This window comes from Amphiura filiformis, chromosome 9 (genome assembly GCF_039555335.1).
Source record: "Amphiura filiformis chromosome 9, Afil_fr2py, whole genome shotgun sequence".
NCBI lineage: Eukaryota > Metazoa > Echinodermata > Ophiuroidea > Amphilepidida > Amphiuridae > Amphiura > Amphiura filiformis.
The window spans coordinates 14,748,750-14,820,838 of record NC_092636.1 but is presented as its reverse complement, the minus strand read 5'-3'; the positions used below and the strand labels follow the sequence as shown (position 1 = coordinate 14,820,838).

General features: G+C 34.8%; 1 protein-coding gene across 1 annotated transcript; it reads right to left on the bottom strand.

Annotated features, from left to right (window-relative positions):
- Positions 1-23,334: 23,334 nt before the first annotated feature.
- Positions 23,335-61,750, bottom strand: LOC140160673 (uncharacterized). The gene is given in 7 exon segments (XM_072183956.1): positions 23,335-28,076; positions 28,079-29,541; positions 30,237-30,873; positions 32,414-32,569; positions 34,379-34,482; positions 40,154-40,249; positions 61,483-61,750. Coding segments are annotated over 6 exon segments (6,507 nt in total). The 5' UTR covers positions 40,233-40,249; positions 61,483-61,750; the 3' UTR covers positions 23,335-24,008.
- Positions 61,751-72,089: the final 10,339 nt, after the last annotated feature.

The window sequence follows — 72,089 nt, the reverse complement described above, 5'->3', positions numbered from 1 at the left end:
GAGGTTACGCGTCAATGGTAAGAGCACTGCATATTGTGTATAGGAAAACGGACAGTAACTGCAGTATGGTTAAGGTATTCAGATATTGGCGTTGATAAAGTAGCTACCAATTGCTGATTGGTACTAGGTTATCTATCTACTGCTGGTATTGGTGTTGATAAAGTAGTTAACAATTGCTGATTTGTACTGGGGTATATATCTACTGCTGGTATTGGTGTTGATGAAGTAGCTACCAATTGCTGATTGTTGCTGTGTTAGCTATCTACTGCTGATATTGGCGTTGATGAAGTAGCTTCCTATTGCTGATTGGTGTTGATGAACATGATGAAGTAGCTTTCAATTGTTCATTGGCGCTAAGGTAGCTACCTACTGCTGATATTGGTGTTGATGAATAAGCTTTCAATTGTTCATTGGCGCTAAGGTAGCCATCTACTGCTGGTGTTGAAGAAGTAGCTTCCTATTGCTGATTGCTGCTGGGTTAGCTATCTACTGCTGATATTGGTGTTGATGAAGTAGCTTTCATTTGTTTATTGGCGCTAAGGTAGTTACCTACCATGCATGCCTAGTGCTTATATTGGTGTTGATGAAGTAGCTTCCAATTACTGATTGTTGCTGGGTTTAGCTATCTATTGCTGATATTGGTGTTGATGAAGTAGCTTCCAATTGCTGATTGGTGTTGATGAAGTAGCTTTTATTTGTTCAGTGGCGTTAAGGTAGTTACCTACCACGCCTACTGCTGATATTGGTGTTGATGAAGTAGCTTCCAATTGCTGATTGTACTTTGTGTATATTTATATTTTGTACTCGTATATGACAGCTACACATGGCAGCTTACCCACTTCTGGCACTGAGCAGTCGATGTCCCAACTCCAAGATCAACAACTAATCTAATCATATTCAGTAACTCTATTTTGTAACAGGATTAATTCCAGGAGATTCTTCAGACGAACAAAATGAAACGATGGCTAAGAGTAGCTTGATGACGTAGGTCTCAATTGCTAATTGGTGCTGGGTTTACTGTACTGGTGATACTGGTGTTGATGCAGTAGCTCCTAGTTGCTGATTGTTGTTAAGGTATTCAGATATTGGCGTTAATAAAGTAGCTATCAATTGCTGATAGGTATCTACTGCTGGTATTTGTGTTGATAAAGTAGCTACCAATTGCTGATTGGTACTGGGTGTCTATCTACTGATGTTATTGGTGTTGATGAAGTAGTTACCAATTGCTGATTGCTGCTGTGTTAGCTATCTACTGCTGATATTGGCGTTGATGAAGTAATTAATTTCCTATTGCTGATTGCGGTTGATGAACATGGTGAAGTAGCATTGTTCATTGGCGCTAAGGTAGCCGTCTACTGCTGATATTGGTGTTGAAGAAGTAGCTTCCTATTGCTGATTGCTGCTGGGTTATCTATCTACTGCTGATATTGGTGTTAATGAAGTAGCTTCCAATTGCTGATTGGTGTTGATGAAGAAGCTTTCATTTGTTCATTGGCGCTAAGGTAGTTACCTACTGCTGATATTGGTATTGATTAATAACCCAGCAAACACAAAAACGTTTTTAAAACGTTTTAAATAAGTTATATTTTGGGTTTTGGTGTAGGTAAAAACGTTTTAATAACATTAAAATGTCGGGTTATATAAAGGTCATGAAATCGTTTTAAAACGTTTTGAATGAAAACACACAACAATATTTTAAAACTGTTTTCGAAATGTCATTGTAAACTATTTTTGCAAACATTTTTGGCCAAATATTTTGTCAACATTTAAATAACATTATGTTAAAATATTTGCACCCAGCAAACACAGATATGTTCTTAAAATGATTTTACAAAACGTTTTAATAACATTTAAATGTCGGGTTATATAAAGGTCGTGAACACATTTTAAAAACGTTATTGTAAATATTTTGGGCAAACCTTCTTTGCAAAATATTTTTTCAACCCCAAAATAACATTCTGTTTATAATGATTTGTACCAAGTTTTCAAAAATGTTTTTGGAATGTTATTAAAACGTTTTTATACCCTTTATATAACCCGACATTTAACATGTTTAAATATTTTCTGTAAAACATTTGTGTTTGCTGTGCAGTAAATTACCAACAAATGTTATTTAATGTTATGAAAACGTTTTATACTATTAATGTACCCTTTATATAACCCGACATTTAAATGTTTTGAAAACGTTTTTGTGTTTGCTGGGAAGCTTTTAATATTGTTCATTGGCTCTAAGGTAGCCATCTACTGCTGATATTGGTGTTGAAGAAGTAGCTTCCTATTGCTGATTGCTACTGGGTTAGCTATCTGCTGCTGATATTGGTGTTGATGAAGTAGCTTCCAATTGCTGATTGGTGTTAATGAAGCTGCTTTCAAATTGTTCATTGGCGCTAAGGTAGTTACCTACTGCTGATATTGGTGTTGATGGATATGCTTTCAATATTGTTCATTGGCTCTAAGGTAGCCATCTACTGTTGAAGAAGTAGCTTCCTATTGCTGACTGATTGCTACTGGGTTAGCTATCTGCTGCTGATATTGGTGTTGATGAAGTAGCTTCCAATTGCTGATTGGTACTGGGTGTCTATCTACTGCTGATATTGGTGTTGAAGAAGTAGCTTCCTATTGCTGATTGGTACTGGGTGTCTATCTACTGCTGATATTGGTGTTGAAGAAGTAGCTTCCTATTGCTGATTGCTGCTGGGTTAGCTATCTACTGTTGATATTGGTGTTAATGAAGTAGCTTCCAATTGCTGATTGGTGTTGATGAAGTAGTTTTCATTTGTTCATTGGCGCTGAGGTACTTACCTATACTGCTGATATTGGTGTTGATGGATAAGCTTTCAATATTGTTCATTGGCTCTAAGGTAGCCATCTACTGCTGATATTGGTGTTGAAGAAGTAGCTTCTATTGCTGATTGCTGCTGGGTTAGCTATCTACTGCTGATATTGGTGTTGAAGAAGTAGCTTCCTATTGCTGATTGCTGCTGGGTTAGCTATCTACTGCTGATATTGGTGTTGAAGAAGTAGCTTCCTATTGCTGATTGGTACTGGGTGTCTATCTACTGCTGATATTGGTGTTGAAGAAGTAGCTTCCTATTGCTGATTGCTGCTGGGTTAGCTATCTACTGCTGATATTGGTGTTGAAGAAGTAGCTTCCTATTGCTAATTGGTACTGGGTGTCTATCTACTGCTGATATTGGTGTTGAAGAAGTAGCTTCCTATTGCTGATTGCTGCTGGGTTAGCTATCTACTGTTGATATTGGTGTTAATGAAGTAGCTTCCAATTGCTGATTGGTGTTGATGAAGTAGTTTTCATTTGTTCATTGGCGCTGAGGTACTTACCTATACTGCTGATATTGGTATTGATTAATAAGCTTTCAATATTGTTCATTGGCTCTAAGGTAGCCATCTACTGTTGAAGAAGTAGCTTCCTATTGCTGACTGATTGCTACTGGGTTAGCTATATGCTGCTGATATTGGTGTTGATGAAGTAGCTTCCAATTGCTGATTGGTACTGGGTGTCTATCTACTGCTGATATTGGTGTTGAAGAAGTAGCTTCCTATTGCTGATTGCTGCTGGGTTAGCTATCTACTGCTGATATTGGTGTTAATGAAGTAGCTTCCAATTGCTGATTGGTGTTGATGAAGTAGCTTCCATTTGTTCATTGGCGCTAAGGTAGTCACCTACTGCTGATATTGGCGTTGATGGATAAGCTTTCAATTTTTCATTGGCTCAAAGGTAGCCATCTACTGCTGATATTGGTGTTGAAGAAGTAGCTTCCTATTGCTGATTGCTGCTGGGTTATCTATCTACTGCTGATATTGGTGTTAATGAAGTAGCTTCTAATTGCTGATTGGTGTTGATGCAGAAGCTTTCATTTGTTCATTGGTGCTAAGGTAGTTACCTACTGCTGATATTGGTATTGATTAATAAGCTTTTAATATTGTTCATTGGCTAAAGGTAGCCATCTACTGCTGATATTGGTGTTGAAGAAGTAGCTTCCTATTGCTGACTGATTGCTACTGGGTTAGCTATCTGCTGCTGATATTGGTGTTGATGAAGTAGCTACCAATTGCTGATTGTTGCTGTGTTAGCTATCTACTGCTGATATTGGCGTTGATGAAGTAATTAATTTCCTATTGCTGATTGCGGTTGATGAACCTGGTGAAGTAGCATTGTTCATTGGCGCTAAGGTAGCCACCTACTGCTGATATTGGTGTTGAAGAAGTAGCTTCCTATTGCTGACTGATTGCTACTGGGTTAGCTATCTGCTGCTGATATTGGTGTTGATGAAGTAGCTTCCAATTGCTGATTGGTGTTAATGAAGCTGCTTTCAATTGTTCATTGGTGCTAAGGTAGTCACCTACTGCTGATATTTCTGGTGTACCCCAAGGCTCTGTCCTTGGGCCTCTACTTTGTCTTGTCTATATCAATGATCTTTGCTTTTCTAACTTTTCTTCCAATAGCTCTCTGGTCCTACACGCTGATGACACTACTCTCTATAAGCCTCTTTCTCATTCTTCTGACCTGTCTGACTTCCAAGCTGATATAAACACCATCCATGGCTGGTTCATTAACAACCATCTCTCTGCCAATGTTTCCAAGACAAAGGCCATGGTTATTACCACCAAAAAGAACCCGTACCCGGACATGCAACTTTACCTTGACAACCAAGTTATTGAGAGGGTGTCCTCAACGAAATTTCTTGGTATTTTGATTTCTGACAGCCTCTCCTGGTCTCTTTACATCGACCAATGTAAGAAAGCTCGTCGCACAGTTGGTTTTATCCATAGGGTATTCTCCAGTGCTTCCATGCACCCGTCGCATCCTTTATCTTGCGATTGTTCGCCCAATCTTGGAACATGGTAGTGTCACATGGCATCACTTAAACACTACCCTGACCAATCGCCTTGAGGCTTGTCAGCGTTTCGCCGCCAAGGTTATCTTGCAGTCCTGGAATCTCAGTCACGAGGACCTTCTCCTGAAGTCTGACCTTCCCTTGCTCTCCAAACGCAGGGACGATGCTACTCTCTGTCACCTGTATAAGATCCTCCATCATCTTTCCTCCTCTCCTAACCCTTCCCTGGCTGAAATTGTATACACTTTTGATACACCACTTTTGATACGTATGAAAAATGTATGAAATAAAAAGTATTTGAATTGGAACCCTAATTTCATACACTTTTATGTATCAAAACTGTATCAAATTAACATTGCATACACATTTCATACATATCAAAAGTGTATCAAATGCCAAGATAGTGTATCAAAAAAGTATCAAATAAGTTGGGTGTATGAAATGTATCAAATGGATCATATCAAAACTGTATCAAATGAAAATTATTCTTTCATTTCATACATATTTGATACATAATTATATCAAAAGTGTATCAAATATGTCACTGTATCAAATCAGCGTTCCAATTTAAACTGTATCAAATTAGCGTTGAAATTCTTATCCTTTCATTTCATACATATTTAATACATAATTATATCAAAAGTGTATCAAATATGTTACTGTATCAAATCAGCGTTCCAATTAGCGTTGAAATTGTTATCCTTTCATTTCATACACATTTCATACATAATTATATCAAAAGTGTATCAAATCCGTCACTGTATCAAATCAGCGTTCCAATTTAAACTGTATCAAATTAGCATTGAAATTCTTTTCCTTTCATTTCGTACATATTTGATACACTATATCAAAAGTGTATCAAATATGTCACTGTATCAAATCAGTGTTCCAATTCTAATCCTTTTAAGTATTAAAATTGTATTGAAACTGTATCAAATTAGCATTGAAATTCATATCCTTTCATTTCATACACATTTTATACATAATTATATCAAAAGTGTATCATTGCATACACATTTTATACATATCAAAAGTGTATCAAATGCCAAGATAATGTATCAAAAAAGTATAAAATAAGTTGGAAATGTATCAAATGGATCATGTCAAAACTGTATCAAATGAAAATTATTCTTTCATTTTACACATGTTTGATACATAATTATATCAAAAGTGTATCAAATATGTCACTGTATCAAATCAGTGTTCCAATTTAAATTATATCAAATTAGTATTGAAATTCTTATCCTTTCATTTCATACATATTTGATACATAGTTATATCAAAAGTGTATCAAATATGTCACTGTATCAAATCAGTGTTCCAATTTAAATTGTATCAAATTAGCATTGAAATTCTTATCCTTTCATTTCATACATATTTGATACATAATTATATCAAAAGTGTATCAAATATGTCACTGTATCAAATCAGTGTTCCAATTTAAATTGTATCAAATTAGCATTGAAATTCTTATCCTTTCATTTCATACATATTTGATACATAATTATATCAAAAGTGTATCAAATATGTTACTGTATCAAATCAGCGTTGCAATTTAAACTGTATCAAATTGGCGTTGAAATTCTTATCCTTTCATTTCATACATATTTGATACATAGTTATATCAAAAGTGTATCAAATATGTTACTGTATTAAATCAGCGTTCCAATTTAAACTGTATCAAATTAGCGTTGAAATTCTTATCCTTTCATTTCATACATATTTGATACACTATATCAAAATTGTATCAAATATGCTACTGTATCAAATCGGTGTTCCAATTCTAATCCTTTTAAGTATCAAAATTGTATTGAAACTGTATCAAATTAGAATTGAAATTGTACACATACACATTTCATACATATCAAAACTGTATCAAATGCTAAGATAATGTATCAAAAATGTATGAAATGAGATGTATCAAAACAGCGTTCCAATTCTTATCCTTTCATTTCATACATATTTGATACATAATTATATCAAAAGCGTATCAAATATGTCACTGTATCAAATCAGCGTTCCAATTCTAATCCTTTTATGTATCAAAATTGTATTGAAACTGTATCAAATTAGCGTTGAATTCTTATCCTTTCATTTCATACACATTTTATACATATCAAAAATGTATCAAATGAAATGTATTAAAACAGCGTTCCAATTCTTATCCTTTCATTTCATACATATTTGATACATAATTATATCAAAAGTGTATCAAATATGTTCACTGACTGTATCAAATCAGAGTTCCAATTCTAATCCTTTTATGTATCAAAATTGTATTGAAACTGTATCAAATTAGCATTGAAATTCATATCATTTTATACACATTTCATACTTATCAAAAGTGTATCGAATGGCATGTATCAAAAAAACTGTATCAAAAGTGTGTTTAAAAATAAAATATTGCGAAACCAACCAAATTTGTTGCTTTCATCAGGTCACTAGCGCCTGTAATCCTTTTTCTTCACTCTTCACGTTTTCAAACCATAAAAAATGGGGTCTGCCTTTTTGGGCTGTTGATGAAGGGGCGGCATGATTAACCTTTTCTGCAGACCCTTGGGTAGGAGCTGCCATGGTCTGTCACCTGTATAAGATCCTCCATCATCTTTCCTCCTCTCCTAACCCTTCCCTGGCTGAAATTGTATACACTTTTGATACACCACTTTTGATACGTATGAAAAATGTATGAAATAAAAAGTATTTGAATTGGAACCCTAATTTCATACACTTTTATGTATCAAAACTGTATCAAATTAACATTGCATACACATTTCATACATATCAAAAGTGTATCAAATGCCAAGATAGTGTATCAAAAAGTATCAAATAAGTTGGGTGTATGAAATGTATCAAATGGATCATATCAAAACTGTATCAAATGAAAATTATTCTTTCATTTCATACATATTTGATACATAATTATATCAAAAGTGTATCAAATATGTCACTGTATCAAATCAGCGTTCCAATTTAAACTGTATCAAATTAGCGTTGAAATTCTTATCCTTTCATTTCATACATATTTAATACATAATTATATCAAAAGTGTATCAAATATGTTACTGTATCAAATCAGCGTTCCAATTAGCGTTGAAATTGTTATCCTTTCATTTCATACACATTTCATACATAATTATATCAAAAGTGTATCAAATCCGTCACTGTATCAAATCAGCGTTCCAATTTAAACTGTATCAAATTAGCATTGAAATTCTTTTCCTTTCATTTCGTACATATTTGATACACTATATCAAAAGTGTATCAAATATGTCACTGTATCAAATCAGTGTTCCAATTCTAATCCTTTTAAGTATTAAAATTGTATTGAAACTGTATCAAATTAGCATTGAAATTCATATCCTTTCATTTCATACACATTTTATACATAATTATATCAAAAGTGTATCATTGCATACACATTTTATACATATCAAAAGTGTATCAAATGCCAAGATAATGTATCAAAAAAGTATAAAATAAGTTGGAAATGTATCAAATGGATCATATCAAAACTGTATCAAATGAAAATTATTCTTTCATTTCACACATGTTTGATACATAATTATATCAAAAGTGTATCAAATATGTCACTGTATCAAATCAGTGTTCCAATTTAAATTATATCAAATTAGTATTGAAATTCTTATCCTTTCATTTCATACATATTTGATACATAGTTATATCAAAAGTGTATCAAATATGTCACTGTATCAAATCAGTGTTCCAATTTAAATTGTATCAAATTAGCATTGAAATTCTTATCCTTTCATTTCATACATATTTGATACATAATTATATCAAAAGTGTATCAAATATGTCACTGTATCAAATCAGTGTTCCAATTTAAATTGTATCAAATTAGCATTGAAATTCTTATCCTTTCATTTCATACATATTTGATACATAATTATATCAAAAGTGTATCAAATATGTTACTGTATCAAATCAGCGTTGCAATTTAAACTGTATCAAATTGGCGTTGAAATTCTTATCCTTTCATTTCATACATATTTGATACATAGTTATATCAAAAGTGTATCAAATATGTTACTGTATTAAATCAGCGTTCCAATTTAAACTGTATCAAATTAGCGTTGAAATTCTTATCCTTTCATTTCATACATATTTGATACACTATATCAAAATTGTATCAAATATGCTACTGTATCAAATCGGTGTTCCAATTCTAATCCTTTTAAGTATCAAAATTGTATTGAAACTGTATCAAATTAGAATTGAAATTCGTACACATACACATTTCATACATATCAAAACTGTATCAAATGCTAAGATAATGTATCAAAAATGTATGAAATGAGATGTATCAAAACAGCGTTCCAATTCTTATCCTTTCATTTCATACATATTTGATACATAATTATATCAAAAGCGTATCAAATATGTCACTGTATCAAATCAGCGTTCCAATTCTAATCCTTTTATGTATCAAAATTGTATTGAAACTGTATCAAATTAGCGTTGAATTCTTATCCTTTCATTTCATACACATTTTATACATATCAAAAATGTATCAAATGAAATGTATTAAAACAGCGTTCCAATTCTTATCCTTTCATTTCATACATATTTGATACATAATTATATCAAAAGTGTATCAAATATGTTCACTGACTGTATCAAATCAGAGTTCCAATTCTAATCCTTTTATGTATCAAAATTGTATTGAAACTGTATCAAATTAGCATTGAAATTCATATCATTTTATACACATTTCATACTTATCAAAAGTGTATCGAATGGCATGTATCAAAAAAACTGTATCAAAAGTGTGTTTAAAAATAAAATATTGCGAAACCAACCAAATTTGTTGCTTTCATCAGGTCACTAGCGCCTGTAATCCTTTTTCTTCACTCTTCACGTTTTCAAACCATAAAAAATGGGGTCTGCCTTTTTGGGCTGTTGATGAAGGGGCGGCATGATTAACCTTTTCTGCAGACCCTTGGGTAGGAGCTGCCATGGTACGCCACTAAAGTTATGTCACTGTACCCCATACGGATCTCCAGATAGTCTGTTTGCTTGATATGCATAAATTACGCAAATTAGGTACTTAATACCATATTTTACGCTGAAAATCTGATCATGCTACAAAGTTTCATCACCATAGCACTTATGGTTCTCAAGATATCATGTTCACAAATTAAGCTTTTCCGAACACATACACACACATATACCCCCAACACACGTCCCCCACACCATAGTGATTAGGCCAATATACTAAGTCTCCCTCTGAACAGCGAGACAAAAAGGCTACTAATAACAAAACGATTCAGCAGGGTTTTTTGCTATACAGGCATGTGCTACGCTTAATACATACAGGGTGTCCCAGAAAAAATTACCGAGTGAATAAAATTGAACGTAAGTTGAGAAATAGACATCAGAATCAAAAAATTTAAAATCTAGCGCATAGCCTATTTCATTGTGCATCACGTACGTAAATTTTATTTCATTCGGTTGACTGGTTGCGAAGAAATTTACAATTACATAATGTGCGCATCAATGCAGTTCATTCCAAGTTTGAGCAACAGGCGCTTTTTTTCATACTCACTCAGCGCTTCCTAAAGTTTGTGTATCTCATTAAATTTAGTCCATATTATTTATTTTATATTCCGACGGTGTTATGTTATTCATGCTTTCACTGAAGATGAATAACAGTTTGTCCGAGAAAACTTTGATTTCTGCAAATGGAAGGTTGCCAACTTTAATTCTGAGGTTGTACAAATTATGTTATATTTTTCCAAAGAACATTTGAACCAAGAATGACAATGAACAAGTTCTTACAGCTTAACGTGTGATTTTTTGATACCATGCAACAGTAATGTTGGAGTTTTAAAAGATTTAAACTTTGCGTTACAATTTATTGGAAATATTCCAAAAACATTAATGTGTGTGGGAAATTTTTAAAGCCAGCTGGAATTCTTTATGCAATAATTCTTATGCAATATTTATATCAACATTAACGAAACAAGATATTTACAAGTACCGAGCATCAAGCTTTTATTTTTTCGATATCGTGCACGTTTTCAAATTTGAACAAAACCTAATTAAATGTTTAGCAAGAAACTGATTGTTTAGAAAGAACGAAAAGGATTTCACCGAACAAAATATGAAGCCCGTTGACAGTGTTAACCACTAGTGCGCATTGTGTTGAATGATCTTTCTTTCAAACTTGGAATGAAGTGAATTGAAGCATGCGTTATGTGATCGCTCATTTCTTCGCAATTAGTCAACCAATTCCAGTATAATTAGCGTATAAGATGCACTATAAAATGGACTACACGCTGATATTTCGATTTTTGGATTCTGATATCTATTTCTCGACTTACGTCCAAATTTATTCGCCCGGTAATTTTTTCTGGGACACCCTGTATACATGGAGGCCCTATATAATATACCGTATACATGTAGTAAGCTTACCTTCTGTGGCAAGCTAGACTACCCCGTAGTCCACTTGCCAATTGTGCATACTCTGGATATTGTATTTAAGCTTGAAACTCTGATTTAATTAATGTGTGCACAATTGATAGATTTTCACATCTGTTCTTTTCAGTCACCCTACTCCCTCTGTTTGTTAGCTTCCCAAGTGGACTACTGACTTTGGATTGCGCGCACCTAGGTTTCATTATCATTGAGGTATAGGACTTTTTATTTTTCGGAGAAGAGCAGGTAGGGCAACTACTTGATTATATTTCTACATGTTCATACTACATATTCTGAAAATTTTAGAAAATTCGCACGAGTCCGTTTTTTTAAATCACATTTTTGTTCCTAAAATGGGTGTTATAGCGCCCTCAACGGGCACTCTCTCCATAGGGCTACATGTAAAGACCAGTTATATACAAATGGCCCTAAAATAAAACGGACTCGTGCGAATTTCCTCAAATTTTGCATATGATGTAGATTTAACATCGGGAATGTAATCCAAGTGATGTCGTTGCTGCTCTTCTAAATTCATTTTTAAAATGTCCGCCCCAGACCAAGGTGAAATTGCGGTCAGAGATGCTTAACACGGCTGTCTATAAACTTCTGTGGATGAGATTGTCGGAAATCTGGCCTACTAAAATTGGCCATGATGTAATGCATCTTTAAATGGATCTGGCTTGTGATTGGTCGCCCCAATCTCGTTATGGTTTAAATCCTCCGGGTACCTGTCATTACCATTAATAACTACATGGTACACAAGTATTTAGCCTACCCCGCCTTTGTGTTGTGTAATTGCATGAACGCGTCAGTATAGTGCATGAACGCGTCTTGTATTTGCTTGCGGTTAAATTTGATTGATAAACAAGTATGATTGACAGTGTGAGTGTTAGGGACTTTGCCCGTTCAAAATCCCGTTTAAAATTGAAAGTCCATAGTCTATTTTTAACCTGGAATTTCGTGATTAATAAACCGGCAGATTCTAAAATCAGAATTGTTCAGTAGTGAAGTGCCAATACAATTATGACATTATGATATGTTGCATTCAATAATATAAGCCTACGTACACTTTACTTTTACTGTCACTAATATAATTATATAAACATTTTCATAACAATTTTATACTACAGTATTTTGATGTAATTAATATCAGTATAATTTCGAGTTCAACTGAATGCTTTCATCATGATTAACATCAAAAATAGACTATGGCATAGTCTAGTGGCAAGCCAACTCTCTTCATGTAGAGTTGCTATATTTTTGGCTCTGTAGTTTTAGCATTTTGCTTGCTACCTTGGTTTAATTATTTGCTATGATTTGATTAATGGTTATGCTTTAGATTCAATTCTTTGTTGTATATATATATATATATATATATTTGTTGTTTGTCCCTGAGGAAGGGCAGTTTATCTGCTCGAAACGTCGGTTGTATTTTTGTCAACTTTGTCTACAATCCCTGTGGTTTTGGATTTTTTCTAGTGCAGTAACCATGTACATTCTGGTTTACATACTGCATTAGTTTTTATCTTGTCTTTGTCTTTGTTCCCCACACCAAGTTGGTATACCTGGCTCGAATCTTTCTCTTCAGAACTACATTGTAACCTAATGTACAGTCTACAAGCATGTATGTATCTTCATCATGATAAATAAAACACCATAATTTGCTCTAAAGTACAGTACATTTCCAAATGCAAATCCTGGTGTTAACTGCATGCATGCCACATGGGCAAATGTGAAAATGGTGAGTCATGATCTAGTCATGTGATCAGTTATTAATACAGTTTTGATACACTACAAAAAGTCAGTTTATGCAAGTCCAATTTGATATACTTTTGATATACCTCTAGCCACCCAAAATGAACTAAGTCTAATTTGATATACTTTTGATATACCTCTAGCCACCCAAAATGAACTAAGTCTAATTTGATACACTTTTGATATACCTCTAGCCACCCAAAATGAACTAAGTCCAATTTGATACACTTTTGATATACCTCTAGTCACCAAAAATATTTGATACACTTTACATACACTAAAAAACAGGCAAAGTCCAATTTAATACACTTTTGATACACTGTATGCAGCCAGCATTGGACTAAGTCCAATTTGATACACTTTTGATATACAACTAGCCTCCAAAAATGAACTAAGTCCAATTTGATACACTTTTGATACACCACAAGCAGTGCCAACATTAAAGCCATATTATAACATTTCCAAACAAAATAGATTAGCATTTCTTTGTCATAAAATGTTAGCTTTTACTGTCAGATATATCCCTTTTTATTTTTGAGCCGAACAACTACGGCAAAGCAAAGAAAATTGGAATTTACTACCAGCGCACATGTCGCGCCCATACGTACCACTCCTTCGGTCATGTTGTGGTACGACCTTTTGTAACTTTTTGTTGTGTATATAAAGTCTGCACAAAAGTAACTCAGCTGTTATAAATACGCCTATAGATTCAGAACAAATAATTGTTTTCACAATATTTCAACATAGCGAGAAGGATGATTTATTTACACGTATTTTGATACCCCATTCGTCAAATGTCGTTCAATATTAACAACACAGTAGTGCTTTTACAGAAAAATACCCGAATTTAAAAGTTGCAGTTTACAGCGATCAATGGTTATAATGCCAGCACTGTAAACACGTAAAGCCCGCCATTATCTTCGCGCTTACTTCAAATCAATACAAATAACTTTTAAATTGGGGTATTTTTCTTTCAAAACACTGCTGTATTGTCAATATTGAACAAAATTGGACAAATGAGGTATCAAAATGCGCGTAAATAAATCATCCATCTTTTTATGTTGAAATAGTGTGAAAACAATTATTAGTTCTGAATCTATAGGCGTATTTATAACAGCTGAGTTACGTTTTGTGCAGACTTTATATCACCGTCCTGCACGCCGTGTACGTACTGTGTGTTATGAACATCGTGTATGCGTTCGACAAATAATTCCATCGTAATAATAAAGCGCCGAATCCGGCGTTTTATTCAAAATCTCGGATTTTGACAAAACTACAGCCCCTCGAGTCTTGATTTTTGCAGGGTATATTGGTTTAATAAAGTCCAATTTAATCGTGTAAAAAAGGAATTTTTAAAATTCAGTGAGGGCGTCTTCCTCAGCAAATGTTATAATATGGCTTTAACTACGTTCAAATTTGATACACTTTTGATATATTTTTGATACAGTTCGGTGGTATCTAATACAGTTTTGATACCCTATATGTTCAGTAGATACATTTTCAATACACCCTTCGTATATCAAAACTGTATCAAATTGCTATTTGATATAGTTTTAATACACTTAGATACACTTTTAATATAGATCCCTGTGGGACACCGCAAATAATATCGTTGAGTCCTGATTCACAGGCATTGTGAGATACATATTGTTTTCAGGTAGCTTTTAAACCATTCTAGTACAATACCACGAAATCCATAATGCTCTAATTTATATAGGAGTATATTATGGTCAATAGTATCAAAGGCCTTTGATAAATCTAGAAAAATACCAATCGTGGATTTGTTTGTTTCCACTGCAGTACTGATTTTGTCAACCAATTGGATTATAGCCATAGAAGTTGAGTGATTTGGTCTGAAACCAAATTCTTTTTCATTAAGAATTTTATGATCATTGATGTACTTTATGTAAATGATATAACTAATACCACAAAAGTTCTGGATTTTATTTTATTTGCTGATGACACCACTATTCTTTACTCGCATGAAAACATTGAGAGTCAAATAGATTTTATAAATAAAGAATTGAAAGAAGTTAGCAATTGGTTCAAAGCAAATAAATTATCAGTAAATGCTAGCAGAACTAATTACATGATATTAGGAACGCCCCATATGACATCAGTTAAAGTACAGTCTGATTTAAATATTATTTTAGATGATACACGTTTGGACAGAGTGGAACGAGGTACGAATATCATAATAGACGAATGTCTCACTTGGAAACATCATGTTGATTGTGTTTCCAAAACACTAGCACGAAATATTGGTGTCATGAACAAATTAAAACACTAAGTTCCAGAACGTATTTTACACACTCTTTGTTGTACTCTAGGATAGAATGCCTTACCTCAACTATGGAATACTTATTTGGAGAAATACCTGTAAACCTTATCTTGTATAAACTTGTTAAATTACAAAAGTGGGCAATTAGAACAGTGTCAAATAGTCATTACAGAAGTCATTCAGGACCCTTATTTGCAAAATATAACTTACTAACTGTTAAAGATATGTACTCACTCGAACTGTGAGTATTTATGTATAGATATTCTATGATTCGCCCGATTTATTTAATGGTTATTTTACAAAGCGCTCTGACATACACGGCTACCAGACAAGACATATAAATGAGCTCAACTTGACAAATAATAAAAAAACATTCTCTGATCATTCCATCCGAGCTACTGGACCCACTTTTTGGAACAGTATGAATAAAAAACAAAGACTTGCAAATCCGATAAACATTTTCGTAATCAGTTTCTGAATAACTTTTTTTTTTCCTTTTTTTTTTTGGGGCACAGTCCGTCTTGTCTTATTGGCCTTGCATGTTAGGTATCATGTGATTTTGTGCTTGTTATTTTAGCAACGAATTTTATTTAGGGGTTGGTTTATTCAGGCCTCATTGGCTTTCCGGACAACTCCTCCATATTGTCTTTTTTGTTTGCTGTTTGTTTTGATGTACAAGTTTTATGTATGTGGAAATAAATAAATTTGAATTGAATTGAATTATGTTCTAGCTAGGTGACCAGCCCAAGACCACTTCTTTTGTTTCGCAGTCTGGATGACATATCGGTGACCTGTGTCATGCTTCTGATCCACTCATTTGTTTTCTGTCTCTTTTTGTGATCCCTAGCATGCTCCTTTGTTGAGCCACTTTGAACTCCATTCTATGAGTCATGGCCCAAGTTTCTGAGCCATATGTCATGGCTGGGAGGACACACTGGTTGTAGACTTTCTTTTTAAGACATAATGGCATGTTGCTCTGCATCACCTCATTCAATTTTCCAAAAGCAACTCATCCTGCTCTTACTCTTCATCTAACTTCGTCAAAGTGGTTGTAGCTCATTTTAACAACTTGAACCAAGTACACATATTCTTCTACTTCTTCTAGTGCTGTTTGGTGAATGTAGAATGACAAATCTGTTGAACATACTTTTTGTCTTGCTCATGTTGATCTTCAGCCCCACTTGGTTACTTCCATTGTTGAGGGCTTGCAGCATAGACTCCATCATCAGGGTTTTCTGCAAAGATTATAATATCATCTGCAAATCTCAGGTGGCTTCCCAGCAAACACAGAAACGTTTTAAATAAATTATATTTTGGGGTTTGGTTTAGGTAAAAAATTTTTTTAACATGATATGTCGGATTATATAAAAGTCATGAAAACGTTTTAAAACGTTTTGTATGAAAACACACTACAACAATATTTTTAAAATGTTTTCAAAATGTTATTGTAAACTATTTTTGAAAACATGTTTTTGCAAAATATTTTGTCAACACTTAAATTTTATCTTGAAATATTTGCACCCAGCAAACACAGAAATGTTCTCAAAATGCTTTTTTCAAAACGTTTTAATAACAGTTAAATGTCGGGTTATATAAAGATCATGCAAATATTTTTGAAACGTTGTTGCAAATCTTTTGGGCAAACATTTTTGCAAATTTTGCAAAATAATTTTCTACCCCAAAATAACATTCTATTTAAAATGTTTTGTATCAAGTGTTCAAAAATGTTTTTGGAATGTTATTAAAAGGGTTTCATTTAAACGTTTTCTGTAAAACATTTTGTGTTTGCTGGGCAGTAGATTATCAAAAATGTTTTTAATGTTATGAAAACGTTTTATACCCTTAATATATTCTTTATATGTGACCGTACAGCACGAATGAGCCGTAAATGTCCTAAATTGTATTCTGAGTTAGTGAAAATGTGCATGAAGGTCGTATTCATCGGTACCTCAAGTTGGCGTGACATCTATCTCATTTATGACTGTACATGGCAAATGAGCCGTAAATTCCTCCCCCCTCCCGTCAATTTTGTTTTTATTTCGTGTTTAGAAAAATATACATCATAAGCTTTAAAATGGTATATTATTTGACTTCAAACGATATCCAGAAGCGGGGTTGGTTGTTGAACTTTGCTCCTTCAACAAAATGGTAGCTTTTTTGTTTCTACATGTGTCTTTTTCTCCACATTGCTGGCAATAAATATCAAACAGTCATAATTGGCGGTCATTTCAAATCATCCCTAAGTCAACGAGGTTCAAGAAAGTTCTCTCATTGTTAATTGTTGTTTATACATACCTATACAAAATACAATGTCTAGTAACCCACCACTGGAACAGGATTTAGCCAAAGCAAACAAAGACCAGAGCTATTAAAATTCTATAGCCATCTAAGGTAGAAGCTTATTATCCTCTTCAACAATAGGATTATTGATTGGTGTTTGACTATCAAAATGAGATAGATGTCGCGCCAGCTAGAGGTACCGATGAATCCGACCTTCATGCACATTTTACACTGTAACTCAGAATACAATTTAAGGAATTTACGATTCATTCGTGCTGTACGGTCACATTTCATAGTCAAATGCCAATCAATAATCTTAAAATATATGCACCTACTATTATACTCTAGAAATATCCTACACTGCTAGTCCCAGTAAAAACAGGCCATTTTTACGCGAACTTACTCCCCGTGCCGTTGAAGTTTTCACAGAACGCCATTTCGCAAACTGATTTTTCTTACGTCATGATCACACACAAAAGTATATACCAAGCTTGACGTTTGGAACAAATAATATTTTGGCATAATTCAATCATTAATTTTCAACAATATGTGGCGCGTTTTTACCCAAACCAAAAGAGATTTCCAATAATTGGTCTTTTAACTAGATACTAAAAGTAATACACAACTGACAATTTTGTAATGTATGAGGAATTATAGAAACTATTGTTCTTAAATTTACGCATTTTTGTTCATAGTTTACTGCTCACTACAGATATTCGCGTTCACTTCGACTTCCGAGAGGCTTTCATTGCAGAGTGGTTTTGAATAGATAATCCTCTATACTATAGAAGATTTCATTGAAACAAAACCAAAAGTAAACTCACTATTTGACGGTTTCGCCTATCATGGTCGATAGGCATCATCAGAATGATGGTTGCAGATCCATACTTCCGGTTGGACGTATCCCGACTGAAGAGGGTGTTTTATCAGCCAGGAGAGGATCATACACGTGACTAAGGAAGTGGGCCCCTCGTCTCTGTTCATGACGTTCGGACCTCGTCTCCTAATCCAAATGGATTCTTTAATTCTTCTTGTATTGGCATCATCTTCCTTACAAAGAATTTTGGCATTGTCCCAATTGATAACATGGTTTTGCTGGACCGCATGATCCGCAATAGCCGACTTTGACTGTTCACTCGCAGATTGCTTGCGGGTTTGACGAGTGTAGTTTGTTTTGGTCTTGGACACTTCCTTAGTCACGTGTATGATCCTCTCCTGGCTGATAAAACACCCTCTTCAGTCGGGATACGTCCAACCGGAAGTATGGATCTGCAACCATCATTCTGATGATGCCTATCGACCATGATAGGCGAAACCGTCAAATAGTGAGTTTACTTTTGGTTTTGTTTCAATGAAATCTTCTATAATGTTTATCAACAAACCTGATGAATTTATTTAGTAATCCTCTATACGTTGAAGTTTGTGCTTTTGAACCGCATTTCGCAAACTCTCTGTTTGATTTATAGTACAGATTTCTTTTTTCACACGAGGATTAGTCTACTGTAGTAGACCATTTAAATTTATCATCCCTCTATATCCCACCATGGAAAATCCACCAATTCTGTTCTGATCCAACAGCTATCTATCCATGAGAAAATGGGTTTCTCTGGGCAGGGCAGTCACTGGGGATGTGGATGTGTGGTGTTTTATGCATGGAATGGTATGAATTGTTTTAAAGGAATGCAATGCAGTCTACACGAGGATCGGACACGATTACACATAAAATACGGCGCCGTGATCTAAAGTGTCGAGTTCGGGTGAAATCTAGCTAAAATCTAGTAATGTCAAATTCTGCTGCATCGCCCAACTGGACTGATAGAATTCTATTAAAATAATATCGAATTATAACAGTTATTAACAGATAAACTCAAGTAAACCAGGATTTATTAGCAGTTTAAATTACCTACTTATAGAATCAATAATTCATGCCGGGAGCCAAATACTATTATATCTGATTAGTAGTGAAGATTGATATTTTTTTCACAGGATAATGAGGACATGATTACGAACAAACAGACAAATACGGCGCCATGATGCAATGTCACGTGACGTGAGGTAGCACGTTTTTTTTCCTTCTTGACTTCAGAAGCTTTCAAATACTCACTTGCATTCATATTTTATATACCTGTCATGCATTTTCTTCGTATGTTTGACAGCAAGTCCTAATTTCGACACAATATTCCAGGCCAGGCAGCAAAAGTACACGCCATCTACGCGGCGTGCTTTAAAATCCTGGTTGTGGTCAGAGAATACTTTGGTGGTTTTAAACTGGACCTGAGCAATTTTGAAAATTGTTAACCCCTTCTTTAATTTTTATTTCGTTTTCTATGCACTGGTCTAGAGACGTCGATCGAAGGTGCACCATATCCCTTCTTCCCACTGAACTAATATTGTAGAAGTAAAAATATCATGCTCTTGGCTTTCATCACTGTACAATTTGCTATATCCCTCTTTCGAGGATTTGGGAAATTTTGATTTTTACTATTCTACTGGGGACCGGATTTCGAGGTTTTTCCTGCTGCTTATCCAATTTTGGCTTGAGAGGGTTTGGGGAATCCCGGTTTCCATTCAATAAGCCCAATCGCCATTGTATAAACTTCCGGTTTTTGAGAGCAGTTTTGGGACACTTTGACCTCATGACAGACTGACATATCGGGGAAATTGCTTTAGTTATTGATCAATTTATTATTGTCATATTAAAATGTTATCATTGAATATATTTAAGTGATTCAATAATGTTTTTTTGGGTTATTTTCATTCTTGTAAAACATTTCAGATTATATTTTGTACGCACAACAACCAATTTTTCTGACTTTTCCCAATAGGTCAAAGGGCAAAGTGTCCCAAAACTATCCCACAATGCATTGCTAACGTCAAATGCCGATTTGGCTTATTGCAAAGATAAATTTCTGGGGTTTCCTTTTTCGGTCTTCAAGTATATTCCTATAATGCTCTATCGGTAAACCTTTGACAATGTTTGTGAGAGAATTCAGGAAATGTTGCCACCTGATTGTTTAAAACTTTTCGTTTAAAACTTTGCACTTATTTCCTGGAATAGCCCGTTACATCGTGCGGATTTCCTAAATTTTAGTAAATCAAGACAGGACGCCATAATTGATCAACCCAATGGGGGCCCATTCAGATGCCGAATAGCCTACTTGTGTGATGTTCAAAAAGTGAAGTATAAAAAATCGCTTTAACAGAAAAAAAACCCGCGCAACAAGTCTAGAGAAAGTGACAAACGTACCGTTCACCAATTTGATGTGCTGCAGAATAACCTATGACAGTGCATGACGTCATGAAATTAACTGGATTGACCTACTGACATTTTTATACAATTTATACTTCATGCATAACTTTTGAAACACACCTTGACAAACCGGATTACCAGGTAAGCGCTATAACACTTGATTTATTTCATGTTCTCTCTTTAATTCAATGCTTTACATCATTGTAATAATCGTCACTGTTTTTCCTTCTTTTTACCATATCTAGTCCATATAGAGCAAACAATTTAGGCCTACACTTCACTTCCCTCCCTGCAGATCTCACACCACCAAATAAATCCCCATATAGAGATATTTACTAAATTTACCTCAAGAAAACACAAGAGCAACTTGATTCTTAACGACAGCTATGATGGTTGAAATTAGCCCCAGCCTGATCCCTCTGGGAAAAATATAGGTTGACCGTCATTATGTTTTACGACTGGTCCTCGAAGTCTATGTCTGGGAATTACCTAATTTACCTGCAAAATCATGCCAGTATTTCTGTATAGAAATATAGAAAAGGCTGCTTAAAAATACTCCATCTCTCCCAACTGTGGTACACTTGAAGGATTTGATATTGCTAATCATGACCAATCCAAATTTAGCCAACGTTATGACAATTTCTGCTTATTTTAATGCTTACTTTAGGCCATCTATGGGTTTTTCTGAGAAATACATCCATGGAGCACATCCGTATAATACTATTTGGTGGTGTGAAATCTGAAAGGTCTACTACTCAAACCAAAACCTCTCCCTTAATCAAAATAGACTATGCTGCAAGATCAAAAATACATTTCATTTTTTTTAATTTTTGAGGCCACAAATCAGAAAATAGTCAAACTTACATTCTGTAACAATGAATAAAATAAATAATTTACATCGAGTCCATATCTCCAGATACGACATAACGTAATACTGTACAGCTATATTATAAAATAAATACATACAAAATCATATCACGGTAGGTAAAACTACAACAGCATTGGTAAATTAACTTCTTTACATATTAATAACTATTTGACTATGTGATCAACATTACACGTGAACTAAAATCGAGTTACGCATACAATTACGAGCACAGTACAGTTAGTTGAAACTTAAAGCCATGTTGTAACATTTACATAAGAAATAGAATTGTATTTTATTTCACAAAATGTTAGTTTTTATTGTCAGATATGACCGTCTTTTAATTTTGGCCCAAATAGAGAAAACTGGCCATGACCCATGCATGCGAGCCACCATCGTGGACAATCAAAGCCCACCAAGTGATCAATTGCTGTACCACAATGCGCAAACAGATCAACTTTTTAGAAGAAATTTAGAAGAAACAAAGTCAGAAAAGTCAATAAATTGTACAGCAAAATTACTACATATTGCGATATTCTCAATTTGTCATGTTTTGAAGAACTAAATTACAAATTGTATACACTTCAAAGTTGTAGGCTAAAAGACGACCCATTTTGGCCGCAAATCTGGTCACGCATGCTGCTTTTCTGTTGAAAATGTACCGGAGCTGTAATGTCAGCGCCCATCTGGTTCGTGGGTATTAAATTGTCTTTTACAAAATAATGAATAACCCAACTCACTAGTTAATGCCTCATAATTCAAACCTCACTGCTTTAACAGATATAGTACCCGCCACGTCTTTTAAAAGACAGATCAGTCAATTATAAGTACTTTTAATTAGCATTGGGTAAGGTATTACTTCCCTTCTGTGACACAGTAGTTTACAACATTTGTATCAACATACACTTAAGTATTATACATTTGTTAACTTTTTAACATTTGAAATGGCTCCGTCTCGTAGAGATCATTGATATTGTATCCATGTATACAAATAATTCATATTACCGTTATCGAAATCATCACCATACTCATTAAACTTCATGGACTTAGTTAAAAGCTGATTCTTTATCAAACAAAGTCGAGTCTCGTTCATTCTCGACAGTATTACCAGAAATGACTAATTTAACTACATGTACTTAAATAAATAACACAAATAAATAAACGATTTGCAGTTTAAAGTAAATAATGCAGTATATGCATTTCGGAAACCACTAAACCGGCACCTATCAATTCCATCTTGAAAGACAATGCAATTGCATGCCCCCTTCAATAATACATTTCAATTCTTTACCCGTCGTTTTATTGTTCTTATACATGTTGTAATGAAAGGGATTGTTTTTAAATAAAATATCTTTCTTGATATATAATAAATACTTAAACATTAATGTTATTTTTACGTCGTAATCAGTGGCGGCGCCAGGAAATTTTTTTCGGGGGGCATTAGGGGGGCAAAGTGAATTTCAGGGGGGGCAAAATCAACAAAGTTTGCTCAAAATTACCGTAAAAAGTGGAAATTTTCGTAATTTTGGGTTTTTTCTGGGGGGCAACAGGGGGGCAAGAGTTCTGACTGGGGGCATTTGCCCCCCTCGTGGCGCCGCCACTTGTCGTAATGACTACTGAAGTAAAGGATGATTCAAACGTAGAAAACCAAGAACAGAAATTTAACCGATACAGAAAAACGAAACTAAACCTTAAACGCCAGTTTCATTTTTGCCCACGGTTATGTTCCCAAGTCCTTGAATGTAATATAATTATTGCCACTAGTACTTAATTCATGTCAATTAAGCATTATAAAATTTAAATTGTCAATGTTATCTTGATAGACACTAATATTATTTACCTTTTAAATAAATCATGCTCTGCCATTTACGACTGTAGCAATTCGAAACGGAAATCATTGTCAACTGTTAACAGCTAGTACAGTGCGTGCATTTACTCAGAGAAATTTACTTAGTCAAATCACGTACGTTTCAAAGCTTGTAAATTCTGGCATTAATTAAGTACTGTAATAATAATATTGTCAGTAAATCATCAGAAACTGCCATCGAGATCCACGCCGCAGGATCACTAAATCAGTATATCACAAAATAGTCATAAATAAGTCCTGAAGAACTCCTGAACGGCAAGACGGCAACGCCGTTTCGGTTTTGCGAAGCGGCTTGAAATCGCCGCAAACCGGATTAGCACACACTTTCCTCTAGCTCCGTCGCTTATCGTTTAGCGCAGCATGAGATAAATGGAGCCAGTTTATAGCATAAGATTTGTCCAACCCGCTAATGCGTTTCATGAAACAGACTGGGGCCGGTTACGCATTGGGTAAGATTTAACAGCTGTCTTGTCATTCGTGATTGCGTCATAGTCCACTGTCATCTCCGCAGTTTCATGGACATCATCCTGACCATTGCTTACATATTCAGTACTATTTTCATGCGGTGCGTTAGTCTTAGTACTTCTCTGTTTCATGGAATGAGTTTCATTATGACACGGATTATCTTGAACTTGGTTCACAGGATATCCCTCCGTGACATAATCCATCGCGGATTGATCAGGTAGGTTTCCCGCAGAATTTGGTAAGGTAGTGGATGGATGACTAACCTCATCTTTAGACATCATTTCATCTGAGGTTTTCTTTGCCGCGTTGTGTTTATCCTCATTGATCACGTCACTAACTGTCTTTCCGTTTTCATCACATTCTGCATTGTTTGCCTTCACTACTTCATTGTTATTCTCTTTCGAAGATTTCTCCTTTTCATTGTTTGAACTATTGTTTGGACAACTTCTCTCGGAACCTGACATTTTCATTGACTTCTCCTCTCCACTGCTGCTGATAGTTTTCGACGTTCTTGGGTCCTGGGAATCAGCAGAGTCCATTTTCTCCGACTCTGACTGAACTTTGTCAGTGGATTTGTTTGTCGTTTTAGACGATTCTCCTTTTCCGCCTTGACCTTGGTCCACTTGTTTTGTTGATTGTCTTTTAGTGGCACCAGCATCTATTTTACCACCAACTACTTCTTGCTGCTTCTCAGGAAGTGGCTTTTGACCCATTTTGACAAGTAGAGTGTTTCGTTTTATTCCTTTTCTCGGATTAACCTTTTGCGGATTCTCTTCCTCTTGTGAGTCTGCAGAGCCTGTAGCTCTTTTTCGCCTCTTCGGTTTTGGAATGACATCAGTTCTTCTCTTTCTTCGTCGTTTTTTCTTTCCATTGTTGATTGCAGTTACATTTTGTCCTTGCTTGGATGTTTCCCCTTTCTCTGGGCCAGTTTTGCTTGATTTAGAGTCTACGCTGTGCCTCTCCGCCGCCATTTGACGCTGTGCCTTTTGGAAGTTTTCTTCAATTAATCTGAGCGGATCCACTTCGTTTGGCGGTTTCGCGGGGCACGCCAAAGCATGCTTTTTCAGACTCTTCAGATATGTAAACTGACGTGAGCAGAATGGACAACAATGGCCTTTCTTTACGACATTGTCACCACCAGGCGGATCTACAACTAATTTCTTCCCTTTGAAGAATTTATCGCGGTTAGGACACATCCTCATGTGCCTCTCTAGCTTGTTGATGAAATAGAACTTTTTATCACATCCGGGGCACGCATGTACGTCATCTACACTAGCGGAAGACCTACGTCGTGTATACTTCTGTGGGTTGTAAGTTTTCAATCCAGGCTTTGCTCGTTGGCGTTTTCCCGCTCCAATCTGTCTCAGTTGTATGGCTTTCTTCTTTGACTTTGTGTATGCCTTCATCTTCATCTTCTTTTCGGACGTTTCTATGGCATGTCTCTCAACTTCCATGGAATGTTGCTCTGCATCGATATTCTGCTCTTTATCTTTATTCCCGCTACCAACTTTGTCCATTCCTTGTAGGGCACAGTCCATGATATGTCCGTGGAATTCGGCAGTTTCGGTAAACTCTTTGGAGCACTTCGTACAACGATGAGTTGTGACTGTTTGTAGTACCTCTTGGTTCCTGGGATCGTTCAGCATATTCAAATACCCTATCTGTCTTGCGTAAGCAAAAGGGTGATGTCTTTGTGGATTAATTGGGCCAGTCTTCCTCGGTGAAGGAGTGCTCCTTGTTGGCGACGGAGAAGCAGAACTGGTCTTCAGTGGTAGCTTCAGCTTTCCAATCTTAACCGCTGTTTGTTTTTTCATCTCCTGTTCAATGAAGGAGACACGTTCTGGTTTAGGAGGCAATTCTGGTGGACCAGTTTTAATCTTGGCAGGATCTGTAAAATTGTGGGCTCTCAGCTCCTTTGGGCCAAGTTCTCTATAGTTCATCTCAGTCAAATTGTGCACATCTGTTTGATGCTTCTTCAGGTTGGACTTATAAGCAAAATCACGCTTGCATACCCCACAAGAGAATGTCTTCCCAACATGGTGTAATTGTGTTCGGTGTTGTATTAATTCGTCTGGATCTTGATACAGACGAACACAGAATTCACATTTGTAAGGCCACTCATGAGCATGAACGACAACATGTTTGGCAAGTGCTTTGATTGATGTAAATGGAACATCACATACATTGCAAGAAAAGCCATTTGAATCTAATGGATTTCTGTCAGGTGTGCGTTGTTTCTTGACCACTGTGTCGAGCTTATTTGCCCGTGGTGGTGATCCAGCTGCTACTACTTTTCCACCTACGAGTACAGGAGTAGCTGCACCGGGGACAGGTTTGGGTAAAATTGGTCTCAGAGCTGATTGAGCATGAGCTTGCTTAATCACCTGCGCCGCCACAAGATGTGGTGACAACTGCCGAGTTCCTTGTGTAGGAGATATCTGTGAACTTGCCTGTTGTGGTGGCGATACAGTAGATGGAGTTGATGGGCTTGGTTTAGGAAGTAGTGCTCTGTATGACGGCGTCTTTGATGGTTGCATTGGATGCTGCATTTGCATTGGCAGTGGTTGCTGCATTGGTAGTGGTTGCTGTATTTGCATTGGTAGTGGTTGCGGAATTTTAGGCTGCTGTGATTTCTCCTTGTCCACTTTCATGAGTAAACTATTCTGTTGCTGCAACATTTGCTGAACAGTTTGGACAGGTTTCTTTGATGGTCCAAGTTTTCTCGAATATTCTCTTCCACCAAAGGAGGCTGGTGACATATGATGGAATTCATATTTGGGTCCATTTGCATAGTTGGATGATTCTATGGACATTTTACTGGTTGCATAGCTTTTGGCTGGATTTGCTTGATGCTTTGATCCCTTGTTGGATTTGCTACTACAGGAAGACAGATCAAGAGGCTGGTTTTCATCTACTGGTTGAGACGGAATGTTATAGCTTGGTGGAGCTGGGACTGGAGAATCCATCCGTGGTTTTTTGCGAACAGTTAAATCAAGCACGCCATCCTCGGATATTGTCGGTGGGGGTGGAGGCGTTGGTTCTCTACGCTTCAAATTCAGTACACTGAATGTATCAAGTTTCTTGTGGTCAGTATGGGTAGTGGATAATTGTTGCGTAACAGGTGCATCATGGTGGAAACGCATATCTTTCATATTATCATCTTTTCCCATGTCAGTTTTAGGCTTCCTTGGTATATATGGCTGGGGTTTAAGTGTAGATACCCATGGATTTCTCAATACTGGTTTCTGAAGTTCATTTTGAATTTTTCCAATGGCCTTAACAGATTGTTGACGATTAGATTTAGAACCCCACATATTGGACATATGGCTAACAGAGCTCGCATTGGGCATGTAGGGACTGTCACTTGAAGGAATGGCTTGTAGTTGTTGACGGGATTCAAGTGAAGGACTACTGCTCATTCTGTCACGACTTGAAGGCACTGAAGGATGTCGATGGGTGACAGAGCTTGGCTTTCTACTTGAACCACTTGCTGACACCCCAACTGGTTGTGTACTGCCTGTATTTTGAGATATCCGCTCAGCAGATGACTCGTGAATCTTTGATTGAAGTGGAGTACTGTCCATGTCTGGCGAGCAAGCTGCAGCAGCAGGCGGAAGACCGGTACGTAGACTTAAAGAGCCCTCAACTGGTGGACTTGAAGCAGGTGGTGGCAAACTTGGCTCCGAGATTTGCTTGATGGGTATGGTAGATCGGTTAACTGACATTCTCTGTTTATAAACTGCTGACTCCAACTCAAACGTTTCTGGTTTTGTTGGCATGAATGCTGATAAAGGATTTGGATTAGGTTCAATCGGAAACGTTAAGTAGGACTCTGCAAAATCTTCTTGACTGTGAACAACGCGGCTTCTTTTAAGAGGAGACTTATTTTTTCTTGGTTTCCTCATACCAGTTGAGACAGGAGCTGATGAAGTGAGTGGTACATCTGCATCATAACTAACCTCATTACCAGGGCCAGGTGAAGGTGCCTTTGTGACTTTGTTCTGATTTGGTGATGAAACTGTTAATTTCTTTGGTTTTCTTCTTCTTCCACAGTGTACTCTGGATATGGTAGGCGTGTTCGCCTAGGACGAACTAAGATCTTGTGAATAAGACGTTTGTGCCTTCTCACATTTGTCTTGGATGAGAAACGTCTACCGCAGAGTGAGCAGGGAAATATCTTCAATCGTTTGCCTTTGGAATTCTCTTTCAGGAGTTGTATCTGTTCTGGAGTAAGCTCCTCCTCTGTAAATTTGTCTTCATCTACAGCAGGAGGAATAGGTGATTTGGCTTTCTCTTTCACAACTTCTTTATAAGAAACTGTAGGTGTTTTACCTGGATGTTTCAGCTCCAAGTGCTTGGCCAACCACGTTCTGTAGCGGAAAACACGATGGCAGAATTCACATTGGTAATTACCACAACTTTTTCCACTCCGATGCCCATATGCAGCACTGCTGTACATCATTGGTATCATTGATGCGGACCCACTCAATATATTATCAGAAAACTGAGCTTCATTTGAGAAACTATCATCAGCAGGAGGTTCGCTAACTGAGCTTTCATTTATCTGCATTGCTTCTTCTTCCGGACTCTCCTTTTGACTCTCCTCAGCTTTGCTATCCTTCACTGCTTTGTTATCATCATGCTCTTTACTCTTCATCTCAGATTCCTCCTGATTCAGCAATATCTTGGTAGGCAACCGATCTGTCACTTTCTCACTACCTTTCTTGCTAACTGACCTTGTGCATATCTTTTCTCGCTTACCAGGTACAAATATCTTCTTAGTCTTTGATGCAGACCTCCTAGCTTGTAAACCATGTTTCTTTGCAATGTGAATTTTGACATGAACAGGTTTACCAAACACACTACCACAAATGTGGCACTTATAGATAGGTTTGCGTTTTTTGGGCTTTTTAACTTTCTTTAAACCATTTTCAATCTTACTGTCAGTTGTACTTTTCCCATCTCTATTTTCAGGATCTGGAGATGATTTATCCTCGCGACTCAAATTATCCTCAGCCTTGCAAAACACATTATCATCAACTGCCTTCTTGGCATCTGCAGATACACTATCAGTTTCATGAGTGTGTATTTTTGAGGATGTCACATGCGAGTCTTTGTCCTGTTCATCCTGCACCTCTCGTTCAGCTCCTGAAGACTCTTCAGTTGAAGACACATCTGGAGCTTGGATTGCCAGCTTATCTTCTAGGACAATACTTGCCTCCTTACCATCATCAACTGCATCATCAGTTTCATTGGGTGTCAGTACAGTCTCGTTCACTGGAGATCCTTGATTCTTGATAATAGGAAGCACAGGAGAAATTTTGGGTGGAGCGATTTCATGGCAGATGATGCCACCGATGATGACTTCCTTGGTGGTGGCCGTATTATTGGAAGACCAAGATGTGGTATGCTTGGTTGGAGAGGGGATCAAGAACCCTTCCTTTGTCATATTTTCCAATATTGGCATATCTGGACTTCTCAAACCTACATAAATAAAAATAAATAAGAAGAAAATATTATATTAATATCAATATATTTTTTTGCTTTGGTATTGACCAAATGACATTCAATTTAGATTTTTTATGTATTCTACTCTTTTGTAAAAATGCAGATTGTAATAGGGTTGTGTTTTTGCATCGATTTCAAGCTGTTCTTATACTAATTTTACTTTAAACATAAGGTTTTAAATGGATAAAAAATTATTATGAAGTCATACATCGGTATGTGAAACTATGTTTATGGAAAAAGTGTATCATAGGTGGCATATAGTTTTATGTTTCAGGAAAAAGTGTATCACATAGTGGCATATAGTATACTATGTCACCATGTGATACAATTTTTCCTGTGTTAACAGAAAAAGTGAAGCACATGATAGTGATGTATATTACTATACACCGTTATGTGATACACCAATTTCTACTTTTTTATCATTTGCTTACCATACACCAATTTTATTAGTTATTATTTATTACTAATTAATTACGAAACTTGGCGTAATTGAAGAACGATATTTAAAACCTATAGACCAAAAATTGCAAATTGACCAAAAATCATGTGATGAACCTGAAGATTTATCAACTACACCTGGCTTATCTGGAAAATCCTCATCCCCATTTTTCATAAGTCAGCGACAATTTGCACAGGAATATCTATTTCATATAAGTGGCTACTATACTTACTGCCATCAGCAGCCAGAAGATCTTTCTCCTCATTCAGCTTGGTCTCAACCACCAGATGTTTTTTGCCATCTGTATCCACTGGTGTAAGCTTAACCACAGGAGATCCTCTACCAGTCTGATCACCAATGGTAAGAGTATTTGGAGCCGGTATCTTTGCTTGCTCTTCTATCTGGACATCATCTCCCTTTGCTTTCCCTTCCACCTGCTTCTTTTTGTCTGTTCCTGCTGTATCTGATGATGTCTTGGATTTACCTACTTTCGTCTTCTTCTCATCTGCTGTTACATCAGTACTGATCTGTTTGGATTTGGCTGCATTTTTGGTTGTATTCTTGTTATTGACATCGGTGGATTGCTTTGATTGCTTTCCACTTTGACTCTTTTCAGTTTTAACTTTTGCTTTATCCTTAGATTTACCCATCTTGTTACTTGCTGTATCCTTTCCACTTAATTTTGAACCTTGTTTGCTGGTCTTTGCACTGCTTGCATTTGATGCTATCTTATCTGTTGATTCTTTTACGTTCTTTTGTGCTGTAACCTTTGCTTTGGCTTCTTTTAACATTGCTTCATTGTGCATCTCTTCTGATGGAGGCTCACCACTGTTATACCAACAAAGAAGCTCTTCACCTGCTGGAATGTCCTGGAGCAAAAAACAAAATGGCAATATATTTATTCATCACTGGTATCCATTATTCATATTGTTTCATATTAATGATGAGTGGTTTTTTGTCTGTTATTTCTTTCACAGAGTGATATTTGCCCCACAATTCAAATGCAGTAAGGGGAAGATTGGGCCATATTTGTTAATGATTTTTTTCTCGAACATGGTACCATGTTCCATAGTCAAAGACTGCTCTTTATAATTGAAGACAGAGATAAAAAAGACTTTATGGTGTCTAACGTCACTGTCAATCAAATTCCCTACTATCCTTGATTGGTTAATAGCGCGTAAAAAGGAAGGTCGCTTTATCTGGTGCCGATCGGAGAAAAGGAATAGCAGAAATGACGAAAAATTACGTACTTTTTCAAGGCAAAAAGCAACTTTTCTAGGTATTGTTGACATGTTGTCTTCAGGAAAGAAAGTTTCCTTCTATAAAGACCCAACTTTTGAGATGGTTTGCATGTTTGAAGGTGCAAAATTAACAATAAGGCACCCAGTTTTATCATCATGTTCAGCAACTCATATCTTGTAAACAAACCGTGCATGACTTTGATTGACAGATGCCGTTAGACGCGTTTTAGGCTTTTTATCTCCGTCTTTTAGTATAGACACTATCTTCCAGTTTAAACTTTTTTTTTTTTTAAAACAGGCTATGTCCTATGCGATGTTTTTTTTTTTTTTTTTTTTTTGGTAACAAGAACGGCGCCCCAAATAACATGGCATACGCAAACGTAGTTCTTACTCCCGGTTTAACTATTCTAACCGTCACCTCCTAAAACCCCTAACCTAAACCCTAACCCTAACCTATACTAAAAAATATGCTAAATAATTCACGTTCCCGTTCAATTTCTGAAAAATTTCGATCACACGACGTGACAATGTAAATGTTGTGAGTAGTGCCAATGAATTGGTGCAAAATTCAGCACCACAAATGTTGATGTGCGCCGCTATTTTGTCCTACATTTAAACATTACCGTAAGTAAGGAGTACAAAAAGTTGACATTTATGTGTTGAGGAAACTCCAATATTTACTCGGCATGGTATGAAAATTAGTTAAATGATGATCTTTTCTCTGGTATACCGATATGAAATCGCTTATCGAGCAGCAAAATATCCGCCTGCACATGGGGAATTCCCAGTGATGTGTTCTAGATCTACAAGTAGAGTCGATTGTCCCGCTATTTCGTTCGCAGAGCCGTTACTTGCATATTGTTTCAAGAGATCGGTATTCAGAGCGAACATGTCATACAGTTCTTGGAGTATTTATTTTTGACATTTTGTCAGAAATGATCGCCAATTGATTGTGCCGAAAATGTAATTTTTCTTGTAAACTACGATGTTTTATCATTCAAAAAAAAAAAAGCAATAGCGCATAGCGCTTCTGCGCTAAATCTCATTTTAAAAGCTATGCTGCTGCTGGGTCCTGAGACAAACCTTTTTTTTTTTTTTGGCCTAACCTTATAATAATGTGCCCTGCATGCTGCTTAACAACGTTCATTTCGCACATATGTGTACTTACCCTGAGTGTCTTGTAGAAGATATTCTTATTTTCCTGTTGTGCAATCATGTTCTGTTCCTCATAATACCTAGCACTCTTCACATAACGCATCCAGTTTCCATTACGTGGGTCCGAGGCATCTATGCAAAAGATTCGTCTACCTTTTGGTCCTCGAATCTTGAATAAAAATATAAATATACAAAATCATTTTCGTATCTATTTCAATTCTTTACTGCTTCAGCATTTACTACTATGTGTTATTTTAGGTCTAGTTTGTTCTTTTGCAATAATTGCTTTTTTGTTTGTTTGTTTTTTGATATGTTTTGTTTTATCTTTTTAAAGGGATATTGCATAATGCATGATCATGTGTATTACACTCCATTGTGTTGTAATATCTGGTACACCAGAACGTAATTCAAATTTGAAGATATTTTTGCTAAACAAATTAATCTGCAAGAAATTTTTTGTACATAATTATTATTTAGCCAGAGGTTTCCAGTGGTATAAAAATCTCAACTTTTTTTGAAAAAAGTGGGGTGGGGGAGTGAGGCTGTGGATCACGAAATGCCCTTTTAAGGGGAGGTTGCAGGGGTTTTAAAATAAGATTGCATTCAAACGTGAAATTCTAACAAATTAAACATATTATCTGTTTTGAACCTCATTACACATGGAATTTGATATTTGGGGAATTGTTCTCAAAATATTAGTCTTTGGGGATAACCTTCAACTTAAAAATTACAGTTTTGCAGATTTATCTCATTTATATTTTATTGCAAAAACTTAGTGATATGTAAAAATGAATCAATTCAAACTCAGGCAAAATCTCTACTCATTTGTGTATAGACATGGAGCAATGAGCTCATAAGTATCACTTTTCAGGTTGAAAGATGTCATAATTGATCTAATCCCATCCCTAGTTTGTCTCTGCTCACTTAACAGGAAATGTTACCAAAGGGTCAATTGTAAAGGAAATTCATACATTGTGGAGGTCAAACCGGCTTATGGCTTTCTAATATAATCAACATAAGGTTTAGTTCATTAAACATTGAAACTAATTAGTAACAATTTCATTAACAATATAAAAACGATCACACAAAAAAACACAATTCAAGCAAGTTGATACTGTATGCTATGTTTGCTGCAAAAATCATAATATCCTCAAAAATTGACCTATTTATCTGTAATGTACACATGTACTTGTTCAATCACAACTCTCTGTCTGCTGAGCTGGCAATATCAATACATGAAGATTTCCCCTTTATAGTGCAGCCATGACCCAAGTTTAGTGGAAATAGGATTTGAACTGCCCATATGAGACCAAATTTAAACAAGTCTTGCATGTATGGTTGACACAGAGAAACACCTATACCAATCCCACAGCTACAGACTGTGAAGCACGGTGGCCCAATGGTTAGGGCGCGAGCTTCATGATCGGAAGGTTGCGGGTTCGAGCCCCACCACGGCCAGTGTGTTGCGTCTTTGAGCAAGATAGCTTAATTCCCAATTGCTTCACTCCACCCAGGTGTAAAATGGGGAGCTGCTGGGGGTAATCACAATCTAAGTCGCTGAGAGTACCTGCGCATCAGTTGCGGACTTGGTGAAGCGGAGATGATTCTGATATATCCTGATGGCAGCGGAATAATTGTTGAAGTGTGCTGATAATTAGGCCATGCCTAGCTGAAGCGCACGTTAAATCAAACAACATTTATTTTATTTCTTTTTACAGACCCCCCAACACCCCCCCACACACAAACGACTCCTGCTTCCATAAGGTCTCTCCTTCAGACAACCTAAAAATGTACTATATTGCACAACAACACGTACCAAGTCCAATCACACCCCTACAACTTAACAATGCACTTTACATGTATTAACATTAAGCACGTCTACACCACAACTGAAAATTTAAACCAAAATAGTTTTCAACAACCCATAAACCTACATCATATATTCCCCTTTAGAATAAAATAAGTAAACTCCATTTACCTCCCATGAGTATGTGTCATCATTCACTTCTCCCAGCTTTCTCTTGATACCAAGAAATGGACCGTATGTCTCATCCTTCTTGATGGCTTTCTTTGACCACACACCTGCCACAGAAAACAAATTAAACAAGAAAAAGTTGTACAAAGGAGCAAATAAGATAAGAAATTGCATATAAAACATACATTACATAAATAGTCATACATGTTTATCTTAGCAGCCCTTGCAACATCTTCTTTACTGTGTCTGTATTACAATACCATTTGCAGGAGTATTTTCAATTTTTTTTTTAAATCCGGACATTTTTGTTAAAAGTGACATATGCATTGCATAGGAAATTTTCTAAGAAACCCATAACAGCTACATGTAGCAAAATTTTAAGTAATGTTGACATTCTCAGAAAATTTCCCTTTTGAAACATTTCTCATTTTTTGCAAGAAGGATTTGATTTGTTGAGAAAAATCACAAGAGTCCTAAAATCATGGACACTTTAAAATACAGTGACAAACTGTTTAATTATGTTTCTGATGTATCGTTTCCAAATATTTATTAATCATGAAAAAAATCCAGATTCGTTTTTGAGTGAACAAACACATTACACTAATTTTTTACCATTACAATATGTACTCTACAAAATGTCCTCCATTTTAAATGTCATAATATGAATACCATCTGAAACCCAGATTCTAAAAAATATCTTTCCACACAAACAGCCACACAAATATGTATACCTATCACATTATGTATGCAGTCAGTAAATTAGTATCAATATATGCATCAATTGTGCTAGAATGACATATCAGTAATCAATTCTCTTACAATATTCTTGCTGTTTAAAATGTAGACAGTCTGCAGCTGAAGAAAGACATTTCAAGTATGCATGTCTATTCATCATATCAGTAACATGATAAGATGTTGGAGTAATGTACAGGTATTGCTCTCTGGTATACATGTATGTCATTTGTCATCACATTTAATGATTTAAGGCATAACATGTAAATAATGTCAAGAAGTTTTCAGATTTTTTCAAAACCTCCAGGATTAATATAGAGTCCGAAGTTTACCGGTTTTTTTTCCTATAATCCATTTTCTGTGTTGTAATCCGTGTTGTAAAATTTGTAATTCCATGTTTCATGTATAAAGCTAAAAATGTATAAACAATGATGGTACGTGTCACAATAAAGTGTTCAATATCATGATTAGTAGTTATATATACACTGTACCTTTTGATATTATTAAACAGTATTTTTATCATAAAAGTTGACATATGCAATTCATTATTGTTTTTAACATTTATACCTCTTATCTTTGTCATTTTCTGTGTTGTACCTCCGATTGCGTGATTTTTTTTCTGTTTTCCGTAAAACGGAAAACTTCAGACTCTAGATTAAATACCTCAAGAATTAAACCAATTAAGTTGTTTGCATGGTTTCAGCTGGTGACAATTATAGTTTTATGTCAGTTTGGGCAAAGTTTAGACAAGTATTTCTGTTTTGAGCTATGGCTAAATTAATAATCAATCAAAAATGAATAATGAATTTTTTTTTTTTTAAAGAATTCTACAATTAATAGTAATACAGAACCGAATGGAATTGGGGCGATTGTTTGCTGCAATTCGGCGAGCACTGCAGATTGCTCATATATTTGGTAGGACTTAGCATTAAATCTTGTTTATCTATAAGACCTCTACTAAAAAGAGCTTCATTAAGGGATCTGGAATGAGCATTTTGAGCGTTTCGACAGTATTTTTTGTGGGACATGAGAGCACATCAGACATATCGAATTGCATTCTGAATACGAAGAATGTCTTTCTGATATCAAATATTTTTCATTTTTGAAATTCACGATATAATACAAATTTTATGACAAATTATTAAAATTTGATATTTTTCACATTTTTGATATATAGCAGTCCTCGAAGTAAATTTTATAAATCTAATGACATATTCTTAAAGTGTATGTAGCTGGGTGGAAGAGCTGACGATCAATTGAAAATGTTTACCTTTCATATTGAAGATATGGATTTTTTTCCCCAAAAGACCTAATTTTTTTTTTGTGTTTTGGGGAAAAAAATCCATATCTTCAATACGAATGGTCAAAATTTGCAATTGATTGTCGGCTTTTCATCCCACCTACATTCAATTTAAGTATAAATCATCGGATTGATAAAGTTTACTTTACAAATACTGCTTGACTGAAATACAAACAAACAAATACATCGAAATGGCTTCAAAGGCTTGTACTTTTGATCAACTGCAGCAAGTTTCTTGTTCTATTCAGTAATACTTATTTTCAAGATATTTTTGCTTGTCATCGGAGCCACCTGTATACAATGTTTAACCATTCTTCATCTTGACGTACTTCAAATAATGTTATGATTGATTCAATGAATGTGAAATTCAATTTTTATTTCGTAAAATTCTATTCATTATTATACTGCATTCGCAGGGAAATGATATATCATTCCATCTAGGTTAGATAAATTGTTTTGAAGTCAGTCATCACTCTCTCTGTATTAATGAAAATTGAATAGCATTAAACTGCTAAAGTGTGTTATGAGTAATCATGTTTGATCATGGACTGTGGACAGTCCATGGTTTGATATCAGTTGATTAATTAATTGGAAGTTACAACATGTATGAATATGCAGTATGTACTGCCAATCAGAATTTTTTTCTGAATAAGGGAAATAAAATGAATACATGAATGAATAGTTGAATAAATTCATATCATTCACTTCATTCCTAAATGCTCAACAGAAACAGAGTTCATGTCCACTCTTGAATCCAATTCTTGTAATCCAAGCGCAAATCTAGTGATAATAATTTGCAGATGTCCATGACATCATAATGCTAAATCCAATTAAGCACATGTTTACGTTTCACAGCATTCTACTGTGTATGTATATTAAAGCGTGCATGCTTTGTAACATTTGAGAAAAATGTCTTGTTTACATGTACACGGCCTCAAATATACCAACTGACTGAACAAATTCAATATACTTATCCCTTATCATGCATACAATGTATGTTAGGTCAGTGATAATACATTGTACATGATGATATAGGTGGCTTTTTGAAGAAATTTGTACAAATATGTGGAGATTCAATGAGATAGAATATTTTGTGTACACGGTTAGTTACGGTAATGCTTATTGCATAATTTTACCAGTAGCTGCATGTCATAAACTCCTTCAGTATTTAACTACATGTATGTACTTGAGTGACTAGCTTGGTCCATTAAATATTTTTAATCAGCATTAACGTCACTTACATTGCTTGTTCTATCAATGATTTGTCAAAATTATGTAAATAAAATTAAAGGTTTAGTTCCCTCTGGTCAAAAGTTATTTGATTTAAGCTTTGACGCAATTGATGTATAATATTAGGATTGGTTCATATTTTATTAATTTTGAAGTAAATTAATGGATGCAACATGCATACATGTATGTCTTCATAATTTTTTATATTAATTCCATTTGATTGTCATGTTTTTATACATGTAGGCGGAAATACTGGGGGATGGATGGGTGGGATAAATCCCCCAGCATTTTGATAAATGTTGACACTTGTAATGTTCACAAAGAAGATTTATGATATGTGACCCGTTCTGACAAAACCAGGAACAAGTCGTAGTTTTGACATTTCATGATTTGAATAAAAATGTAAGCAGGGGACAATAAGCCTCAAAATGACACCAACATTATATACATAGCATCAATACTTTTCAAGATATGGATAATTTTGTAAATGATACTTTGATATTTTTGCCGAACGGCTATTCTAAGAAATTGGTCAAATTAGTCTCCTGCTTTACACAGGATTGAATAGGGATTATCATAGTTCAACTGTAAATTATTGATTAAATAAACCTCTTTTTAATAAGTACTCTCAAGGATTTGAAAGTCCATTCAGTCCCAAGGTCAAATACCATGAAATTAAGAATTCCAAAATTTGATTTTTTTTTTATGGGAATGTCATCTTTAAAGGCCTATAACTCAAAAACATGCCTGGCGACTTGTTCCGGGTTTTGTTGGAGCTGGTCACATATTCACAAAGCTGCATATGTAATAAACAACTTTGCAGCTTTGTGAGTATCATCTTCTTTGTGAACATTACAACACCTGTGGGTTTCTGACCAAATTAACCTCATATTTGACCACTTAGCCTTAAGTGCCAATATGGTACTGGTTTTGGTAAGTACTGTTTTCAGATGCTGTACCAGTATAGTTCTGTTCCCTCTACAAAGCTTGGTACTGTATGTGTGCCCCGTACAACCTAATATTTTCACGAGACCTTCAGGCACTTTCTCCTCAATATACAAAGCACAATTTTTCCTACTATAATAAAATAATTTTCTATAAAAATTCTTGAGTTTAAAAGATGTATTGCTTTATAGACCAACATCTAAACCCATTATTATTGCAGCCTGTATCCATTCAAGGATTGAACCAACTAAGCTGGGTCAAGTTTTCACTGTTCAATGGCCCAGAAAGTATGTGCCCATTTTATATACCAAATTAAATGTTTGACTGCATTCACTCTTTATTCTTTTATGTAGGTGTTCATACTACATACATACATGTACATTTAATACTTGGGCAATTCCAAGCAAACATGGACATGAAAAAACAATTGAAAAATGCTCAGAACTAAGTGCTGCTATGGCAAATTTGGTACTGAGATGAAAGAAGTCTACATGCTCAAAATTGAGCCATCTTCATTGATAAACGATGTTTGACATGAATTTTCGTCAAAAACCCTAAAATTGTTGTCCAAATTTTTGGATTTTTTTGGGAATACAGATCTCATTTACATATCATTATAAGGTTTTCTTGTACCTTTAAAATTACTCAATGATACTTTTACATGTTTTTCATGATTTTTGCTTTTCTTATGTACTTCATTAAATCTCTTCAAATGGGCAGACAAAAAACATAATTTTGTTAATGTAATTCTGTTACCAAATCTTAATCTACTTGAAAGTGCCATATATTAACAATATTTTCAACCTGATAGTGTTATACTATATTATATACTGCGCCCAAAAAGAATCTGAACACTTAAAACATAAGCCACTTCTTAAAAAGACACTATAAAATTACAAAATAAAGTACTTGATAGATAGAGAATTTTGTTTTGTGTGTTGTATTTTGATACCTCATTCGGTATGATGCAACTTTTTTTCCTAACTTTGAATAAAGAGGAGAACTTAATTTTCAAAAGTGACAACAATTTGCATTTTGCTTTTCCCTCGAAGCATGCAGATATTGTTCACAGCAGAGTGAGCCTTCATCCGTTAGGCTTTATTGAACCCGTATAAAAAGGTAGCAGAATTCGCCTTGAAGGCGGAAATATTGTCACTTTTGAAACTTGACTTTTTGTCATTCAAATGAGTATTGCTTACTTAGTGGAATAAAATCACATTGTGCAGAATAAAAGTATGCAGAACAAAATTCTCCATCTATCGATTCATGTATTTTGCAATTTAGATTTAGTGTCTTTAAATTGCTTTTGTGAACTATTATGATTCCGATGGTCCAAAAAACAACTTAACCCAATTTCAAAGGTTGACTTCTAAAAGTTGAAAAGTATGTTTCAAATTGTTGTTGCCTATTCTAAAAGACCAACAACTTTTTAAAGAGTATTTGGTAAAAATATGAACGAAATATAATTTAAAATTCAAACTGTGGCACCAGTTGTTTTTGGATCACCCTGTATTATGATGTATGCAGGCACAGATATTTGTGTTCCAATATCTGTGATGCAGGCATCTTACCTATCTGATCAGCTTCCATTCCAGATGCTTTGAACTCCAATTCTGGAGGGATTGCCATCCCTTCTGGGATAGTCTCCATCTTGAGCAGTCAAGATGCTGAAATGTACAAATGGATACAAAGTTACATAGGAGAATATTATAGTGTAACACATAATTATGTGGATATTCTGATACTATGGGTAATCTATAGCTGTACATGAAGTCAGACATATTCAATTTTCAGTTTCTTATAGAATTGTAAACAGCATCAATAAAGCTGCATTTTGTAGAAAACCCCATTGAATTTGGACAATCAGTTCAAAAGGTTTGAACAATTAAAGCGTTTCCAAAACAACAGGAAACACAAGGAAATACTTCCTTTGTTTGGCTATATCTCAAAATTAACATTTCTGACTTCCAACTGATTTTGCTTGATATACATGTACATGCACATTTAAGATTATAATTGTTTGTTTTTAGTGAGAAATATGTGCATCCAAGTAATGTATCTTTTAAAAGAACTTATGGAAATTGTTTGTGCCCAGCACATACATTTATGAACCTGCATATAAAATCAGCTTCTTTAAAAATTGTAAGTACAAAATGTGTTAAAGCCATATTAATAACATTTGCTGAGGAGAACGCCCTCAAAAATTTTCTAATTCTGTTTTTTACACGATTGTTATGTACTTTAGTAAACAAAGATTCTCTGCAGATATCAAGACTTAAGGTGCTGTAGTTTTGTCAAAATCCGAGATATTGAATAAAATGCAGGAACCGTCGTTTTATTATTACGATGGAAATGTTAATAGTCGAACACGTAAATGTTTTGGTTTTTACACGATTGTAATGTACTTTAGTAAACAAAGATACTCTGCAAAAATCAAGACTTAAAGGAGTATTTTGTGATCCTAGCATCCTCTATTTGTGTCATTTTTCATTAGATATCCACGAAAAAAAAACCTATTCCCAAAATTTCAGTTGATTCCGATTTTGCGTTCGCGAGTTATGCATGATTATCTGTATTACACTGCCCCATAGACAATGCGTTGTAATTTCGTTCTGGTGCACCAGAACAAAATTCAAATTTCACGATATCTTTGCTAAACGAATTAATCTGCAAGAAATATTTTGTACATAAACATTATGTAGCCAGAGGTTTCCAGTGATATAAAAATCTCAACTTTTTTGAGAAAAGTGGGGGGGGTGTCACGAAATGCCCTTCTAAGGTGTTGTAGTTTTGTCAAAATCCGAGATTTTGAATAAACTCCATCGTTTTATTATCATGATTATTACGATGGAAATGTTAATAGTCGAACACGTAAACGATGTTCATAACACATAACACAATATTACGTACACGGCGTGCAGGTCTCATACATGCATTGGCGGTAAGTAGTAAATTCCAATTTTCTTTGCTTTACCTCACTTGTTTGGCTCAAAATTAAAAGGGGACATATTTGACAGTAAAAGCTAACATTTTATGGAAAACAAATACTAATCTATTTTTACATAAATAAGTTATAATATGGCTTTAACTTAAAGTTGATTAAAATCACATCCATTTTTATATGTTTGAGTGCATCAATGGCTGTGTTTGCCTTCCCTCATAGCTCCTCATGAAATACACCAGAAATACAGAAATGGTGTATTGATTCAAAATGCAATCAATACCTTGCCGCTTTCTTATTAAATCTTATTTGTCATTTCTTCAAATCAAGTCAAATAGCCACACTGTAAGTGAGCTGAGAATATGCGCTAAAATACTCCTGGGGTTTATGTCTCAAACTACAAAGCCAGGCATTGCAATTATGACTATACATTGTAGTATTAACTCTCTTCAAGCGGGTGTCCACTGCAGACGACAAGTTTCCAATTTTTTTTATTAATTCAAAAATTTCAGAAATGTAAATTTTCATGCCCATATTTGGAATCAGCATGAAAAATGCATTAAAATGAGTACAACTTGAACTTTTTCCATTGAAGCGCATAGCTAATTTGCACGCAGAGCATTAAATAAGCAAGTGATTTGAAAGAGGTTATGTACACTGTGACTGAAACAACACATACATTTAGTGCCATATCAGTGTATCTATTTCACTGCTATTAATACCCCGATTAATACATGGAGGAAGTGCTTTCTTATTAATCTGATGTCATTTTTCAAATCAAGTCAAATAGCCACACTGTAAGTGAGCTGAGAATATCGCTAAAATACTCCTGGGGTTTATCTCTCAAACTACAAAGCCAGGCATTGCAATTATATAGTATTAAATAAGCAAGCGATTTGAAAGAGGTTATGTACACTGTGACTGAAACAACACATACATTTAGTGCCATATCAGTGTATCTATTTCACTGCTATTAATGGAGTCAGTGGAGGAAGTGCTCACTCATGCACTCACTTCAATTTCATTTTAAGTTTATTGTATTTATAAATATCATGTCATATTGATCATTTAAATATCATGAGGTTTATGTATCATATCCTTTAGGCAAGCTGGCTTTTAGTAAACGAATACCAGTATAATACTGAATATGTTCGGTAAGATACGATGATGCATGTACTTTATTTGAAATATGTACGTAATGTAACTAAAGTATGCATGCACACAATGTTCTGGTATGGCGAGTAAACAAATGTAATAGGACAATTTCTTTTTCTTTTGATAGTTGCCTAATATTCATTTTTACCTAGCTGGGGGGTTTACACCCCCCAGCTAGGTACTGTAATGCTCTCCGATTCTTCTTTATCTATGCCCGTGCAACGGGGCATAGATATTGTATTTGTTGTGTTTAGTCTTCGACTTCTCCTTCTTCTTCTCACGCTTCCTTTGCACTCCTCTAGCTCAAGAACCAAAGTAGCCTCGAGGTCCATACTTGGTACAATGATGGCCCATGACCCCTAAAAATTTCCTATGGTACCACCGACCCCAGAGGTCAAAGGTCATGGACTACAGGGGGCAAAGTGTGTAAAATTTGAAACATCTCTAGCTCAAGAACTACAGCGCCCTCAGGGTTTATACTTAGTATAATGATGACCCGAGACCACTAAAAGTAACCTATGGTAGCCACGACCCCAGATGTCAAAGGTCACAGGCTACAGGGGGCAATATGTGTAAATTTTTAAAACCATTTTAGCTCAAGAACTATAGCGCCCTCAGGGTTCATGCTTGGTACAATGATGGCCCATGACCCTTAGATATTTCCTGTAGTAACATCGACCCCACAGGTCAAAGGTCATGGGCTACAGTTAGCAATATGTGTAAATTTCAAACAGCTCTAGCTCAAGAACTACAGCACCCTCAGGGTTCATACTTGGTACAATGATGACCCATGACCCTTGATGTATTCTATCTTAGCCGCATCCCCAGAGGTCAAAGTCTAAAGGCTTTAAAAAGCAAAATAGGTGCGACTTATTAACACAGTGTAGCGCAATAGGGAGTATTTTGTTAGCTACCTGTGTTTGCAATGATAAAGGTCTGAATCGTACGTCAAGGAAATTGATCACTTAACAAAAACTCCCTTAAAAGGGAATGTGTAGGCATTTTGCTTTTGGTTTCTTGGACCACCTCAAAAGGTTGTCATGATGGGACAAGGGGTGTGGTTGGTTAAGGGGTGGGGTATTAGAGAGAGTGTGGTCCAGTCTTGTGGTGTTTGAGAGAGAGTGAGGGTCTGATGGGGTATAAGAGAGAGTGAAGTCTTGGTAGGATATTAGAGAGAGTGTGGGCCAGTCTGGTGGTGGTTTAGAGCGAGTGAGTGTCTGGTGGAGCATAAGAGAGAGTGAGGGTCTGGTGGGGTATTAGAGAGAGTGTGGTCCAGGCTGGTGGTGTTTTAGAGAGATTGATGGTCTGATTGGGTATAAGAGAGAGTGAAGGCTTGGTAGGGTATTAGAGAGAGTGTGTGGACCAGTCTCATGGTGTTTTAGAGAGAGTGAGTGTATAGTGGAGTTTAAGAGAGAGTGAAGGCTTGGTGGGGTATTAGAGAGAGTGTGGTCCAGTCTGGTGGTGTTTTAGAGAGAGTGGTGGTCTGGTGGAGTATAAGAGAGAGTGAGGGTCTGGTGGGGTATTAGAGAGAGTGTGGTCCAGTCTGGTGGTGTTTTAGAGAGTGATGGTCTGATGGGGTATAAAAGAAAGTGAATGCTTGGTAGGGTATTAGAGAGAGTGTGGGCCAGTCCAGTTTTATGAGCATTACATGTATATCAAATGAAAGCTTAAAACAAATGTTTTCACATGGTGCTCACCCAGTTTTCGTTTGTGAATAGGGGAAGGGGGTTAGGTGTGGTCACGGGCATAGATATTCGTGTTTGGTAAAACACATTACTGTGGCATCTAGTTCTTTCTTCTTCTTCTTCTTCTTCTTCTGGCAACAAACTTCGAAATGCTTCTCCTCCTACATGCTACACCCTACAATTACGTAACTTGCACATATGTATCGCCTATATCCAGTGCCCATATGGTGCAAACAGAATTGGGATCAAAGGTCATTAAAGGGGCATTTTCGGTATATAACCAAATATCTTCAAAATGCTTCTTCTGCCACATATTACATAGCACAATGGCGTCACTTACACATGTGCATCGGCTTTACCCAGAGCCCATACCTTGCACACAGAATTGGGGTCAAAGGTCATTAAGGGGTAAAATCTTACAATTGCATTATCTGGACATATGGGGCTCAAACTCGATACAATAAATCTCATGATCAGGGGAACATTTTATGGGGTCAGGTCAAAGGTCATGCAGAGGTCAAATTTTAGAAACGCATTTCCTGGACATCTGTAAGAAGTGCAGGGCTCAAACTTGGTGACAACAAACGTAATGATCAGGGGAACATGTTGGAACACTTTGCAGGGGTCAGGTCAAAGGTCATGTAGAGGTCAAATTTTCTAAATGCATTTTCTGGACATCTGTTAGGGGAATGGGCTCAAACTCAACAACAACAAACTTACTGACCTGGGGAACATTTTGGAACACTGTGCAAGGGTCATGTCAAAGGTCATCTGGGTTCAAATCGTAGAATTTCATTTTCTGGATATCTGTAAGAGGCACGGGGCTCAAACATGGTGACAACAAACCTCAAGACCAGGGGAACATTATGGAACATCATGCATAGGTCAGGTCAAAGGTCATCTGGGGTCAAATCTTAGAATTGAATTTTTGGACATCTGTTAGAGTACGGGACTCAAACTCGGTGAAAACAAACCCCATGACCAGGGGAGCATTTTTGGAACATTTTGTAGGGGTCAGATACCTCCACAACACCAACATGCCCCAGCTAGGTTTGTGGTCTATGACCACCATTTGCCACTAGTTATTCTTGTATTATTTTTATGTATTTGTTACAATTTTGGTGAGATTTGTCTAAGTATGAAATAAGTCAAACAACATTAATGCTAATGTTTGTATGTCGAAACTGCAGGCGAATCTGATTGCTCATTACACTTCCTTGTTTTGACTTGAAAACATATTAAAAAGGTTTTTTGGAACCCAAAATGGCTGATTTGATCAAAATGCAACAGGTTAATAATTATTGGGGTGTCAAATGCAAGTAATTTGCATAAGACATGACAGGGGCCACATTTACCCCAAGCTGGGTTTTACATATTTATAATATATGCATATTTAACTCAAAAATGAACACATTTTTCATAATATTGTTATATCAATGGAAACTGTAATGATAACCTTTCATGTCACACTGACACAAACAAAATAGTCAGTGATACAAACAATAAGACCACCAGTAAATGAAGAGCTTTGTTTCAAAACACTACATCCACTTGTCCAATTTTGAGAACACAAAAGAAATCATCAAAAAAAACCCACTGATACAATGTTTAAGGGGGTTTGGCAGGATGCTTGGGTAGGATGAGCATCCCGACAAAAAACTGGTTTGGTTGACAACCCCCTTATATCACTCAGTGATTTTTTGATGTGTTCTCAAAATTGGGCAAGTGGATGCAAGGCATAAAAGCCCTTCATATATAAAAATTTTTTTTAAAGCAGCCTTGCCACTTTTTCGAAGTCATTTGCGATGTCGCTCCACTAACTAGACCCCCCTCGTAAATATTTTAATGCTATTTGAATAGTTTCATCACCAAACCAGAGGATGATTTAAGCACTTCCCAGCAAGTCTTGCGGTTAGCACAGCTGTGTGAGTGAACATGACACCACTGCCCGCCCACTGCATACACACGTACATATATATGGTTAAATTTGAATTTGGACAGATATATTTACAATAAAAACACCTTCAAAAAGTTGGTCGATTTCACATTTTATGTTATCTACAGAAGGTGTGAATTATCCTTCATGCATACATCACTTTAGATCTGAAATCGACCAAGTAATAATGACACACAGGCAATTCTAAAACAACATCTTTTGCACAGAGTTCAATGGGATTTGAAAAGTAAAGTGGCAGTTGAAACTCTAGTGATAACACTTTTACAGTGCATGATGGGGCTTCCTTAAATCATCCTCTGTCACCAAACAGTAGCATTTAAGACCACTCTTTCATATATTACAAAGTTAAAGACACCAAGCTTGACCAAAGCTTAGTATGGAGACACTCTGATAAAGGTCCACATTTTAGTCCCAAGGCCACAATTACCCCAGTCTCCCCTAGTATATACATGTAGTGCATGTATACAGATCTCAATGCTCTTGAAAAGAGGAAGTTTAAACTGAGGTTATTTATAATGCAACTGAGAAGACTGAAATTTGTCCCATATATGTAACGTTGAAGTTATTCAAGCAATCGAGCTATAGGTACATGTACCATAAATAGTGGAATAGTCTACCTGTTCATTTTGTCATGCACTTTTTATGAGGATCTTTTACAATATATAAATCCTTGCTGAATTTTACCATCACAATGTAAAACTTGATTAAAATTTAAAACAGATTGGAAGTTCTGATATACAGTGTATAACTAAAGAATACATCAAAATAGCTTTGATCAGAACACCCTTACATGTTAATTACACATTTAGGTGATTGTCACTTACATTGTATCCTACCTTAGTTCAAATAACAAATTGATGTGTGCTGCTTCCTAGCTTTACTTTCTACACCAAACCCCACGGGTAAGTATTTTAGATTAATAAGTGTAATAACCTTTGCATTATTGAATTTTGGTTTACTATTAAAGATTTATTTCAAATGTCAGGCTCCTTCTGGATTATGTAAATTAATTCTTTAGATTTTAATCATATTATGTTTTTCCACGTTCAGTTTTTCACATAAAGGTATCGTTTACAATAAATAGTAGTGCACTCTGATACAATATATATATGCATGCTTATTCTAAATTTTCTTACAAAATAAAATGTGTTTTTCCTGTTAGCATAATGTTGACTTGTTTGAACTATGAAAAGCTTTTGCATTTTTTAAGGTTTTTTTTTACTATATGGTCATTTTCACGGTAAAGGGTGTAACTTTGGATTTTTAACATTTTAATCCGTAGTGTTCTAATAAAGCCACAGAATTCCATAATTTTTGGCCACATAAGTCATCTAGTTAGCAGCTACCTTGGGTAGCATAATCAGCTTTGGGAGTTACTGCGTTCAGTTTTAGCAGGCTTAAATGTACTTAATATTGCCATTTTGAAAAACTATAACAAACAGTAACATTTTTGTAAAACCCTGTGTTTTCTTCAGTTAGTTCATGGATAATTTTTCTTATCCTGAAAGTACAGTCATATGTTCAGTAAACACTGCCACATTAGATTTAATTGTGAACGGCCCTGTATTTTTGAGAACCGGACTTGATATTTATCGTTTCGAGGCTTCATTTTCCGTTAACAATTGTTAACAAACTTTGTGGGTGTAGCTTTGGTTCATAATTCTTGGTTATTTCTTCACTTCTTCTTGATTCATAACAGTTGTTATCTTAACTTGAAATGGGTAACAAAAATTAGCCGATTTGCAAGCTTTTAAAATTTTTATAAAATCTTGACTTCAAATAGCCGTTTTTCCGTTAACTTTTTTGAAGCCTCCGAAACAAACTGTTCAGCAAGCTTGTGCAAATATAAATAAAAGAGCTCATCCAATCTATTTATTAAAATGTAGCAAACTAGATCCTCAAGTCACATGTTTTTAAATCGTGGAGATATATATCACCGTTTGAAAATGGGACCCAATACAAACTTTCCGTTAACAATTGAAGCCTCCGAAACAAATGAAGCCTCCGAAACAACAGTAAACTTAATTATCATCTATGCATATCTAAATTGGTGTGTTTCATACTGATATCTGCATTGTAATTATTACTTGATATGTGCAGAATGTCATAAATTTAAAAAAAATTGACATTATGGTTAATGTTTGAAAAATATACTGATACCTTAAAAAGCCTGTTTGGAGGCTTCACATGCAAAAAACACCATACTTAACAAATGGGTGAAAAAATTAATGTGTGATAAATCTACAATATCTGCCGCATAGAATCATTGATTCAATACACACAAGAAAATAACAGCTTAGATGATCCCAACACTGTTGTTTTCAAAAAACTACTTCTGCAATGTTTAACAATTGTTAACATGAAGCCTCGAAACAAAAAATGACTTGCTGTGATAATTTAATTTTTGTCACAACTGAAATTCAATACTTAGAAGCAAAGCATGAAAATTGGTAATTGTGATATTTTTTACCTATTTTTTATGTCAACTTGTAGTAGTTAGCTAAATATTTTACTTTTATGATCACCTGTGTTGTTAACTGAAGCCTCCGAAACACAAATCGCTTGAATTGCCAATTCTAAAAATAACTCCAATTTCTGTGAAACTTGGCTGGGAGGTTCCTTTCATCAAGTAGTATTTGTACATGAAGTTAGACATTCAAATTATTTTAGGAACCCAATTAAAACTTAAAAAATATGTTTAAGGTTTGGAAATTTCCATTGTAAATGACACTTGATGTTAAAAATTTTCAAAACTGCAATTACAAACATAGCAAAACATGGTATAAAATTTAACTTATATCTGTTGACTTACTTTGGAATGGAATTTCACATGTATTCCAGCTTTCATGTCAAAATTTTCTGAGGTTATGTAAAATACATTTTTTCTTAGATTTTAACCAAAATGTTATGCAAATGTCAAATTTTTTATTAGAAATCAAAAGGTTTAAGCCTTGTCACATTATTTTACTTGAAATTAAGTTGCTTCTATGCATGATTTCAGTAAACAGAAACATATTTAAGTGGTTTGAAATTTTGACCCTAAAAATCAAAAGTTACACCCTTTACCGTGAAAATGACCATATACATGTATGTTTTATTGGGTCAAAATGTACATGTATTAGCCACAGATTATCTTCTATTTTTCCGTACATTGTAAAATGTAGCAAATCTCAAAACCTACAACCCATTATAAACTGGTACTGCATCAAAAACACTAATATTTATACCAGTCTACCAGATTATTAAAAACATGACTTCACATTAACACAGAATAAAAGTAACCATTTAAAAAACATACATGCTGGTGATTTTATAAATAAAATGAGGCCAGTTATGTGATATAGTTCAATTGAATTATGACACAAATGTTGTTAGATGAGCAAGATGATTCATACAATGTATTTCAATCATTGTAAATTACCAGTAATAATTTTATTATGTGACAGTCACTTCCCTTTCCTTTGATTTTTATGTTGAAATTAGTGGTGTGCTATGCAAGTTCCATAAAATCCCCATAATATCATTCATGTGTCCATTTAGAAAAGTCATTGGTGTATAATTGCACAATACAATAAATGAACCATACATAGTGCATGTGATCTTCCTTCCTTCCTTCCAATAAATCAATATTCCACGCATAATCATACCAAAATCAGAAAGTAATAGATAGCCTACTATTTCTCCGGTATAATATTTTGTATGCTAAAATAAAATATATAAATCATCATTCCAAAATACCAAAGATCTAACTAAAGAGTACTAAACCACAATTCTCTGATAATATTATCTACTAAAAAAAATTTTGCTAACGTAAAAGAAGCACACCAAAGTTGCAAAATATTCATGTTAATTGTGTCTCCATCATTTTTCAAACTAGGTCCAATTAATGCAAACTGCTACTTGTATATATATTGCATTTTAAAAATAGATTCTGACATGCTTATTTTTGCTTCAATTGTGTGTTTTTCTAGATTAAAAATATAAAGTTTGAATTATTCATTCTTAACAGCAATTGAGAATGTTAATGTGAATGCTTATTTTCTCAATATGACTTTTGATTTCATTAAGCATTTATTAACTCATTTGATGTGATTTCTTTCCAAGAAGGACTAGTATCACAATTTGCCTGTGGACTTTGCCATGATCACGGGCCATAATTCTATGAAAATAAAAAATAGTTGGATGAAACAATGCAAATTCCAAACCATGCAAATTCCCTATTTTTTAATCAAGCAGCTTTACATATTTACATATACATATACAATATGTTTGTAACAACTTTTTTTAGATTGTGTTACTTTTAGTAAATGTGTTACTTTTTGTAACATGAAAATATTAATTTTCATATTTTTTGTTTTACAAAATTATATAAGTATGTATTTAAGGCTTTGATTGTAAGAAGCGTAGCCCTCTCTTTGACCATGGACGTACTGACATCTTATTTAGTACGTCCATGTTTCAAATAACTGTGAAATGAAAACCAGGATGTGGCAGAAGTGTTGTTGCATGGATATGGCTGTGTTTTGTCCACTTTACAGTCTTTATTTGACAATGACATTTTTTTCATAATGGCTATTTTAGTTACTTATCCCCGTATGAATTTAAACTTGGCTGTTGTAATGTAGCATTTGCTGTTTCAGTATGAATGCAACCGACAAAGGGTGATATTCTGAAGTACTTTTTCTTTTATTGTCTTATTTCCTTCTTTGCATTTTATTTCTCAAACTTAGGTGCAAAAATGCAACTGCATTTTTGAATACCTACTTATTATGTACCTAGGTCCCAAAGCCTCCAAGCTATCAGATTTGCATTACATGTAGCTTAATTATAGCTTTCCCAATAATGTATCAGTCAGTTATCAAATGATTTAACTTACATGTAATAATAATATGTCAAGATTACTTGACGATTGCATTCTATTTATATGTAAATGACTTTCCAATATTAAATGCTGCTTGTTATTTCAACTCACTGACTAGTGATAAGTAGCAAAGCTTGCTCCAATGAGTGTGTTTAGCGTTCTGCGTAACTGAAAAAAGAGCAAGGTATACCAAATACAGTAGTAATAATAGTACCAAAATGGTTCACTAAATGGCTTCAATTATTTTGCAAAAGTTTCTCACTTCTGAAAAGTTCTTTTACATTGTACATGGACACTAGCACTACTGCATTTTTATTTTCCAATCTTGATTGTATGCTTTAGCATAAATTCAAAATACTTAACTTGAATTACATGTGCAGTTAATGCAATGCTCGTGATGCACAGTCTTCAAATATCAGTGCTGCGATATCGAATACCATGTATCAAGATGAACAAGCCCTGTGGTATCCCATTCAAGACTCCATTCAATGTTGATTGCTATCTCACACATTATAACAATGCTATTTCAAGAATATTGACAAAATATGGACCTTTTAAAATCTTGATCAATGACTGATATGAAAGATAAAATCCTTGACTTGCATTGTGTTTGTATATATTAAAATAACAGATCCCATATTTAGTAAGAGACACAATATCAAATATTTACTGAAGTATATCACACATGTATACCGGTATATATAATCTACCAAAAAAGCGTTGACAACGTAAAGAAATCAGCAAGTTTAAAAAAACCCACCTCGGCTCACTTTTTGAAACTTGGTCCCATTTGTAAAAGGTATTGATTTAAACTTCATCATATTTATATAAATTTAAACCATTTCCAGAAGTGTAGTAGGCTTGTAATCTTGTTGGAAACGCTGTATTCTGTTGAAATAAAATAAAAACACTGATTTGCTGTTGGTATTCAAAATGGGACCAAGTTTCAAAAAGTGAGCGATGGGTTTTTTAAACTTGCTGATTTCTTTACGTTGTCAACGTTTTTTTGGTAGATTTCTTTTCTTTTTATGAATGTAACCAAGCAGTTCCAAGCTTGGATAGTCATCAGGTTACAAAGTGCTCCATAAAACGAAAAATAGATGTTTGAAGTTGCTGTTCATGATTTATGACAATAAATAATTAAACAAAACTTTATCAGTCGTTTATTTTAAAACTTGCTCAAATCCGCAGCGTGGCTGAGGCGTACACAATGATCAATATATATTTTAATATACTTTAATTATTCAAGGCAACGTAAATATGTACAGAAAATGTAAATATGAACAACACACACCCAATGTTGACAATGCCAGAGAGATACGGAGAGTAAGTCCGATTTACTTCCAAGTTGGAACTGGTAAATGCGCATATATTTAAGCCTATACTACGGAAGGGTCTAAATGCCCCGACTGGGCAAGATAATCGTGTTTGAATGTTTGTGGTTCTTTATAGCCCTGCGGGGCAATCTACTTGGCTATCCAAATTTACGCAGTTTGTGGTTCTTTGTAGCCCTGCGGGTCAACCTAGTTGGACATGCCTATTAGCGGCGGTTATCTGCGATCTTTCGTGGTTTGTGGTTTTAATTTCCCTTATCAAGCACTGCCCTCTATCGGGAGCTAATTTATAGTTTAAGCTTGTTGGATATCCATATTTCGTGGTTTGTGGTTCTTCGTAGCCCTGTGGGGCAATCTAGTTGCAAATACAAATTTCGCGGTTTGTGGCTCTTCATTTCGTTTCATTTAGTTTTTCGCGGTTTGTGGTCTTAATTTATTGGATATCCATATTTCGCGGTTTGTGTTTCTTTATAATCTATAGGCCTGTGGGCAATCTAGTTGGATATCCAAATTTCGCGGTTTGTGGTTCTTTGTAGCCCAGCGGGGCATCCTAGTTGGATATGCCTAGTAATGGCGGTTATCTGCGATCTTTCGTGGTGTGTGGTTTTAATTTCCCTTATCAAGCCTGCCCTCTATCGGGAGCTAATTTATAGTTTAAGCTTGTTGGATATCCATATTTCGTGGTTTGTGGTTCTTTGTAGCCCTGTGGGGCAATCTAGTTGCATATCCAAATTTCGCGGTTTGTGGCTCTTCATTTCATTTCATTTCTTTTTATCGCGGTTTGTGGTCTTAATTTGTTGGATATCCATATTTCGCGGTTTTTGGTTCTTTGTAGCCCTGCGGGCAATCTAGTTGGATATCCCTATTAAGCGGAGGTTGTCGGCGATCTTTCGCGGTTTATGATTTTAATTTCCCTTATCAAGCCCTCTATCGGCAGTTAATTTATAGTTTAAGCTTGTTGGACATCCAAATTTCGCGGTTTGTGGTTCTTTATAGCCCTGCGAGGCAATCTAGTTGGATATCCAAATTTAACGGCAGTTGTTGGCGATCTTTCGCGGTTTGTGGTCTTAATTTGCTGGATATCCATATTTCGCGGTTTGTGGTTCTTTATAATCGATAAGCCTGCGGGCAAACTTGTTGGATATGCAAATTTCGCGGTTTGTGGTTCTTTGGATATCCCTATTAAGCGGCGGTTGTCAGCGATCTTTCGCGGTTTGTGATTTTAATTTCCCTTATCAGGCCCTGCCCTCTACCGGGAGCTAATTTATAGTTTAAGCCTGTTGGATATCCATATTTCGTGGTGTGTGATTCTTTGTAGCCCTGCTGGGCTATCTAGTTGGATATCCAAATGTCGCGGTTTGTGGTTCTTTATAGCCCTGCGGTGAAATCTAGTTGGATATCAATATTCAGCGGCAGTTGTTGGCGATCTTTCGCGGTTTGTGATTTTAATTTGTGACAATTTATAATATTTATTGCAAATATAATTTCAGATTGAACTGTGAACAGAGCCAATGATAAATGTGTTTTAAATGACGAAGATGTCATGATAGTCAGGCATGGTGAAAGCATCTGGATGGTGAAAGTAGGCCTAGGCCTAAATGAGAATAAAAAATCAAACATGTTTGTTTGATGAAAAAAAATAATATCATAATAGCAATGGATGTTCGAGATGGTGTTATTCTTGATTTATGACAATAAATTGGTTAATAAAACATTAAGAAAAAAAAAGTGGTGGGAAGTTTGAACTTGAGCAAAAATTCATAAATGGATTAAAAGTCCAGGACCTTAACCGCTTCGCCACGGGGACGACCCGATATAACGACGTGTGAAAGTGGAGTATTTATTAATATGAATGTATGCTGTGGTCCGGAAAGAATAAAAGAATTGCGAAAAACTTGATTTTTTGGCGAATGGGATCCAGAATTTGTATGTAGGGTATCCAGGAATATACTAGGGTATATTTGAAAGTGAATCTCAAAAGGTAGTGCGACAGTGACAGCCATGTATGGCTGTAGCAGTGACGAAAGATTGTGGATATCAGTATGATTAGCTATGATTTTCCACTAATTTTGGCTATGAAATACCGCGTGAAATAAAGCAAGAATGTTTATTTATTATCAAACAATCGGATTGACTGTATGATTGGTGTAACTTTTGAATAATGAGTTATTAAAATATTACACTTTGGATAGTAAATACGATTTAGCATGGTTTTAGATATATTTTGTACCCAGCGAAAAATATCATAGAACAATAGCGTTTTGTTTCGTGTACATATAGCCCCGCGGGGCATCTTCTTATTCTTCTTTATCAGTCGGTTTTTTTAAAACTTGCTGGTCATGCTACCGCGTGACTCTAATATATGCACATTGTCGTGAACTGGGGTAGGCCTTCATAAGGTGGCATTGTTTCAACTTGAAGTAAAAAAATGACTTTTTTGTAAATTAAACAACTTCAATCTGTTTTAACCACCAACTTGCATTAATTTAAATTTTTGATTTGATACCAACATTAATATTAAATCTCAGGTTTAAAATCAAAGAAATTATTAAAGTAAATAAGTAAACAAAGGCGCATGAGATCCATCTTTGCTATTTTATAAATTTTAAATTGCAATATTAAATGTCAATTAATGTTGTAACCGGTTGTGGTATGAACTGGATAAGTGACTCATTTAAGACATTTTAATTTGTCTGCTAAAATAAATGTGCACTACCAGGAGGAAGGTTTCCTGCGTAAGCACACATGTATACATACAAGAGGGCAGTCATTCATTTGAGCAACCAGTGTAAATGGGCAGGCATGCTTGCACACACTTGCAGTAAAACTCCTTTGTTCCAGTATGCCATGCTTTCCTTAATGCAGGTAGCTCCTGCAGGCATGGCATATGTGAAAATGTCTTTGTTTCAACGATAAAAAAGTGTTGAATTTGTTTGTTTGTTTTAAAGGATCCTCCTGCCCTGGGTCCTCCTGAAGCAACTTAGCAATAATGGTCATTAGAATTTTTTGTTTATAATTGCATTAACAAATGTTCAGTTCCTGGCAATTTTGTGTCACATACATGTAGACATCCGACATGATAGAGATTGGGAAGCAAATTTATTTTTATGCACTGATTTGGATATTGGTAATTGACAGGGGGGAGTCAGAGGGGAGGGGGAGGATGCCCCCCCCCCCAAAAAAAAGCCACACACCATAAAGGTCAACTATACAAGCATTGGGGTGGGAAAAAAAACAGGTTTTAATATGGGTTTTGTTTTCGGTCAAAAAAGTCAAAATTTGCCCATTTGCTAGCGTAGCAAGCGAAAAGTTTAGATTCTTTAATGCTTTTTGGTCAAGAAGTCCAACATTTTGGAAGAGGTCCACTTTGCGAGAAAAAAGGTCCACTTTTTCAAAATCAGCCCACCCCCAAAATAAATACTGAATTGTTTTGGTACCGTACGTTAAAAGAAAGTTGCACTGCTAAGAAGACTTTGTATTTGAGGAATAAAAAAAATATATTGTCTTCAGTGTACAAACATAATATCATAATATTATTAATATACGGTATGTTACATGTGCAAGCCCTGATGAATCAAAGATTCATGAGATAATTTCAATGATTTTTAAGATAAATGAATTTGACAGGTATTTAGATATTTTGTGAACCGTACCTGACAGAGACACTTTCTTTGTGTGCATGATGACACAAGTCTGAATGAATAAGAATGTGTTATATCACTTGCCCAAGATTGTGTTAGTACATATTAATTAGGTTGAATCATATACTAGTAGTAGTTGAATCATACTTGATGGTGATGAAAAAAAAGACAATGTACATGAATCTGGTATAGGACTGGGGTAGAAAAACAAAATTTCACATTATTCATGCGTATCTTATAGCTAGAGAAATTCATCAACAAATCTAATTATTGTGTCATTTAACATCAATGGATATTATTAGCTAAAAAAACACATCAATATGTAGCTAAAACACAATTACATGTAAATGCCATTAATATTAAAGCCATATTGTACCATTTGCTGAGGAGGATGCCATCAATATTTGTTTAAATTCTTTTTTACCTGATTGTAAATGTAATGTTATAGTACCATAATTTTTTAAACTAACATATCCTGCAAAAAACAAAACTTTATGTGATGTAGCTTTGTCAAAATCCGAGCTTTTGAATTAAGCGCAGGAACCGTTGTTTAATTATTACGATGGAAATATAAGTCAAACGAGTACATGCGATGTTCACAACACAGTACGTACATGGCATGTGGGATGGTGACGGATCATACACACATCAAAGGACCGCGCCATAGCATGACCAACAGAGTGACACACATCAGCGTTATCAGCGTTGGTAGTAAATTTTGATTTTCTTTGTTTACCTCAGTTGTTCAGCTCAAAAATTAAAAGGGACATATCACATATCTGACAGTAAAAGCTAACATTTTATGGAAAAGAAATACTGATCTATTTTTTATGGAAATATTACAATATGTTAAATAGCTTGCAGTTCAATTGTTTTTTAAGTACTCATTTTATAGCCTAAAAGAGACCTTGATGGCAGCGAGTGCCAATGAGATTGATTAGAATAATTTTTAATGAGCAGGTTTTTTACAAACAGTCATATGAAACACACAATGCATTGATTTCATAATTACAGAAACCATACAATGCACAATTTGTAATAAAGGCTCATATCTGCCAATGCAACGTCACGTCACATCAGTAGTCTAAAGGCAAACAAAAAGTTTGTTTCCTGTAGCAGATCTGAAAAGGGTAATGCACAAAGAATGTTTTTATTTTTATTTTTGAAAAAAAAAAATGCAATGCATTGTTTCTTTTTGAATAATACAAGAAAACAAAGTGAATCTGTGTGGAAACAAACAGTATAGTACATAAATATATGAATAGTGTTCATTTTTATATCCTCTCCACGTGGGTGTTGCAGGGGGTGTTGACTGTAGAGTGTAGACGACAAGTTCCAAATTTTCTTCTAAAATTCAAAAATTTCATAATTGTATGACATTTTCATGACCAAATTTGGAATCAGCATGAAAAATGCATTAAAATGAGTACCAACACTTTTGTGCAATTTTGGGTTTTTACTGGGGGAAACAGGGGGCAAGAGTTCTGACTGGGGGAATTTTCCTCCCATGCCCCCCTGGTGCCACCATTGATTGGCATTGCAAATATATAGTAATCATGGTAGTAACAAGCCTGAACAGAAATCCTCTTTCTAGGGTCTGTGTGATATTATCATGAGTTGGAGTAGTTGATTTGACTGCATATGAGGGCAGTGTGTTTGTGCTGTGACTGGTGTGGGTAGTGAATACACAGGAATGGAAGTTGTTGGGTGGAGTGGAGCAATGTGGGAGGCTCCTCTATGGCAGAATTAGCACTAGGCCAAGAAAACAGTTGTTTGGTTGGTCACATTTTTTTTGTAAAAGGTCATAGGCAAAATTAACTTAAAGCCATAATGTACGATCTTATAATATGAAATTGGTTAATTTTTTTCAAACCTGATATTTTTGCATTGTAATGTTTACACATGTCCCAACTTGGACCTAAATGGAATGGGGGCTGAAGAAAATTCAATTTTGCCGCCCCTTCCTCAACAGCCCGAAAAGGTTGACCCAATTTTTTTCTCGGTCGTTTGAAAAAGTGAAGAGAAAAAAAAAAAGAAAAAAAAGGTTTCAGGCGCTAGCGCCCTAAAAGCAGCACATTTTCATGTATACCGGTAGTACCATTTTTTCACAAGTTTTTATGCTTTATCAAATTTTTCCGCCCTTTTTTATTTACTAATTCTTTTTGCCGCCCCCTTCGTTTTTGCTGCCCCTGTTTTGGCCGCCCCTTCATTTTGGCCGCCCCCTGCTATTACCCGGGGGGCTAGCGCCCCAAAGCCCCCCAAAATATGCGCATGATACCACCAGGCATTGGATTGAGGAGTGACCTAGATGTTTTCAAGGTTGTGATAAAATGGGGACTTCCTTTTATTGCAAACTGTAGTGGTGCCATAATTTGTTTTTGGATGGGTAGGGGCAAGGCAAATCAACAAATTTAACTTTAAAAAAGGTGGAAATGTTTGTAATTTTGGGTTTTTACTGGAAGGGCATGGGGCGGGGGGCAAGAGTTCAGGCTTGGGGGAATCCCCCCCCCCATGATCACAAAAATATGTCCATGTACACACCCCTCTCCCCACCTTTAGTCAAGGCTTTTTGAAAAAAAAGTTAAGCTTTTTTTTTAAAGGTGCCCCAGAAATGTGTGCCAAAAATGTTTTGCCTCTTGTCAAAATTATCTTGCCCCCCCCCTTTTTATTTTTGCCTAGCCAAAAATTGCTAGCCCCCTTTTTTTTGCCTTGCCAAAAAAATGCTTGCTCCACCAACCACCACTGGAAATAATTACTATATTACTAATTTGAAAAAGGTCCACTTTATCAAAAAGGTGGAGATGCGAAACAAATGTTTTATTTTATGTGGCCTTGTCAAAAAATATTTTCCTGCCAAAAATTGCAATTAAATCATTGTAAAGCTTTTTGAACCTTTTGAAATGGCAATTTTTTTCTTCAAATTTTGAAGATATAGTTTATTTCCTTTCTGAAACGGAATATTTTCATTCACTTCCTTTTTCCTTTAAATTAAAAGTATACCACCAAACGGGATCCTTCAAACTTCCTTAATTTAGGCCTACAGTTAATCAATTATATTAAAAAATACTAGATACCGGGGTACCTAGCTTCTGGCAAACTTTCTTTTTTGATAAAGGCCTAAATTAAATTATGTTAAGCCACATAAAATTAAAAATTTATTTCACATCCCCACCTTTTTGGAAAAGTGAGGGAGGTTTTTGTTGTTGTTGCTTAATCAATAAAATTGCCCTCCCCCCCCCCCTATTTTGGCAACAAAAACTTTATGACCCCCACCATCGATACACCTTACCCCCTAAAAACAGGCTAAAATTGTATTGAAATCAGTCTTTTTGAATCAAATAAACACACTATCTGTGATCATCTTGTGATTCCCTACATTTCGGTCATCAAAAATTTCATGACACCCCTATTTTTTTTTCCAAAAAAATATGCCCCCCCACCCGTATATTTGGGACCCCCCTTCCGAAGAATACGATAGCCCCTTAGACCCTTAGAGTTCCACAAAAACACTTGCAAGTGATTAATGCTGACTATAAATAAACTTGTTTATCAGCATCAACATTTTAGTATTGAAAAATTAACATTTAAATATGAAAATTGAAAAAAAAAAAGAACTTATCCCAGAAATTCAGGAGGGAGATGGATGTGAATTGAATTAATTTTTTCATTTGTCAGCAGAGAAATTACTGCCCAAAATTAATTTTTTCAATTAAATATGCACCATGAAAAAATTATAGGCCTATTCTTATTTAGCCTATATTATGATAAAGAGAAAGTAGAGCTAAATGGAAAAGGTAAAAAATATTGTCAATACCCATGATCACACTTAAAAATAAATGCAACATCATCTTACACAAGACATAGTAAAAACAGATTTATGCATCTTCCATATGCCTACCACGATACAAAATTCTATTGACCCTTGAAACCAGTTTGACGAAACGCCTTTGCCATTAATATTGAGCACACCACAACTAGCGTAGCAGCATTTACCTTCAATCGCTGGCGGAAAAGCTCATGTCATTGTGTTCATAAAAATATTTAACAGCTCGAAGTCGGCGCCTTCTTTACTGCTCAAACCCCGGCTCAAGCAACCAACGCACTTGCTGTTCAAAGCCTGAGCAGAACTTCGAAGCCACGAAGTACACCCTCGCCAAATTAACACACACAATATACACGTATACCATACCTAATATATTGCACACACAAATCGCTGCACACCGGCTCTTAAAGTTATTCCAATGATCGTTTCTCAAACAAAGATAAACAAAGGTCAACTATGGAAAATGATTCACTATGCGATAATGCTTGAAAACTAAACTAAACCCGAAACCCACATAGAACACGTTGATTACACATACGCCGCTGATATAATGCCCATGGCCCCAAAAAGCTTATTGCAACAACTGTGACCTAATAATACTAAAGACACGGAATTGAACATACATATCGAAACTCAATGGGATTATATACAACGCCACGTATTTTAAAAGCATTATTAATATAAATATCAATAGTACTATCATCATCAACGTGTACTCGCTGTTATGCACGCACACAACACACACAGTCGCCAATCTCTTTGTCCTATATAATATTGTGTTATTAATTTACGGCATGATACGAAAACGATAGCAAAAACGTCTTTACTAGCACATTCCCGCGGTTTGCTCACTTCACTCACACACGAAAAATGAAACAAAAGCTAGAAAACACGACCTTTAAATAAATTTCCCTGCAGCTTTCTAAACGAGGATAAAATTCCTTTTCTTGTTTTTATATCAATCTTAACAGGCCTACGTGGCATATAAATCAAATCTTATTTTTAAATATAGAATACGGTTTTGTAGGCTACAACAACATCACATTATCTTTAACACATATCACCAATACCACGGTTTTCAGTAGGAGATACGCAACAACATCATGAGCTTGATTAAAAAGAACCGACCCGTATGTTCGTTTGGGTTATTTTCACAACTTTGTTCCGCAATAATTTTCCACCACTCCAAACCCCAACAGAATTATTTTTATTCCAATCATTATAAAAGCACAACAACCCGTTTTATTTACTAAACAAACTGTCTCTAACTTAAGCATTTTGCTCAAAAAGCTTTCGGGAAAAAACGCCGAAGTTTTATCCAACTTTGATAGCGCAATTGGTTCAGCCACACGTCACACACAAAGAGCGTTTTGCTCACACCCATTGTCCAACTAAATTCCAAAATTCAACTACGACATATCGATAGCTTTCCAACGTAAAATATTCTACCCAAAATGAAAGTACGCACTGAAACCCATCCAATCTCAAAGGTAAAAGTCCTACCTTACATGTGATGATGGTGAGAACGTCTTTTGGAGGGATTTGAGGTTGATTGGAGCAAAAAATCGCAGTCGAAATTTGTAGCTTGAGAGGCCACGGAATCCAAGATGGCGATTATATATTACACTACAGCAGTTGCGCGCGCAGTCTGCTGTATTCCCTGTTATCAAGGTTCATGTTGGCACGCCGGAGAGGACATCAAAGACAGTAATCCACGTATTGAATTGGTCCAATAATTTCTGAACCTCACCGCCGAATTAACGTGTTTCCGGTTGAAACTTTGTGGCAAAACTTAAATTCAGAATGTATTTTACAATATTTTGATATTTAGAATTCGAGATGAGGTGAAATAAATTGTAAAAGCGTATAATGTAAATTGTGAAAAATTGGAAACCACGAAAGAGCGTTTTGTCAGGTTTCAATCTGAATAATTATTGATTACATTTTTTGTATGTGAAGGTTTTGGTAACTGTGTACACTTCCCGGTACACTTATCGAAATAATCTTTAACTGATGTATACACGTTGCAGGCTTTAATAGTCTAGAATAATCAACCATATTTCTTTTTTATTAAAGGTGGAATTGCGAGGTTGGTAGATTGGTTTCAAACAGCAAAACTTCGAAGCAGAACCGTTGGCCGTTTTGCGACTGTAGTAGTACTAGGTTTATAAATAATCTCACGCATTGAAAGCTATTGAAAACAATCATGTGCGTAGTGCTACACTTTTATTTAAATGAAGCGACCCGTAAACACGGGCTTCTTTTATTTATTTCCAACACATAGGCTATCAATATAATTATAGACCTAGTAATATATCAACCATCTATTTATTAATATTATTCCTCTTATAAAATAAGAAGATGTTCTATGCGCTTTAGGCATACTTCTTTACACGTTACAAACATGGATGTGAGAGAATCTCGAAACAATTTTCAGGTAGATATAATAGCCTATGTGCGTTAATGACGAATTATGCCGAGTTTCAATTATTTGTAATACATTTCCATCATCAATATTAATCACGTAGGCCTATCATTCGTTTTTCCGTATGCTATTTAGTAGTAGGCCTATACTAACTTATAACCTGTTTGCTATCTCAGGGTCATTTTATAGACCTATGAATAATATTTTTAAGGAATTCAATAAGTTGAATACGTGAGTAATTGATTTAGACTAAGCAGCATGCTTAGATGCATAGGCTGTATTTTTTATGATAGGCCTACAATTAGTACAATATTATAAACAATTTCCCCCCTCAAAATTAAAGGGGTCGTAATACACTCAAAGTATGTTTATGATTGATAGTGATATTTATAGTTATATATGATTTTGATAGCAAGCGGTTTTTTTGTTGCCAGGTGACCAGAATGATACCAGACAAATTTAATTGTTTTAGCATGAAGATCATTGCTATTGGTCATATTGTTTGTAGTTTGAACTTCTACATATAGTATAAGAAATAAGTAACTTTCTTAGGAATTTTTAGATTTTAATATCCTTTCTTTGGCGACGGTTTTGAATATAATCATTGTGGTGTGTGATTCATCATTTGAAATGCTGGTTGATCTGGTAGGCCTATTCTGGTACCGTATACCGGATGCAAACTATTGTTTTATCAGGTTAGATTGTTTTGCCAGTTAAAGTGTGTTTCTTTACTGATATATATTATTCTGTGGGTCGTACATAATATGTAATACGTATCAGTTGGCCTAACCCTCAAAGATTGTTTATGGTGGTGACATTTGTAGTTATATTATTTTTGATAGCAAGGTGGTTTTTTTATTGCCGGTGTCCCAGAATGATCTGTATTTTTACAGAACATGCACTTTAGTGAACGTACACTTTTATACCCGGTGGTGCGTTCAATACAAACAATAAACTATGAACTATGAACTATAAAGGGATACAAATATTTACAAAGATAATTATTCATAAATTAAATGAAAATAAAAAATGAAATAAATTATAAGTGATAAATGAAAATACAAAACATATTAAAACTAATATTTAAGACACAGCAGTACGGCTACTAGGTACATCAATAATACCATTACGTAAATACCAAGCACCTTCAGATAACTCTTACAGAAGTTGTCGAAAATGGTACTGATGTTTTCCGTGTCCTGACGACAATCATACGCTAGTATTACAAGTTGAATTGTCTTAGCATGAATATCATTGCTATTTATTAGTCATCATGTTTGTAGTTTGAACTTCTACATTATGAAGAGCTTAGTTGCAAAAGCCATTACATCCACCTGTGTGTGAAATTGAGTTATTGGCATGGCATTATAGTGTGGGTAAAAATACACATTTTGGTGGTTGTTTGACCTTTATACCACCTTCCCTTCCGGAGATATCGTATATTTCCTGTTTGGGAAATCTTTGGGAATTTCCGGAAATCTAAACATAAAATGAATGTAAAATAGTTTTGTTTTAATTTTTGATGTATAATAGTAGCCTTGAATGTTCTTTACCTATTAAAAACAAAAGGAACTGTTTTGTGGTCATTATGTTTGAAAAAATAATTTTAATTAACAAAAGTTGTAGCTTCGGAAAGACTAAAAATGTCATTTTACCGAATTTCATTCATAATTAAACAACTAATTGAGATGTTTCAATTTTTCTTTTTGATTTTGAAAGCATTAGTCAAGTTACATAAAGTAGTGCAAAAATGGGCTCGAATTTGATTGCAAAGGTGGTTTCCAGAAAAGGCCATGTATTTAGTTGCAAAAGCCCTTACATCCACAAAAGGCGCGATATAAAATAAATAATAAAATAAATAGGAAGGCTTGAAAATTATACCAAACCTATTCTTTTAGTTTCTATTCTTCAACACTTCATTCAAAACCAAAACGAAGCAAATCGAACAAGTAATAATTGCACAATTAAAAAATTAAAAAGACTGTTTTTCTCAAAAAGTCAAACAGTGGATGTAAGGGCTTTTGCAACTAGCTCTTCATATAGTGCATACATTAAATTTTCTTTAGAATTTTTAGATTTTAAAAAAAATTGACGCTTCTAATAGAAATTACAGATATTTTGTAAAATGGTGAATTCCAAGTTAGACCGAAACGATCTGTTTTAAAAATCCATGTTCAGCACCTTTTCATTGTGTCCTGATAATCCAAGTAAAAGTCGATGTCTATCGATTTTTCACCGGATTGCTTGTGATGTTTACGAATATAGAATAAAGGATTTGTTCCACTTGAGTGACCTAATACTATCCTTTCTTTGGCGGCAGTTTTGAATATAATCATTGTGGTGTGAGATTCATCGTTTGAAATGTTGACAGATATTGATCTTGTACATATTCCGGCTGCAAGCTATTGTTTTATCAGGTTAGATTGTTTTGCCTGGCCGTAGTATGTGATACATACGAGATAATGTATCAGTTGGCGTAACCCTAAAAAATTGTTTATGGTAGTGACATTTGTACTTATATTATTTTGATAGCAAGAGGTTTTTTGTTATTGCCGGGTGTCCCAGAATGATCTGTATTTTTACAGAACATACACTTTATTGAACGTACACTTTTATACCCGGTGGTGCGTTCAATACAAACTATGAACTATGAACTTTATGAACTATAAAGGGATACAAATATTTACAAAGATAATTATTCATAAATTAAATGAAACTAAAAAATGAAAATAAATTATAAGTGATCAATGAAAATACAAAACATACTAAAACTAATATTTAAGACACAGCAGTACGGCTACTAGGTACATCAATACTACCATTACGTAAATACCAAGCACCTTCAGATAACTCTTACAGAAGTTGTCGAAAATGGTACTTATATTTTCCGTGTCCTGACGACAATCATAATTATAAGCTCGTATTACCTAGGGTTAGTACCGGACAAATTAAATTGTTTTAGCATGAATATCATTGCTAATAGTCATATTGTTTGTACATGTGGTTCGAACTTCTACTTGATATGAAGAGCTATAGTTGTAAAAGCCATTACATCCACCTGTGTGTGAAATTGAGTTATTGGCATGGCATTATAGTGTGGGTAAAAATACACATTTTGGTGGTTGTTTGACCTTTATACCACCTTCCCTTCCGGAGATATCGTATATTTCCTGTTTGGGAAATCTTTGGGAATTACCGGAAATCTGAACATAAAATGAATATAAAATAGTTTTGTTTTAATTTTTGATGTATAATAGTAGCCTTGAATGTTCTTTACCTATTAAAAACCAAAGGAACTGTTTTGGGGTCACTATGTTTGAAAAAAATAATATTATTTAACAAAAGTTGTAGCTTCGGAAAGACTAAAAAATGTCATTTTACCGAATTTCATTCATATATAATTAAACAAAATTAATAAAGGAGATGTTTCCATTTTTCTTTTTGATTTTGAAAGCATAAGTCAAGTTACATAAAGTAGTGCAAAAATGGGCTCGAATTTGATTGCAAAGGTGGTTTCTAGAAAAGGGGTAAATGTATTTAGTTGCAAAAGCCCTTACATCCACAAAAGGCGCGATATAAAAGAAATAATAAAATAAATAGGAAGGCTTGAAAATGGTACCAAACCTATTATTTTAGTTTATATTCATCAACACTTCATTCAAAACCAAAATGAAGCAAATGCAAATGGAACGAGTAATAATTGCACAATTAAAAACATTAAAAATACTGTTTATCTCAAAAAGTCAAAAAGTGGATGTAAGGGCTTTTGCAACTAGCTCTTTATATAGTGCAAACATTAAATTTTCTTTGGAATTTTTAGATTGACGCTTCTGATAGAAATTACAGATATTTTCTAAAATGGTGAATTCCAAGTTAGACCGAAACGATCTGTTTTAAAAATCTGTAAAATCGCTGACCATGTTCAGCACTTTTTCAGTGTGTCCTGATAATTCAGGTAAAAAGTTGATTTCTATCGATTGTTTCCCGGATTGCTTGTGATGTTTACGAATATAGAACAAAGGATTCGTTCCGCTTGACTGACCTAATACTATCCTTTCTTTGGCGGCAGTTTCGAATATAATCATTGCGGTGTGAGATTCATCATCTGAAATTTTGGTAGATATTAATCTTGTACATATTCCGGCTGCAAACTATTGTTTTATCAGGTTAGATTGTTTTGCCAGTTAAAGTGTGTTTCTTTGCTAATTACTATTCTGTGGGTCGTACATAATATGTAATATGTACATAAATGTATCAGTTGGCCTAACCTTCAAAGATTGTTTATGGTGGTGACATTTGTAGTTATTTTATTTTGATAGCAATAAGAGTTTTTTGTTATTGCCGGGTGTCCCAGAATGATCTGTATTTACAGAACATACACTTTAGTGATAGACTTTTATACCCGGTGGTGCGTTCAAACTATGAACTATGAACTATAAAGGGATGCAAATATTTACAAAGATAATTATTCATAAATTAAATGAAAATAAAAACTGAAAATAAATTATAAGTGATAAATGAAAATACAAAACATACTAAAACTAATATTTAAGACACAGCAGTACGACTACGAGGTACATCAATAATACCATTACGTAAATACCAAGCACCTTCAGATAACTCTTACAGAAGTTGTCGAAAATGGTACTTATGTTTTTCCGTGTCCTGACGACAATCATATAAGCTCGTATTACCTAGGGTTAGTACCGGACAGATTGAATTGTTTTAGCATGAATATCATTGCTATTAGTAATATTGTTTGTACATGTAGTTCGAACTTCTACTTGATATGAAGAGCTATAGTTGCAAAAGCCATTACATCCACCTGTGTGTGAAATTGAGTTATTGGCATGGCATTATAGTGTGGGTAAAAATACACATTTTAGTGTTGTTTGACCTTAATACCACCTTCCCTTCAGGAGATATCGTATATTTCCCGTCTGGGAAATCTCTGGTAATTTCCGGAAATCTGAACATAAAATGAATATAAAATAGTTTTGTTTTAATTTTTTGTTGTATAATAGTAGCCTTGAATGTTCTTTACCTATTAAAACAAAAGGAACTCCTTTTAGGTCACTATGTTTGAAAAAAAAAAGCATTTTAATTAACAAAAGTTGTAGTTTCGGAAAGACTCAAAAAATGTCATTTTGCCGAATTCAATTAATAATTCATAATTAAACAAATAAATGAGATATTTCAATTTTTGTTAAATTGTTTTGCCAGCTCATTATTATTCTGTGCCGGGGTTGTACACTAACATAAAAATGTAATACATAATGTATCAGTTGGCGTAACCCTCAAAGATTGTTTATGGTAGTGACATTTGTACTTATATTATTTTGATAGCAAGAGGTTTTTTGTTATTGCCGGGTGTCCCAGAATGATCTGTATTTTTACAGAACATACACTTTAGTGAACGTACACCTTTATACCCGGTGGTGTGTTCAATACAAACAATAAACTATGAACTATGAACTATAAAGGGATACAAATATTTACAAAGATAATTATTCATAAATTAAATGAAAATAAAAAATGAAAATAAGTAATAAGTGATAAATGAAAATACAAAACATACTAAAACTAATATTTAAGACATAGCAGTACGGCAACGAGGTACATCAATAATACCATTACGTAAATACCATGCACCTTACTCTTACAGAAGTTGTCGAAAATAGTACTTATGTTTTCCGTGTGCTGACGACAATCATATACGCGTATTACCTAGGGTTAGTACCGGACAGATTGAATTGTTTTAGCATGAATATCATTGCTATTAGTGTTGTATATTGTTTGTACATGTAGTTCGAACTTCTACTTGATATTAAGAGCTATAGTTGTAAAAGCCATTACATCCACCTGTGTGTGAAATTGAGTTATTGGCATGGCATTATAGTGCGGGTAAAATACACATTTTAGTGTTGTTTGACCTTAATACCACCTTCCCTTCAGGAGATATCGTATATTTCCCGTCTGGGAAATCTCTGGTAATTTCCGGAAATCTGAACATAAAATGAATATAAAATAGTTTTGTTTTAATTTTTTGTTGTATAATAGTAGCCTTGAATGTTCTTTACCTATTAAAACAAAAGGAACTCCTTTTAGGTCACTATGTTTGAAAAAAAAAAGCATTTTAATTAACAAAAGTTGTAGTTTCGGAAAGACTCAAAAAATGTCATTTTGCCGAATTCAATTAATAATTCATAATTAAACAAATAAATGAGATATTTCAATTTTTGTTAAATTGTTTTGCCAGCTCATTATTATTCTGTGCCGGGGTTGTACACTAACATAAAAAATGTAATACATAATGTATCAGTTGGCGTAACCCTCAAAGATTGTTTATGGTAGTGACATTTGTACTTATATTATTTTGATAGCAAGAGGTTTTTTGTTATTGCCGGGTGTCCCAGAATGATCTGTATTTTTACAGAACATACACTTTAGTGAACGTACACCTTTATACCCGGTGGTGTGTTCAATACAAACAATAAACTATGAACTATGAACTATAAAGGGATACAAATATTTACAAAGATAATTATTCATAAATTAAATGAAAATAAAAAATGAAAATAAGTAATAAGTGATAAATGAAAATACAAAACATACTAAAACTAATATTTAAGACATAGCAGTACGGCAACGAGGTACATCAATAATACCATTACGTAAATACCATGCACCTTACTCTTACAGAAGTTGTCGAAAATAGTACTTATGTTTTCCGTGTGCTGACGACAATCATATACGCGTATTACCTAGGGTTAGTACCGGACAGATTGAATTGTTTTAGCATGAATATCATTGCTATTAGTGTTGTATATTGTTTGTACATGTAGTTCGAACTTCTACTTGATATTAAGAGCTATAGTTGTAAAAGCCATTACATCCACCTGTGTGTGAAATTGAGTTATTGGCATGGCATTATAGTGCGGGTAAAATACACATTTTAGTGTTGTTTGACCTTAATACCACCTTCCTTTCTGGAGATATCGTATATTTCCCGTTTGGGAAATCTCTGGTAATTTCCGGAAATCTGAACATAAAATGAATATAAAATAGTTTTGTTTTAATTTTTTGATGTATAATAGTAGCCTTGGATGTTCTTTACTTATTAAAAACAAAAGGAACTGTTTTTGGGTCACTATGTTTGAAAAAATCAGTTTAATTAACAGAAGTTGTAGCTTCGGAAAGACTCAAAAAATGTTATTTTGCCGAATTCAATTAATAATTCATAATCAAACAAATAAATGAGATATTTCAATTTTTCTTTTTGATTTTGAAAGCATTAGTCAAGTTACATAAAGTAGTGCAACAATTGGGCTCGAATTTGATTGCAAAGGTGGTTTCTATAAAAGGGGTAAATGTATTTAGTTGTAAAAGCCCTTACATCCACTAAAGGCGCGATATAAAAGAAATAACAAAATAAATATAGGAAGGCTTGAAAATTGTACCAAACCTATTCCATTGTTGTATTCTTTTAGTTTCTATTCATCAACACTTCATTCAAAACCAAAAATAAAGCAAATCGCACAAGTAATAATTGCACAATTAAAAAATTATTAATTTTTCACTGTGTCCTGATAATGCAAGTAAAAAGTCGATTTCTATCGATTTTTTACCGGATGGCTTACGAATATGGAATAAAGGATTTGTACCGCTTGAGTGACCTAATAATATCCTTTATTTGGCGGCAGTTTTGAATATAATCATTGTGATGTGAGATTCATCATTTGAAATTTTGGTAGAGATTAATCTTGTACATATTCCGGCTGCAGTGAAGCTATTGTTTTATCAGGTTAAATTGTTTTGCCAGCTGATTGGTTGTACATAATAATGTAATACATAATGTATCAGTTGGCGTAAACCAATAAGATTGTTTATGGAAGTGACATTTGTACGTTATATTATTTTGAGGTTTTTTGTTATTGCCGGGTGTCCCAGAATGATCTGTATTTTTACAGAACATACACTTTAGTGAACATAGACTTTTATACCCGGTGGTGCGTTCAATACAAACAATACAAACAATAAACTATGAACTATAAAGGGATACAAATATTTACAAAGATAATTGTTCATAAATTAAATGAAAATAAAAAATGAAAATAAATTATAAGTGATAAATCAGTACGACTTCGAGGTACATCAATAATACCATTACGTAAATACCAAACACGCTTCAGATAACTCTTACAGAAGGTGTCGAAAATGGGTCTGATGTTTTCCGTGACGACAATCATAAAAGCTAGTATTACCTAGGGTTAGTACCGGACAAGTTGAATTGTCTTAGCATGAATATCATTGCTATTTATTAGTCATCATGTTTGTAGTTCGAACTTCTACATATGAAGAGCTTATTGTAAAAGCCATTACATCCACATGTGTGTGAAATTGAGTTATTGGCATGGCATTATAGTGCGGGTAAAAATGCAAATTTTGGTGGTTGTCTGACCTTTATACCACCTTCCCTTCCGGAGATATCGTATATATTTCCTGTTTGGGAAATCTTTGGGAATTTCCGGAAATCTGAACATAAAATGAATATATAACAAGTTTTGTTTTAATTTTTTGATGTATAATAGTAGCCTTGGATGTTCTTTACTTATTAATAACAAAGGAACTGTTTTTGGGTCATTATGTTCATGATGTTTGAAAAAATCATTTTGATTAAGTTGTAGCTTCGGAAAGACTCAAAAAATGTTTATTTTTTATTTAATTCATAATTAAACAAAAAGATGAGATATTTCAATTTTTCTTTTTGATTTTGAAAGCATTAGTCAAGTTACATAAAGTAGTGCAAAAAATGGGCTCGAATTTGATTGCAAAGGTGGTTTCTAGAAAAGGGGTAAATGTATTTAGTTGCAAAAGCCCTGACATCCACAAAAGGCGCGATATAAAATAAATAATAAAATAAATAGGAAGGCTTGAAAATTGTACCAAACCTATTTAGTTTCTATTCATCAACACTTCATTCAAAACCAAAATGAAGCAAATCGAACAAGTAATAATTGCACACTTAAAAGTACATGTAAGGGCTTTTGCAACTAGCTCTTCATAGAGTGCATACGTTAAATTATACAAAAAAATACATAATGTATCAGTTGGCGTAACCCTCAAAGATTGTTTATGGTAGTGACATTTGTAGTTATATTATTTATTTATTTTGATAGCAAGAGGGTTTTTTTGTTGCCGGGTGTCCCAGAATGATCTGTATTTGTACAGAACATACACTTTGAGATAAGCCAATAATACTATTACGTCAACTACCAAGCACGCTTCAGATATATCTTAGTCTTACAGAAGGTGTCGAAAATGGTACTGATGTTTCAGTATGTTTCATTGTCCTGACGACAATCATAATATTACCTTGGGTTAGTACCGGACAAATTGAATTGTTTAGTACGAATAACATTGTTATTGATCATATTGTTTGTTAATCGAACTTCTATATAATATAGCACATACATTAAGGGAGGTCTAATGAGCGTGAACCTGGTTTGGATGCAGAGGGAGTGTGCCTGTAACAGACACAGCCACCAGAAAAGGACCAGCTCAGATCGCGCGCCAAATAAGTTTGCAGTCCAGAAATTTCATTTTTTTTCTCAGCCTTGCAAAAAATAGGCACAGGTGGGAATCGAACCCGGAACCTCGGTGTTGTAAAACCTACTGCGTTACC